This window comes from Helianthus annuus, chromosome 17 (assembly GCF_002127325.2).
Source record: "Helianthus annuus cultivar XRQ/B chromosome 17, HanXRQr2.0-SUNRISE, whole genome shotgun sequence".
Lineage (NCBI taxonomy): Eukaryota > Viridiplantae > Streptophyta > Magnoliopsida > Asterales > Asteraceae > Helianthus > Helianthus annuus.
This window is the reverse complement of record NC_035449.2, coordinates 113,286,517-113,358,605: the sequence shown is the minus strand read 5'-3', so window position 1 is coordinate 113,358,605 and position 72,089 is coordinate 113,286,517. Positions and strand designations below refer to the sequence as shown.

The window sequence follows — 72,089 nt, the reverse complement described above, 5'->3', positions numbered from 1 at the left end:
TTTGATTTTTTTGGCGTTTTACAGTGAGTGATATTTAGTAGTATTGGCGTTTGTCTATTTTTTTTGTTTGATCAAATGGAAGTTGCTAAGATGTATCATTTTATAGGATCTCTTTTTGGCGCCTAAGTTAGTGTTGGTGCACTTGTGTCTGTACTTTGTCTGTATTTTGTAATGTTATAAAACGATGTCTTTGTTAGTCTTGTTTACGTTTTGTGTTGATTTGTATATGTGTTTGATTGTAAGTTTGACCAACTCAACCATCCTCCTGGTTTGACTTGGCCAAACAGTAAACACTAAGGTTGTAAGTTTGTTTGCTTCGAAGGATGTCATCAAAGGATGGTTTATATCCTTCGATGACCTCGAAAGACAACCTTCGATGGATACAGATGGACCTCGAAGGATATATCATCCTTCGAGGTATGTATGGATCCTTCGGTAGATTTCTGGTCGGTAGATGATCCTTCGACCAGACTATCTTATCCTTCGAGCATGCAATCTGTTATGGGTATATATATACCATGTATGGTTTCACTTCACAGTAAGTCCTTAGCAAGTCCTTAGACAGTGTATGTGAGTGAACCAAGTCTTGTAGAGAGCATTTTCAGTTTGGTCAAGGGCTGTAACCGTGTCCACTGAAATACAAGGGAAAACTTTGATATCTTGTGTGTCTACTCTTTCTCTTTGTAGCTTTTGTTCTCATCTAAACTATCGGTTTGCATTCTAGCTTGGATTCCGCACTTGCTAGAGTGTTAAACATAACAAGGATAAGGTTTAACCTCAACCTCCGAGGGACCTACAAGTGGTATCAGAGCCGTGGCTCTTTTCCTTGTTAAAAAACCGGGTTTGTACAAGACTTTGGAGTGTTTGGACAAAACTCACTTGGTTTAGCACCCGTTTTTAGTGTGTTTCTTGCATTTCTAGACTTAAAAACGTGTTCTAAACTAACCGGGTGTGTTAAGGGAAGGTTTGGGTAACTTAAAATCTTGTTTTTAAAAGGTTTGGTATTTTCCGACCAAAATTCCGGCTTACTCCGGGGACCGGTTTCTGGATAAGAAGCTTCCTTTTTGGGCAATATTTTAAAAGTCAAATCTGAGTTGGTGAAAAGTTGAGGTCTGAACATACCTTCTGCCGAAAGTTGTCTACCAACCCATCAGCTTTTCACCAACCTGTCAACTTTGTGTCAGTTGTGTCAGATCTCATCAAAAGATATCCTTCGAAGTCGAAAGATCATCTTTCGATCAAGGAGGTTCGACAGATACCCATCCTTCGAACATCTTTCGAAGGCTGTGATCTATCTTTCGAGCCAAGGAATCTTTTCGAAGGATATATTGTTCGAGCTACTGTTACTCTTCGAAAGATAAGGATCCTTCGTCTTGGAGAATCTTTCGAAGTCATTGTTCGAAATTCAACAGTGATCCTTCGAACACTGTTGATCCTTCGAACAAGTGTTATCTTTCGATCCTTATCTGTATAAATTTAACAGTTGTGATTTTCAGGTCTTTCGATCCAGTATCCTTCGGCTGTTTGTTCATTTCCACATATTAACATAGTTTGTGAACATTGAATTTTCAAAAGGAAAAACTTGTTTTTCAAATTTTTAAATCAATTTTCACTTGATATATTAATTTTTTATAAAATGGGAACAAACGGTCAGTGGGATCCAACCGCGTGGACTACAACAACTTTGACTCCACAGTCATCAGCTACGCAATCATCAGCTACACAATCTGCGTCAGATTTCAACAAAACTGCATGGATGCAGGCTATTGCCCCACCTCAAGCTGCAATGATAACTGCAAATCAATGGGCATTGGTCACAAATCAAAGCAGCAGCATTCAAGCCATGATGCAGAACGACAGTGAAACTGGTACAAGCACAAAACCGCCAAAACTAAATCATATCAATGATTGGGGATGGTGGAAAGAAAGGCTGAGAACTTATGTTCAGGGGCAAGGTCAAGATCTATGGATGTGTTTCTTCACCCCATTTGAAAATGAGTTGGAAGTTGCAGGATCCAATCCAGAAACTTACAGCACTATGTCTGATGATGATAAGAAGAAATTTGAGTTAGAAAAGAAAGCATTCATGATTCTCACACAAGCTCTTCACAGAGACATTTACCACCAGTTTGTTTACTGCACGACTACTAAAAGCTTGTGGGATATGCTCACGTTACGATGTGAAGGAAATGCTCAATCTAGGAAGATCAAGCAAGAATTGCTGAAGAAAGAGTTTGAAGGTTTCACGTGTATGGAGAATGAGGGTTTGGTAGAATTATCTACAAGGTTCCATCACTTGTTGAGTGAGATGTTTGCCTTCCGAGTCACTGCCACTCCACAAGAAATGGTGAAGAGATTCGCTGATAGCTTACCAGCAAAATGGAGCGGTTATCTTGAAATTCTCAAGGAAAATGGTGTTCTGGACACAATCACCGTTTATGAGTTAATTCAAAAATTGGAGAACAAAGATGTAGAAGAAAAGCTAAAGGCAAAAAGAACAATAACTCCTCAGAATCCAGAGATGTACTATGGGATTGCAGGTGGTATTAGTGGAGAAAAACCAGCCTCTCAACACGCGAAACTTCAAACAGCTTTCATCTCAAACACCGGACCTTCCACAACAAATCAGTTTGATCCTTCAGCATACACGATGATGTATTCAAGACCAGATTCTTCTTCTCAACAACAACAGACAGCTCAGCAATTCACACCACCGCCTTTCTTAGACCCAAGCAGAGCTCAGCAGCAACAACCGCAACAGCAAGGGTTTTATGGAAACTCTTCAAATTTTCAAGCCACTTCCAATCCGAACACAGTCAGATTAGACACTTCCAACTTTTCCAAAGTCACTGTCGAAATAGCCAAGGAGCATATGGAGATGTTGAATACCTTGGTTAGTGCTTATTGTGGATTAGTTGCAGGTCAGATTGGGAATATCAATCTAACCAATGAAGATTATCAGCAAGTGGATAAAGAAGAGTTTGAGATGATGGATATCAAATGGGCTCTTGCTAGTGCAATTCGAAGAGCAAAGGAGTTTATGGAAAGGACGGGGAGAACCAACTTGGAAAGCAACAACAACACCAAGTATGGTTTTGATAAGAATGCCGTCACTTGCTTTAATTGTGGTGAAAAGGGTCACTTCAAGCGGGAGTGTCAGAAGCCACCTAAGCAAGGAAATCAGAATCCCTTCAGGAATCAAAGACAGCCACAACAGCAACAGAACAACAATTCTGACAGATCAATAGTTCCTGTTGGAGGAAATACATCTGGATCCACAAACACTAATCCCCACAGAGGATTAGTTGTTCAAGCTGATGAAATATGCAACTGGAATCTTCAGCTTGGAGAAGGAGGAAATGGTGGAACAGCATGTTATGCTAAAGTGGTTGAGAAGGAAGTGGAACCCGTGTCTGCTGGTGAATCTTCAGAAGATGAAGATAGTTCGGGTTATAGTGGGAGCATGGATGGGGAATCACTTGATGCTGGTGATTTATCAAGTGATGCTTTAGATTTGGAGGTTGATGAGTTGTTGGTTGAAGCTGAAGCATTATGCAAAAGGAGATCTATTCTTTGCCAGAAATCTGCTGGAACTTCCGAGAAGCTTGCTCAGTTTTTCTATGAAGATGGATCTTTTTCTTTTCATACAGCCTTTATGGCTCACGTAGAAGGTCAAACTTCTCAGGTATGTGATACTAATTCTGACTCTATTTCTGCTCCTATTGAATGTGCAAAGTGTTTAGAATATGCAGAAAAGGAAATTCAGTTTGAAATCACACACAAACACAATCAAGAATTGATTGTAGATCTTTCTAAAGCAACCGAAGCTAACTTGTTTTTAACCAGAAATGAAAAGGAGTTTAAAGCAACAATTGCGTCATTAAAACATGATGTTTCTGAATTACAAAAGGCTGTTTTGAGAAAACAACATGCTAACAATAATCTAATTGACACAATTGAAAAGCAAATGGTAGAGTTAGCAACAGCTCGATGTGAATGTGAGACAATTAAGCAGAAATTCGAAAGCTATTCCAATTCCCGCTATGTTTTGGATCACATTATTGATGTTCAAAAGAAAAAGGGGGATGCAAAATGTATTGGTTACAAATCATGTCCTCCCCCAATGAATCACAATTACTCCAAATTGCCTGATGACGAGGATATGCCCCGTTTTGAACCTACTGTGCCACTCGGTCTAGATGACTTTGCAGCAGGCCTCGGGTTCACAACTGGTACATCATCCTTGGGTCAATCAGAATCTGAGAACGTGACAGATACATCGTGTGTTAAGGAACAGAGTCCTCCCATTATTGAGGATGATGATTCTTCGGACGATGAATCTGAAGAAATTGTGAAACAACAGATATTCCTATCGAGAATCACATTCTGTGTGATCCACCAGTGAAACCGAGTAAGACTGAAATGTCAAAAGCAATGGAATCCCTTGTAGTTAGCTCTGAAGGGAATAACTTGTTGTATACGCTCAAAGGAGATAGCAAAATCTACTCTAACAAAGATTTTCCAATTAAAAATGTAAATCAAGATTTAATTGAGCAAATTTTTGAAGGATGCACTGATAAGTTTTTGGGGAACAAAAGTGGCAAAGTTACAGTTACTCAATGTGATCCAATTCCGTGTGAACAAATTAGAAAACAATACGGAAACCAAAAACTACCAATTGAGCGAAAACAACAAGTCAACTCCGGAAAGGGTAAGGTACAGGGAAAGAAGGCTCAGAACAAGAATGTTCAAGCATCTAAAGTTCAGCAGCCTAAGACTGAACAACCAAAGGTTCAACAACCTAAAATTGAACAGTCTAAGGCTACTCAATCTAAGGCTGCACAACCTAAAATTCAACAATTTAAGGTTGAGCAACCTAAGGTTCAACAGCAAAAGGTGCAAAACAAAAGAGCTCCTGTTAAGAAACAAGAACCAAAAATGAACTTTGTTGGATCCACTGGTTCAGACAAACTTGAAACATTTCAGGATAAATCTAACGTTGATTTTATAAAACAAGTTAGAATCTTAAAACGAAATGATCAAAATAATTACACCCAACACACCAACGGATGTGATTTAGGTCCTAGTACGTCTAGATCACAAAGTTCATTGTCTGGTTCTTCGTCTGGTCATCAACATGTTTCTCTGAGGTTTGTAGAGCGGAGAACGTGCTTTGAATGTGGCACAGTTGGGCATATTGTAAGATACTGCCCATACCTGCAAAAGTTGAAGTCAAAAACGAGTGCTCCCCAAGAAACCAATTACCAAAAACGACCTGTTTCCCCGAAACAAGACCCACGTGTCTTGAAAGAAAGGGAAAAGAAGTTAAAACAAAAGAATCAAAAGGTAATTGAGAAGGTCTTAAAATCAGAGGTCAAAGAAGAAAAACCTGTACAAGCAAAATCTACAACTGTAAAACCAGTAAATGCAAAAACAATTAATACAAATACTGGTAAAGGACAAACAGCTTGGAAACAAAAACAGGTAATTCAATCAGGGGGAGCATCACAGGTTCTTTTTCCTAGTCATCAAGTGATTGAGATCACCTTCCTTGATGATCAAGGACGACCCAAGTCCACAAAGGCTTGGGTCCCCCTCTCAAACTGATAAGTTAGTTGCATGTGCAGGCGGCTCCAGGAGGAACTATTAATAGTCTTTGGATTGTTGATAGTGGGGCTTCCAGGCACATGACGGGCGACTATCGTCTTCTTTTCGATGTGCGAAGTATAAGAGGAGGATATGTTGCGTTTGCTGGAGACAAAGGAGGGTATATCACCGGCGAGGGAATGATCTCAAATGGAATTGTGAGTTTCGACAAAATCAATTATGTGCAACAGTTGGATCACAATCTCCTGAGTGTTTCTCAGATCTGCGAAAAGAAGTTCACCGTGCATTTTGATGATGCCGGTTGTTATGTGCTGAAGCCAGGATTCAAGATTCCCGCAGAATGGATTCTCTTATCAGCACCAAGAGTTAATGATTTGTATGTCCTTGATATGAGCCAAGCAATGACTCAGTCCAAACAAGTTACTTGCTTTATTTCAAAAGCCACTGAAAAGGAGACGATCTCTTGGCACAGATGGATGGGTCATATTAACCTCAGAAAAATGAATCACCTTGTCAAAAACAATTTGGTGAGAGGTGTCAATGTGAAGAACTTTCAACTTCAAGATGTCTGTGTGCCGTGTCAGAAAGGGAAGCAGATCAAGAAATCACATCCATTGAAAAAGGTTAACACTGTAAACATGCCACTCGAACGTCTGCATATGGACCTTTTCGGCCCAGTCAAACACAAGAGTGTGCACGGGGAGGTTTTCTGCTTGGTAGTTACTGATGACTATTCAAGATTTTCATGGGTTGACTTCATGGTTCACAAGAGTGAGACTCCAGAAATTCTAAAGAATTTGATCACCTTGTTGGAAAATCTTTATAATCTAAAGGTGAGGGGAATTCGAAGCGACAACGGAACCGAGTTCAAAAACAGGGTTATGGATGAATTTTGCACTGCAAAAGGAATCCTTCATGAATACAGCTCTCGGTACACACCACAACAAAATGGAGTCGCTGAAAGAAAGAACAGAACCTTAATTGAGACTGCAAGAACCATGTTGGTTGAGTCTCAGCTTCCAGTTCGATTCTGGACTGAAGCTGTTGCCTCGGCTTGCTACACGTTAAACAGGGTTCTCACAGTGAAAAGACATGGCAAAACGTGCTTCGAACTCCTACACAAGAAGACTCCTGATTTGGAATATCTAGAACCTTTTGGTGCACCATGTACCATGATTGAGCCTGACGGGAAGTTTGGTGCCAAAGCTATCGAAGGTTACTTCCTTGGGTATGCTACTCCTAATCTGCGAGTATGGAACCTGACTACCAAAAGGATTGAAGAATGGGGTGAAGTAAGAGTTCAAAGATATTCTAATCCTCCAAAGCCTTCTGGAGATCCATGGATGTTCGATTATGATGGTCTTTTCGACTCATTTAATCTGCCGACATTTGATGATGACAATGCAATTGCTCAAATGTTGTCTGAAAGCGAGAATGCGACTGGCTCTCAGTTAGCTCGTCCAATCATTGTTGACTCACAAGCATCTTCTTCTGTCAACAATCTCGTTTCAAATGAGGTGTTTAATGATGCTGTCGATTACAATTTGTCATCAGAAGATGAGGAGTATGTTGATGCAAATGATGGTGAAGCACTGCGTCCGGTTCAAGGTACTTCAGAAGCAACGGATCCAGTGTCTGCGCCAATTATCCAAGAAGAAAATGCATCATCTTCTACAACTCAACAGCTTCAGAATGATATCGGGAATTTAAATATCAATAACTTGAGGTCAAATGTTGAAATTCCTCCAGTTTCTGAAACCCGAATTCATAACATTCATCCTCAACAGAATATTATAGGTGATGTTCTCAGTGGTGTAAGGACAAGGAATCAAATCAGAAATAACGAAAATGCTGGCTTGTATGCTGAGATACGAGAATCGGGACAACAAAATGATTGGTCTTTCGCCTGCTATGTTAGCCAAGAAGAGCCTAGATCTTGGAAGGAGGCATTGAAAGATGATTCCTGGGTGGAAGCCATGCAAGAAGAACTTCAGCAGTTCGAGAAGTTGGGCGTATGGAAATTGGTTGATAGGTCCGACAACTACAAAAAGATCGGAACTCGTTGGGTGTTTAAGTGCAAGAAGGACGACCGTGGGAATGTTGTCCGAAACAAAGCAAGGTTAGTTGTTCAAGGCTTCAGTCAGATAGAAGGTATTGACTACAATGAAGTGTATGCACCTGTTGCACGTCTGGAGGCTATTAGAATCTTTCTAGCCTACGCATCCTTCAAGAAATTCAAGGTGTACCAGATGGATGTTAAAAGTGCTTTTCTTCACGGAGTAGTCGAAGAGGAAGTATATGTCGAGCAACCACCGGGGTTTGAAGATCCATTACATCCTGACAGGGTTTTACTGCTTAACAAGGCGTTATGGTCTTCATCAAGCACCTCGGGCCTGGTATGAGACACTGTCTACCTACCTGATGAGCAATGGGTTTAGACAGGGTTTGATCGATTGTACCCTCTTCATCAAGGAAAAAGGTTAAGATCTTCTGTTGGTACAGGTGTATGTCGATGACATTATCTTTGGTTCTACCGATGATAAATTATGCAAGGAATTTGAAAAGGTGATGCAAGATCGATTCGAGATGAGTGCGATGGGTGAAATGACGTTCTTCTTGGGTTTTCAAGTTAATCAGTCCGAATCTGGAATTTTTATCCATCAAACCAAGTACGTCGGAGACATCTTTAGCCGGTTCCAGATGTCCGATTCGAAGCCAATTTCTACTCCTCTTCCGCAGAATCACGGGATTACTCCGGATGAAAAAGGGGATGTTGTAGACTCTTCACTTTATCGTGCTATGATTGGATCTTTAATGTATCTCACCGCATCAAGACCCGACATTATGTATCCAACTTGTCTTCTCGCCAGATACCAAGCAAATCCGAAGGTCTCTCACTATGCTGCTGTCAAAAGGATTTTTCGTTATCTGAAGGGTTGCCCTGACACCGGGTTATGGTACCCTAAGGATGATAACTTCAATCTCAAGGCTTACAGTGATTCTGATTTCGGCGGCTGCAAGAAAGATGGAAAATCAACTACAGCAGGATGTCAGTTCTTAGGCAATCGCCTAGTCACTTGGCAGTGCAAGAAGCAGACATGTGTGGCTACGTCTACATGTGAAGCGGAATACATTGCTGCGTCTAGTTGCTGTTCCCAGGTTCTATGGATCCAACAACAGATGCGGGACTACGGTTTTGAATTCCTAACTACTCCTATTTATGTTGATAATGAAGCTGCTTTACAGATCACTAGAAATCCTGTACAGCACTAAAAAACGAAGCACATCGATACTAAATATCACTTCATACGTGATTGCTTTGAAAAGAGACTTATCGATGTGGTTCACATTCATACTGATCACCAACGTGCCGACCTTTTTACCAAAGCATTTGATAAATCAAGATTCGATTATTTACTTTTGGTAAACGGTATAAAGGTGAAGCAAGAGTAACCGACATCAGGAAATCGTTTTTGTAAATATTTTTCTAAAACCAAAAATCTAAAAATATGTTTTTACTTTATTCTATTTTTGAATTTTAGGGGGAGAAAGTTTCAAGAAAAATACAAAAACACTGAAAAACCACAAAAATACAAAAATATGTTTTTAATTTATTTACTTTCTGCATTTCAGGGGGAGAAAATTCAGAAAAACACAAAAACAATAGAAAAACAAAAATGAGTTTCTTGGTAATATAAGAGAAAATGATATTACATCAGAGGTCGGTCGAAACATGTTTCTAGAAATCAAAAGAAAAAGAAAATGATAAGTAGCTCTACTAATGATGTACCTGTAGACTCACGATCATTTTAAAGTATGCAGGAGATATAAACATAACGAACTGAAAACCGCGTGGGAACCGCTCATTGGCATATGGTCTTGGTACCGAAATTTCGTTTGATAGATTGCCGAGGTTCTGAGATATTCGGGGTTTATGCTGTTTATCATCTGGGTATCATGGTTGTTTCTATAAAAGACAAAGTCTAGTTCTTCCATGATACCATACATACGTGTACATAATTCATACTGCATTCGACCTCAATAAGTGATAAACAATCACATGTCCATACAAAATAAGTGATAAAATATCACATTTATCCGGGAGTCAAGTTCGTCTCTCTGCTGTACGGAAGTACTGACCTGTTCACGGACTTGCTCCTGTGCCCTCATGCATCGAAAATCAAGTTCCTCATCAATAAGTGATTCTATCACACAGGGCTTGTTTTCAACTCAAATAAGTGACTTGTTCACATGTTATATACGTTAAAAACGGATGATAAATGGTATACTCCCCAGTAAGATGAACTCTCGTGCATACCTTGATACGGGAATGTGTCGTGAGTGGATGAACACCGGTCGGTAAGTATAAATCATACCTTAAATGTATCTCATTGTATTATGATTACACTTGATCGCTGAGTTTAAGTGGACAACAATATCGGTAATTATGGTAGAATACTTATCCGCGTCTGTAAAAGAATTTTAAAAGGAAATGTGTTTTGACAAAAGACCGCAAGCTGATATGATTCTCTTCGCCAGAAACTCGCAAAACTATTGTTGTGTTTGTACATATTTATTTTAGTTTTATTGTCTTATTTTAAACAGTTTTGTCGTTTGGTGCGTATCAGCACGACATTAGCGGTGATGTCGTTTGATAACATTCAAAGGATATTAAAATTGTTGTCTTTTATTTTATCAAAAATCCAAAAAGATTTTCAAGTTAATATTATTTTTGATTATCTGATGTTGGTGCTCGATCCGATACCTGGCAAGTCGAGATACTTCATAAAACTAACCTTTGCAGAACTTCATAACGGACAATTTTTCAAAATGGTCATTTCTGAAAACCTCTAAAATTTGAAGGGTTTAAATTGAAAATTCCCAAAAATCCCAAAAATCCAAAGTGTTGGTGAAAATCTGATCCTTCGAGGAAGCAATGGCCCTCGAAAGATCAGATGGTCAATGAAAGTCAATCATCTCAGTCGAAAGATGAATTGGTCAACGAAGGATTTGACCAATTTGATCTTTCGAGCTAATCAGATCTTTTTGAAAGATGGATAAGGTCGAAAGATATCCTTCGAGGATCCTCACAAATATCTGGTATCCTTCGATCCAGATCCTTCAAATATCTGGTATCCTTCGAGCCAGATATGGATCCTTCGACCCAAGGCTGATCTTTCGAGACATCTTTCATCGTTCGAAAGGTCATTTATCCTTCGAGATGGTTCGACTTTCGAGGTCAGAGTATAAAAGGTGTCATCTTCTTCATTACATCATAACAGTTTCAAATTTCATCTCTCAAAACCCTCTGTTTACCCCGAAACTCTGCCAAAATCAAAACTTGTTAAGATCAGGATTTTTACATAACATTCTCGGTAGGATAACCCTAATACATTTTACAAACAACATTTTGTGATTAGGATAATCCTCTTTGATCATGTGCTTCTCATTTCTTTGTTTTTGTAGTTCTGAAAATGATGATTGACATGTGTTGAATGTAATGTGCTAATGTTCTAAACATGTTAATGATAAGTTTTTGATGTTTAAAATGTTCATAACAGAGTTTTGGATTGAATCTTGATGTCAAGGATTGTGGGTTGGGTTAAACAGACCTTGTTGGGTTTATGGTTTAAATCAGTGGCTGTGTATGGTTTAGTGTCCGGGTAGTCCTTAGATGTTGATGTTTAAATGGTATTTGATGTTGTTTTTATCAGGCATAAAACTTATTTGAATCCCACTTAAAACTGTTGCCGGAATTTAAACTTAAAATGTTCACCGGAAAATCGCCGATGAACAGTTGTCGGAAATCAACATGAAGGATGTTGACTCTCAACCTCGAATGTGTTGCAAAATATCTTTCGAATTGAGACTCGAAAGATGTTAAGGTTGTCGAAGGATTCATCCTTCGATTGATCAGACCTTTCGAATGATCAAGATATCTTTCAAATTCATGATCCTTCGAAAGATGATCCTTCGATAAGGAATTTCATCCTTCGAGGAAAGTAACATCTTTCGAACAGTCTATCATCCTTCGAGCCATGTTTCAATCCTTCGATGGGTAAATGGCATCCTTCGAGGATTCAACACTTAGAAATTTTTCAAGAAATTGAAATTTTTCTAAGTGTGAAATCCTTGTTGACTGTTTGACTGGTTTCTCATTGCGTGTCATGGTTTTGATGTACAGAAATGGCACCGAAAGTAAAGAAGGAACGGGCAAAGCCAACGAAGAAGGAAAAATCTGAGGTTGAATCTATGTCGGAACCTAGACATAACATGGCTGCTTATCTACAACCTGAAGGCAAGATCAGTCCGGAGTTCACGGGAATTATGGAGTACCTTCATCGCGCTCGTATCAACTATGCAATCACTACACAGCACACTGCTTATCAGTCTCATATCAAGGAGTTCTGGAATTCGGCTGTGGTTGAAACAGTGGAGAACAAGGAAGTGATTAGTGGATCAGTTGCTGAGAAGCCCGTGGTGATTACAGAGAACACTATCAGAGCACGTTTGCAACTAGGAGATCAACCAGAAGATTCTACTTCTATTGATTTACAATGTCAGCGGGGCTTACTGATGAGGCTACGGTACAGCGACAATGTTCTTGCAAATCAGATCAACAAAAAGTTTATGCCGCTTCGATACAAGTTCTTATTGCATATCCTTATTCACTGCCCGAGCAACAAGCGATCTGGATATGATCTGTCGCCGATTGATTTAACGGGATTGTTTACGGCTCTGATTCTGAACAAGTCGTTCAACATATCACGTTATATTTTCGATAATCTGAAAGAAAATGCTCGAAGGCCACTCCCGTCAGCAACCCAACGAACATCTACCAAGTTTTGGCTATATCCTAGATTCCTGCAGATGATGATTGATGATCAGATTCCTGATCTTCCTAAAGCTGAAGCAGATGTTCTACCTGTCAATCCGATGAATGAGCGTACACTGCTGATCTTCAAGTCCATGTCCAACTATAAGGAATCGGATCCAATTAGAAAACTTATTGGTCATCTCGATGTTCCGACCTACGTGGCACCGCAGAACAACAAATGGCGTCGAGATGCGAGTGATTCTGATGATGAAGAGCCAAGGTTAATCGCTTTGGCTAACACGCAGCTCGGGGCTAAGCATGGAATCAAAGCATCAAGCAAGAGATCTGCTGGCAGTTCTAGTGCTGCAGCACATGTTGAAGTTGATGTTAATGTTGCTGCTGAAGAAGTTCAGGGAGTGTTTGTTGATCCTGATGCTCATGTTAGTGCAGGTGGTGATGGTGGTACTGTAGTTGGTGAGACAGGCGGTAGTGCAAGTGGAGATGGTGGTCCTGCTACTCAGTCAGGTGATGTTGCAACTGACAAGGGTAAAGGAAAGGTAGATGAGCCTAGGAAACTAGTGTATGACAGTAGTTCATCTTCTGAAGATGAAGGAGGTTCTGGTGACGATGGTTCGTCTTCTGAGGATGATAATCCTCCTCCTCCAGGGATGCGAAAGGTCTATGATAATCGCGGGAATCTCCGTTTTGAACGAATAGAGAAGACGGTTAGAACTGGAGAATCTGACAAAGATGAGGATTATATCCCTGCTGCTCCGGGTTTTATTAGAAAGAGGAAAGCAAAAAGACAGGGTACTCGTGCATCAAAGAAAACGGCTGGTGATTCCTCTATTCCTGTTTCTATTCAGCTTTCAACTGCTCCAGAGCAACAGCTGCCTCCTGTTAGTGATCAACTGACTGCATCAGAGATGCTGGACCTGATGTCTTCTCCTCAGAGGTCTTCTGGGACGCGCACGGTGTCTGTTGATCAACAGCCGCCTGCAACTCCCGCCTCAGGTACACATGTCCGACCTCCTCTTGTTATTACTGGTCCAACAGGTGCTTCTGGTCAGGCTGGTCAGTCTGGCTCCTCAGGACCTGAGCCTTCGCGACCGACTCTGGTAGAAACTTTGTCTGTCTTATCTGAAGCTGAAAAGATTCAATTCCTGATCGAACAAGTCGGTGAATTGGGTTCCATAGTCGGTCGGCATACAAGAACAATTGAAGAGTATCGTGTGCAGCGAACACAGGATGTGGTGGCACACAACACGCTGTGTTCAATTGTTAATGCTCAGAATCTCAAGATTAAGGAACAGGCTATAGAGATCGAAAGGTTGAAAGAAGCCAACAGGGCTCGTGATAGGGAGGTCGAGATAATGAAATGGCATAGTACTGTGTTGGAGAATGAGGCAAAAGCACTAAGGCAGAAGCATGAAGAGCTGTTAGAGCGCTATAAAAATCGCGATGATCGATTAATAGAAGGCTTCAAGCCTGTTCAAGCAAACTTCAAGAAGTTGGAATACAAAGTAGGTACGCTGTGGAATGAAAGGTGCAATGCATTAGGCATCGTTCCCTCAAAGCGTGGAGATGACAAGGATGATGATGCAGCAAATCCGGATCAACCAGCTGCCTCAGGTTCCGGTGCAACTGCATCCGGTGCTGCAGGTGGGTCTGGCACATCTCAAGATGCTCCTACTGCTCCTTCAACAGCTACCACTGGCCCATCTGAGCAGACAGAAACGCTAGAAACTTCGACAGGGCTTGAGCATGTTAGTCTGGAACCAGAAGCGTTTGCAGATCTCCCTGAATCCTCAGTGGCTCATCAGTATCATCCAGTAACGGGTGAACTGTTAGAAGAGGGAGAACATGTTACCGAAATGTCTGATGAACAGGTACTGGCTCTGACGGAATTGGATGAAGTTGATGTGAACATGATTGATGCTACTCCGTTGGTTCAGGACCAAACCGATTTCTCTACAATTGATGAAATCTTCATCGGTTCGGATCCTGAACGTCCTGTCTATGTTGGGCTAGATAATGCGGAGGTTAATGCTCTTGATGATGAGTATGTGGCAGAAAAGACAGCAGAATTTGCCAATCTTTCTTCAGATTCTCCGACAGCTCAAGAAAACCGTGAGAAGACAGTGAACGAATGGCGAGCGGATTTCCTAGCTAGGAATCCTCCTCCGCTCGCTCCGTTGGATCAGGTTAATTACATGAGTCTGGAAAAGAATAAAGCTCGGGGTCGTATCATTAGTTGGATGTTCGTTAAGGAACTTCACTGCATGGTAGTGAAACGAGAATGCGGTCTTCAGTACTTCAGATCTCTTCTCAGCATTCTTTCACTTCCGTACTATGATGTTGCAGTTTTGGCTCAACTTGATGTTATTAACCGAGTCGAAGACAAGATGGTGGATCTGTTTGCAAAGAAGATCAGGTTGGAAAGAAGAAGGGGTTGGAAGGATCCTCTATACAAGCCGCAGTTTCCTCGATACGAGCAGATCAGGTTTACGCTTGATCCAGAAACTAACACTGCTCGCTATCGTTTGGTTTATGATCCTCCAAAAGTGATGAAGAAGATACCTTTGTTGAAAATGAAGACAGACTTTCTAGGAAACTTTCGTTGCTGGGTCTATGATGCGGATACTGGAGAAGCCGTGATCTTATTCCGAGATAGTCAAGAGAACTTTCGAATAATAGATCCGATGTGGATTACTAACATGTCCAGGTCGGATATTATTGTTCTTAAGGATCACGAGATCAACTACCTGGTTAGAGATCGTGAACAAGCAATGAAGTTCCAGAAGATGGCCTTGTACTGCTTCAATCTACTGGTTAATGCGGGAAGTGCATGGTCATCGCATCATTTGACAGTTGAAAGGACGTCCGAGACTTAAAGACACGAAGATCGAGACAAAGCTACAGCCAAGGGGGAGTTTGTTGGTGCACTTGTGTCTGTACTTTGTCTGTATTTTGTAATGTTATAAAACGATGTCTTTGTTAGTCTTGTTTACGTTTTGTGTTGATTTGTATATGTGTTTGATTGTAAGTTTGACCAAGTCAACCATCCTCCTGGTTTGACTTGGCCAAACAGTAAACACTAAGGTTGTAAGTTTGTTTGCTTCGAAGGATGTCATCGAAGGATGGTTTATATCCTTCGATGACCTCGAAAGACAACCTTCGATGGATACAGATGGACCTCGAAGGATATATCATCCTTCGAGGTATGTATGGATCCTTCGGTAGATTTCTGGTCGATAGATGATCCTTCGACCAGACTATCTTATCCTTCGAGCATGCAATCTGTTATGGGTATATATATACCATGTATGGTTTCACTTCACAGTAAGTCCTTAGCAAGTCCTTAGACAGTGTATGTGAGTGAACCAAGTCTTGTAGAGAGCATTTTCAGTTTGGTCAAGGGCTGTAACCGTGTCCACTGAAATACAAGGGAAAACTTTGATATCTTGTGTGTCTACTCTTTCTCTTTGTAGCTTTTGTTCTCATCTAAACTATCGGTTTGCATTCTAGCTTGGATTCCGCACTTGCTAGAGTGTTAAACATAACAAGGATAAGGTTTAACCTCAACCTCCGAGGGACCTACAGTTAGGCGGTGCGTTATTATAATAAAGTATTCGTCTTTTCAGTTACTGTTTGTAATTACTGTTTTTGACAGGCTTTATCTCTGAAGTCTGTAACATGTCCCATCTTTCAAGTTTGGCGTTTTAGATTCCAATATAATAAGTTTTCCCTATCTTCAGTTTTTCTGTTTGAAGTTACTGTTTCTAATTACATTTTAAAGTTTGTTTTTTATATTTTATATTTTATTTTATATTTTATTTTATATTTTTTTAGGTTTTTATTATACTTTTTCAAACTAATTTTATTATAGTTTTAGAGTTTTGGGGGGGCGTTTAACGGGATGATATCGTTTAAACAAGCATTTTGGCTGCTTTGGCGTTTTTATTATATGTGGCGTTTTTATTATTCAACAATCAACTCAAAAGGAAAATAAAAAAAGAATACATAAAAAAAAGTTTTTTTATAATACTTGTCCAAAGTAATTTTATGATGTTTTGATAAACGCCAAAGGTGTAAGACATTTGCCTTTTTGTCGTTTTTATTAGATATGGCGTTGTTAATTAAATAACAATCAGCTGAAAAAGAAAATTAAACAAAAAAATATTCATCTTCAAAATCTTCACTGTCACCAGTCTCTTTCTTCTTTTGAAGCATCTTCACTGGCTGTTTCGACTTTCGTATGAAATCAGCCTCTTTTTCTATAATTTTTGTCCATCTCATGCAGCAAAATGTTATTGAGTTTACACCCTTTCAGCCAAAATGTTATCTTTTTTGGCGTTTTACCGAGAAAAAGAACGCCCCAAAATAAACCATCTTAAAACTGTAAATTTGATCATGCTAAAATCAATAAAGTGTTGCTGTATGGTGTTGGATAACATTGTTAATCCTTAGTTAAGAAAGATAACTGGAAATGTTGTCCACACCATACAGCTACACTTTATTGACAGCAATATATTTGATTTTTGGGTTTTCTGGCGTTTATCAGTCGAATGGTATATATTAAATATGACGTTTGGGGTTTTTGTTTGTGTTTTTTAATTGAAGGTCGGAGTTGTTGTATATATAGGATTTTTTTGCGGTTTTTTTAGGGGGGATTTTACTATAATTAAGTTTGTTGTTTCATATCTAATGGCGTTTTTAGCAGAATGCTGTGTGATTTTTGTTTTGGCGTTTTATTTTCATGAGATGGCGTTTTGTTTGGAGTAGTCAAAAGACGCTTTTACCCTTATTGTAGCACGTCCACATATAAAATTGATGTTATTTACGAAAATGTCACCGCTCCAATCTAGTCCATATATTGTTTTGATCGAACGATTGATAAGCGTTCTCATCGTTCTCACACTTTCTACTGTTTTCTCTAAATCCCGACCCTATATATATATATATATATATATATATATATATAGAGTAGGGATCCTACGGAAAGTGTGTTTTTCCTAGAAAGTCTAGGAAGCGATCTGGGCCATCCAATGGGTGTGTTTAATGGTTAAGATGAAGTCAATGGCAATCTTGTAATTTTTTAGTTTATTTAATTCATTGTTTTAAAAGACTAGGGGCAATTTTGTCAATATATCGTGTTTTAAATCAATTAGATAACTGTCAGTCAAACCCAGTCCCTAATTTCACGTGATTTTCCCTCTCTCTCTCCAAACCCATCTTCGAAACCCCAATCCCTACCAAAAATAACTACAATCATGGAAGAAGATAACTTTAGAAAGGACGGAGAGCACCGGATCAAATTAAAACACTTCTCCATCTCCACCATCTCCGAGTTCATCATCACCATTCAAATGTTGTTCGTATCATCTCCGTTTTTTTAACGATGTGTTTTAACAGCAAGCAAATTAATACAGCTGTGTTTTAGCATTCAGATTCGTATAGTTGTGTTTTAACAGCAAGCAGATTCATACAGTTGTGTTTTAGCATTCAGATTCATACAGTTGTGTTTTAACAGCAAGCAGATTCATACAGTTGTGTTTTAACAGCAAGCAGATTCATACAGTTGTGTTTTAGCATTCAGATTCATACAGTTGTGTTTTAACAGCAAGCAGATTCATATAGTTGTGTTTTAGCATTCAGATTCATACAATTGTGTTTTAACAGCAAACAGATCCATACAGTCGTGTTTTAGCATTCAGATTCATACAGTTGTGTTTTAACAGCAAGCAGATTCATACGCTGTGTTTTACCATCCATGCTGGTAATGCTGGAGGATTTCTTGACGTTGTGTTTTAACTGCAAGCAGATTACAAAACAGTAATCTACCAATTACAAAACCACCTTTATATTATGGGATCTATAAAAAGATTGACTTTAGCCCTGTAAACTGTTAAAACACAGCACCAAGAACATGCTGATAATCTCCAGTAATCTTCTGAACAATGGAATATGCGATTGATTTAGATTTCGAAAACAAACTATTCAGAAAATCATGGAGAAAAATGGTTACAAAATATGGACATGGATAGTTAGTTAATGAAGATAAATTCCAAAAATAAAAATAGAATGTGAAAGTACACAATTGCCCTTCTAGTTAAAAATCTTCAATGTCACATGTCGCATTCTGATTCCTTCCTAGACTTTTTAGGAAAAACCCACTTTCTACCCAGCTCCTACTATATATATATATATATATATATATATATATAGGACCCGGTTCAATCGAGAACCAAGCCGAGTTGCGAGAACCGTAGGAACCAATATTAACCAATAAAAATTTGACACCTCATTAAACATGTTATTATATTTGAGGGGTATTTTTGTAAATTAACCAACACTGACATTTTGCAATTTCGAGGGCTATATAAGGTCACTTTCTCTCTCTATCATTCAAAATCAATCTCAAATCTTTTTTATCTCCCCTCATCTTCCCCTGATCTTCAAAAATCAATCTCAGATCTCTTTCATTTTCCCCTCATCCAATTCCCCTCCACCACCACTCTTTCATCTGTGAGTATGTCACACCCTGACTTTTGCGGAACCGTATACGTGTGACTTGATCAGTTTTCATTGCATTCGATCATAACAAACAACTACATGATTAAATCAAATGATGTCCATCCATTCATAAGTTTCAAAACATTACAAACCACAAGTTGTTTAAGTTTTAAACCATCACAAGTATTTAGTTTAAGTTACAAACCAGCACAAGTTCTAAAGTTCCATAAAGGACTTATTTAACAAAAGTTTAGATTCATGAGGCTTTGCATCCTATATCTCATCAAGGATGAGATATATGAATCAAACCCTCCAAAAGTGGATGTTATCGAGACATGAAACTCAAAAGCTTGAAAGTAACGTTGGCACCAAGATCCATCTATTTCCTTGAAGTACATGCAAGTTGAAAACATCAACAAAAGTTGAGCGAGTTCATGCGTTTTAAATTTATGTGCACCAAATGAATCTCAAAAACATTTGAAAGTTCCAGTGTTGAAAATAGGTATGTAAAGCGTCTATGAACATTTTGATCATTAATGTTTTGCAAGGACATTAATATATGTGACGACATAGGAAGTACTCAACTCGAGTAGACGATTTTTAGTGTCGAATCACCTTGACTGGGACATAATAGCACTCTAAGTGGTCACCCATGGACCGTGAGCGGGGCTCGCCCGTACCCATTAGATCTAACCTTTGTTTTGTGGTCCTTAAAAGGATTAATGGCACTTCAGTTTCAGCCTATGCTCACATGATCTAATAGTTCATTCCTTAGCTGAATCATATCCAAGTTGACATGTATTTCACCCCCGAAAGTTATAAATCGAAAACACGGTTTTGCGTAACTTGTGTCGTAAACTTCACCGACGTGTTTTGTAGGCCTCGTAGCCTATATGTGTACTATGTACGTTAATCACTAGAGTTGTAACACACAAGTACAAGTCACCATCTTAAGTTTATGCATTCGTCTTTTGTATGTTCAACATTTGTGAGGGTCGTGCCCTTGTTTGTCGGGTCTCGCCCGTTTGCCGCGTCATCATACTTTGAATTCGGTGTTGTCTGCTTGTGAATATTTATTTTACTCCCGAAACTATATTTGTTTATGTAATGTTTGACAAATGATAGGTGTTAAAAATAATCTATATTTTTAACTTGTTCCAAATATGTTACTTATATTATTTTCCCAAAAATAAGTATAAGTAATTTGTTACATAATATTTTCAATATTATTTTGTGTAAGTATACTTAGGTAAGTATACTTGTATTTTGAGTATGTTATTTTGCATTCTCATATTTATGCATAATACTTGTTTATGGGCATTTTACCAAGTGTTGGAAGTGTATGTCGCGTCGGTATGTATTTATACGTATAGGAATACGTATTTTCTTGTATTTATTAACTATTTCATACTTAATTTAGGTGTAATTTTCCGGAATATTGTTTTTGCATTATTAAAATCACCATTTTTATACGCTTAAAATATATAAATTTTTTAAGAAAATTTTATAGAAAAAATATCTATAATTTGACTTGGTAAAATATGTATGTATCATATATCTTAAAAATAATCTATTTTTAAGTTCAAAGTTAGAAAATATACATTTTTAGCTTCCACCGAAATAATATAATTTTGAGTTGTTTATGAAAATATATATTTCCTTACACTCCAAAATAATATATTTTCAAATAATATATTTTCAAGTTGACAAAATATGATATATTTTCATGATAATTGTAAAAATACGTACTTTGTCGTTTGTTCGGTTTTGAGAGTATCGTTTACCAAATTTGTCAAGATACGAGTTAAATTTCCGGAATATTTATATATTTTGTCCAAGGTGTCCATTGTCCGAATCGTCCAATATATTTATGCAAATATATTTTCTTGTGTTTGTCCATATCCCTTTTATGGATTATTTTGCATGAGTAATATTGGGTATGTGTCATGTATTTTTATGTGTTTTTTGTTGGTGATACTCCTTGGGAGTACTTAGTGTATTTTCATCATCCTAATACACTACTACATATAATACACATAATATACACTTAGCACAAAATGTGGTGATCACTAAATACATATATTTTTCCTAAAAATATACATACTTAATATTGATTTTAACTTGAAGAAATTCTTATTTCTTAGCTTGTAATTTGTACATAAATTAGGACACCTTGATAAATATTTTTAAATGAATTTTTGGGGAATAAGTTTCATCAAAACTTATATTTTTCTAAGTGTCAAAATTTTATAAAAATTTTGACATGGTTTCCCCTAAAAATGGAGGTTTCCCATGTTTTCAAAACATGTGTTTATTTTCTTTTCATCACCGAAAACAATTTCCAACAATTTTCACAAATAACCTACACTAATTTCTTCCCGTAAAACATTATGGTGAACTTGATTTTTGTTAATAATGTGTAGTCTTTTAGATCTGCACTTTACATACCATGATCTTCCCAAATCAAATGTTCTTGTAAATTTTAAACAAACTTTTTATGAAACTTTAAGTTACTAACTAATCCATCCATGAGTTTTATGGTTTCAAAGTCTTGAAAATCATGTTCAAAAACCATTTTTATGTTCATTAAAAAGTTCTTTATGTTTAAAACCATGTTGCATCATGGATCTTTCACGATCCATACTTAACAATCTTGAATCTTACATAAACAAGCCTCTTGATGAATTTATAACAAATTTTTCATGAATTTTAGTTTCAAAAGTTAGTTTTACATACACTTTGTGAGTTCAAGAATACAAGATCATGTTTCAAAATCATCTTTCAAGTTCACATAAGTGTTTCACAAGTTCATCTTCAAGTTTAACCATGGATCTTTCAAGATCCATGCTTAAACTTGTTAGATCTAAGCTTCTAACAAGCTTAACATACTAGATCTAAACATACACATAAGATTCAACAACAACAACTTCATCACATACACCAAAAACCACTAAAATCACTTGTTTTCTTCATGGTTATGTTAGATCTTTACATTTTCATCTTTTAAAGTTTAGTTTCTTAGATGGTGTGACTTGTACATAACATTAATATGAACTAAAATAGAGTTTAGCATGCTTACTACTAGCTCTAGTGGCTAGGGAAGTGGCACAACAAAGAAGAAGATGAAGAATGATGTAAATGAGAGGTTAAAAGCTCCACTAGATGGTCCTTCAACTTCTAGCACTTGTAGCTCCCTTAGATCATCTTCATACACCTTTTTTCATGCTTGGAATGGTTGTAAGATGTTTGAAAATGAAGGTGTGTGGGGATGGAGGTGTGGCCGTAGGTAAGAAGAAGAGAAGAAGAAGAAGAAGAAGAAGATGAGGTTTTGAATGGTGAAAATGATAAGTGAAGGTCTTTTGGTTACTAATTATAATTTCCAACATTTTCTTTATCCATAAGGTTATATGTTCCATATCAAGAATACACAAGACTAATAATTTTAAGTGAAAGTGGGTGTGGGGTCCACTTGGGCCGGTTACAACATAAGGGGGGGTATTATGTAAAAATTTGAAAGTTGAGGTTTAAAGTGTAAACTAGAAGGTTTAGGTTTGTTTAAGTGTGTTTAGGTGTTTTTATGATTTTTAAGGTGAATACTAGCTTAATATCATAAAAACAATGCTTCTAGTTTAATTTTGATGTTTTGGATAGTTTCCGGTTATTCGTTTGTTAATGGTTCGTTAAAGTATTAAATTGCGCAGTTTTACTAGGTATGAAGCACCTTTTGTGACAGTTTCAATTCCCAACACTTTGTAAGTTATTCTGGACACTAAAACATCAATTTTGCGTAATATATTGGTGTTAAATTGCTTTTTTAGCTGATTTTCTGCAGAATTCAGCATTTAAAGTGAGTTTCGGTGTCTTTTAGTGCATAGTTTAGTTTCCGGAAAGTGTATATGTTAACCCTTGTATCCACACTTGGTTTTAATGTGTTTTTGATGTTGGACCTACTCCTAGGCCCTAAATCTATTGTCTGACTGCTTTCTGCGGAAGTGCTGACACAGTGTGTCTTACCGGTGAGTTTACTAGTCTTTCTAACGCAACGCTTAATGTAACGCACAATGCAATATTGGAGGTATAAAACATGCACGAATATTGGACGTTTAAGCACATAATTGCAAGGATAAATAATTAATAAAATAGTACGGAAATTACCGGTTTTGGCCAGTTGTCACAGAGTATAATGAAGAAGTTGTGAAGTATGAAAAAAGGAAATCGTGGTGAAAAATACCTGATGGGGTTTGAAGATTAAGTAGAGGAACGGTGGTCGGCGACGGCAGAGGTAGGTGGGGGTGTGCGGGAGGTGGTGAGGGAGGATTGCGGTGGTGGAGGTAGCACCTTTTTCCCGGCAAGAAGTATTGACACCGGCGGTGGTGTTTCAGCTCCGGCAGCCGGCGGAGCAAGGATCTTTTTCACTTCGGTAAGCCTAACCCCTCATCCTCCCCATTTCATATACACGAAAAATATTTTTTGCGACGTTCAAGTTGAGCCGGAATTGCGGATTGCATAAACCAATGTTACGAAGATCAGCCCGATGGGTTTGTTAAGTTTTACATAAATGATTTCCAGCAGCCTTGTACATCCTTATTTGAGGTAAACAATGGCGTTTTTTATATGGTGTTTATCATATTCTATTATAACATTTAATTTGTGTTTTTATCCAGTTGTTGTGTTTTTTTTATTTGTTTTTTATACAAACATTCTCTGCATGGCGTATAGAGATTGTTTTTGGCATTTTTTCAGGTAATGTACTGTAAGTCTGATTGCACAAGCAATTGCTCATGCAGGCGTTTTGAGCAGTTTAGTTTGCTATGTAGACATATATTCTATGTTTTGAGAAGTTTGGACATTAGGAAATTTCCAAAACAATACATTTTAAATAGATGGTGTAAAGAGGCTTCCCCAAACTACTCCCCCGAATACTCTATTAGTCGTGAATATATGACAAAGCTTGATCCCGATGTGCAAAGTATGATGCGAGAAATTATTTTTTTCAATGGAGTATACTTTGAACCATTTATCTGGTAATAAGGAGGAGCTATCCTTATACAAGGATCATGTTCAATCTTATATGAAGAAGGTTCAAGATATACAGATTGTTGCTCCTCCCGCTAGTACTAGGGATAGATTTGCGGAGATAACCGGTCAATATAAAAACGACAAGAATCCGATAAGAGTCCCTGTTGGGTATAAGTCGAAAGGTTCTGGATGTCGGAAGCACCTGAAATCTAAACAGGAGGTAGCAATTGAAAAAACGAAATCAATGTCGAACCAGGGGCCAAAGAAAGACAGTGTCCGAATTGCAAAGGCTACGGACACTACACATCGACATGCAAAAAGGCCATAATTAAAAGAAAATCAACACGGTCTTCGAGAGCAAGCGGAGAGTAGTTTGGCATTTTTGTATTTTTTTTTATTTTTTGCAGAACACACACAAATTGGAATTTGGCGTTTTATATCTCTTATATAGCATATTTCTATTTTTTTCCCATCTTTTTTTCTAATTATTGTTCATAACATGTTACTTGGATGTTACATAACAAACAATATAAGATCGGACACACAAACCAAATGCCAAAAAAAAGAACACCTTTTACTATATAAAAGTACCTTAAACCTCTAATTTGGTCATGCTAAACTCAATAGTATTTTGCTGAATGAGATGGACAACATTGTTAATCCTCAGTTAAGAAAGATATCTAAAAATGTTGTCCACCCCATTCAGTGAAACTTTATTGAGAACAAAACTGAATCTCCAAGAAACGACGTTTGCAATTTGTGGTTTTTGTATGTTTTGGCGTTTATATTGAGGATAAACTCAATAATATTTTTCTCAGTGAGATGGAAAATATCCCCACATAAGGATTTTGCCCATCACATTGAGTGAAACTTTACCGAGAAAAAAGTGTATCTCAAAGAAACATCGATTGGAATCTTTGATGTTTGGATTTTTTGTCGTTTCTAAGTTGAATGGTATATAGTAAAATATGGCGTTTTGCACTACAAAAGCCTAATTAAGTTAATTTGCGTCTTAAACTATACTTATAATCATCCTAATGTTCGTTTTGCGCGTAACTAAGAGCCGTAAATTATCGGTTGTCACATGGGCGACATGTCCAACTGCTTGGAAAGAGCAACACCATCGTAGTGACCACGATGGTCCTACCCTAATATTACAAGCGGTCGCGTATCAAGATTTATGGATTTGGCATGCGTACTTTGGCATAGCGGGTGCGAACAATGACATCGCAGTTTTACAATCTTCGAATCTTTTAGACCATGTCATAGATGGTGTTGCACCAGATACTTCATTCTATGAAAACAACGTGGAGTATAAGTATGGGTACTATCTCACAGACGGTATTTATCCGGAGTGGGCAACGTTTGTGAAAACTCTTTCGTGGCCAGATGACGAGAAAAGAATGTATTACAAGAAGAAACAAGAGTCCGCAAGAAAAGATGTTGAGCGGGCTTTCAGTGTGTTAAAAATGAGATGGTCTATCATTGCCCACCGTCGAGATATTGGAGGACTTGGACAGAGTGTTTTGTGGAGAAAGTTATGATGAAAGTAACCAATCGACGAACCCACTACTCACATACGCTGACAAGGAAGTTATCAGAGCGAGGATACGTGACAGGGACACACACCATAACCTTCGAGCTGATCTGACCGAGCACCTATGGTTTTATCATGAACAAGGAGGAGACGACGAAGACGACGGGTGATTTTTTTAGTGACATTGTATTTTTTTATTTAAATTATGACATTGTATTTTTTTATTTAAATTATGGCATTTTCTTTTTTTTTTATTTAAATTATGAGTTTTGAATTAATATATCAAAATTAAATAATGTTTAAATTTAAATAAAAAAAGAATTAGGTAATGATGATGGTGGCTTTAAACCATTGCATGCAAGTTAAAGGAAGCGGCTTTAAAGCCCTCTGTGTGACGTGGCGGTGAGGTGGCGCTGAGGTGTCGTGATGAAGCCCCTATGGGCTTTATACCACACCCTGTAGCCTTAGTATTAGATTAGATTACATTCAATGGCGTCTCTAAGAATTTATGTACCCTGTTCGAACTCGAAAATTGTGCTCTTATGCCTTAACGATAAATAATGCAATTACGAAAATGACAAAACCGTAGTATTCGATAAACGATGCAATTACGAAAAAAATGAGAAAATTATAGTATTCAAATGAGTTATATTACATACCGTAATAACTAATAAACTAATAGCTAACCAATGATTCGTGCAGCCCTCCTTGCAATCTTCATAGCAAATTGGTGGATCAACTCTTCACATTTTATATTATCTAAGACTTCGTTTTCAATTAGTAATGAGCTTTATTAAACTAGTGGGATAAATTCTAAAGTCTAAACCATAAAAAAATGATTTGCAAATGAGTCTCACTTGAAATTGGTATGAGTTAACTATTTTAAAAATATTAACATATATATATCAGATTTTTTTAAAACTATATGCCATGCGAAATCACAGACCCTGTGCAGAAGTCCTCCCCGCATACCATCTAAGCCTCCCTTGATTAGATTCAATAGTTTTTTTGTCAACTTTTTTTTTAAATTCTAAATGCACACGTGCATTTAATTTTTTTTCTCAACATTCTGATAAGTTTTATTGAAAGTAGAATTGTATTCAAATAAAGTATTTTAGTATCGTAAACGACTTTGACATGTGTTTTGATAGATTAGGGTGAAGGGAGTGGTTACCTATTTGGAATAGGTAAACTCCCCATTCATCCAATCAGACAGTGCCACGTCAATTCACCTAAATTGTTTAACTAATGTTCAAAAACGTTGACGGTGGTTTACCTAATGGGGTTTAGGTAAACTATTTAAAAAAAGGAAACATGTGTGATTGGTTGAGAAGAAATGGACCCCACCACACACCCTCTCTCTCCCCCTTTCCTTCCCTCTCACCGAGTCGATAAACCTTCACCGAATCCCCCCCCCCATTTCGGTAACATTGATCGGTAAACTATGTTGGCGGTGGATGTGGGTGCGGTACCGAGTGGGTTTACCGCCCCACTCCGCTTGTCACACCCCGACCACGTAAAACAACAAAATATGGCGGAAACGTCGGGGAGTGTTGTAACAGAATCATTGTTTCATAACACATGGAAATTTGAAATTTTGTTTTATTGATTAACTGAGTTACAATGTCAAAACAAGCAAAGAAATATAACATCATTATCTAGTCTTGCATCTTTTATTGTCACTAAGGCCTCGTCCAATCCTATGTGAGCATGCATCAATATCATCATCAAATATCATCAATTATTGTACCTGAAACACATGTGAAAATACATTAGCATAAAAATTCCGGCGAGTACATAGGTTTTGTGAAAATAGGATTCATGACTTAGGTTTAAGAAAATGTTTAATGAAAACTTGTCATGATTCCAGTTTAAGTGTTTGCTTTTATAAAACGTTTGAAAAGCGATAATAAGGTAGATGATATGTCAAAGAGTAACGTAAGGTTAAATGAATAACCAAGTAAAAATGAGTTTGTATAAAATAAGTTGTTTGTAAAACAATGTCTTGTGAAAAATATGTCTAAACTAAAATGATTTAAACAATGCTGCGATATGTAATATCATACAAACACTTATATATAGGAAGTACCAGCGGCGTATCCACCATGCTTGTATCATATTACACACGCCTCGTTACTTAAATCACTTACCCAAACCAATCACCAATGTCAAATGTCTATGTTTAAACCAATTGCCAAATGTATTGAATAATATGTCAAATGTTTATGTCCAAGTGTAAATCATGTAATGTGTAACCAAAATGATATGTATGGCTAGTGAAATGCATCAACTAAACCATAGGTGAAAAATGCACAAAACAAAGTATTGAAGTAAAACTTGGTTTAAATCAAAGTTATGTTTTGTGGAAATGCATGCTATACTGATACAAACACTTATGCGGTATGTTAAACGCATACATTCAAGCCTTGAGACAGCATGATAACCTTAGAGTAAAGGTTATCAAAGTGAAAATGTTTTCGGATTCAGTCATTCCTTACACCCAAACAAACCTAGGATGTCAGGAACGGGATTTGTCAAGTCCTATGGTACCATTACTTACTACCGAGCGGCGTAGCTAATGTTAATGAATGTAATAAAGAATCGTTAAACAAACCAAATGTTATACCGAATGTAAGCATGTGATGTGATGTGAATGTACTAAGTATGGACTAAATGAACATACATAGCATGAAAAGGTAAATGTAAATCAAATGTACTAAGTATGCTAAGTTAACATACAAAGTAGAAAAGTCATGTAAAACAATGTGCTAGCATGTTAAGTAAACATACATAGCAAAAGAAATGTAATGTAAAACAATGTGCTAGCATGTTAAGTAAACATACATAGCAAAAGAAATGTAATGTAAAACAATGTGCTAGCATGTTAAGTAAACATACATAGCAAAACATAATGAAATCATGTACTAATAGTGTACTAATGAACATAGCAAGTATAAGTTATGAAAACATGGAAAGCATGAAAGTAACAAATAGGCACATGTGTTTCACTCCAAAATGTTTGAAAAACAGTAAAAGAGGGGTACTATGTACTCACTTGAGGGTGCTTAGAAGTCTTGAACAACAACCAAGCAAAGCTAGAGGGATCACGGAATCAAACGACACCCTATATAGATAACTACATAAATAACCGGACCTAAATCGGGGAATTGGATAGTATGAGGTTTCGTAAACCAAATGAGTATTGGAAATCATATGATATGGTTAAACAAAGCCCACATACTAAAATGAAACCTAACCTAAGTGCTTACGACCCATTACGACCCGTTTAGGTAGCTTATGCTACTTTAACGCGTCATTCGCGTAAAACGCGTTCGGACCGCTTAACTAGCCCTATGATAAGTAAAATATGCCTCAACATGTCTAATATAGTTGCCTAATCAGTTTAGATGTCAAAATTTAGGTTACATATGCTTAAAATGAATTTATGCGTAAAAAGGGCATTTTGGTAATTTTCCTAAGGCATATAATCTACTTATCAAACAACTACTTAAACGACGTTACCATAAGGTATAACCTCGGAAGGTTATTCCCTATACAACTATGGTCACCTAAAGCGTTTGGTCGGATCCTAAAGATCGACCAAATGGGTCGGGTTCGAAAGTATAAGCGATTGATTAGATCGCTTACCTTTACGACCCTAAACAAGCACAATTCTAAAAGCGACGAGCTAAACATGCTAGAACATGTTTAGTAAAGTTAGAAAACAGGTTTGGTGTTAAAACAAACAGTTTTAATACCCTAGAGTAGTTTGGTTACAAAATACGTGAGAAAACGCATTTTGGCCGAAACTACGACTCGTCACTGAGCCTAGATAACGTGGTAATCAGTAGGTATAGTCACTAGGGACTATAACCATCGTGATTACGCTCACGTTATGAAGTTCAAACGAACTTCGCGTTGACCATAAACCGGTCAATGCAGAAAGTCAAACGCAGTTTGACTTTAACGCAAAAACGAATGAAAAAAGCGAAAGAATACTTACAAAGGGTCCCCGCAAGATTGATTTTCCAAGTATTCTCAGGTATGAGGTGATCAAACACCCCAACTTAGAGAAATCTCAGAAATCAAGTGGGTTTTGCAAGTGAATGGGATGGGGTATTTATAGTTTTCGGAGAGCCGTTAAGATCGTTTGTCAATATCCGATCTTTGATCTCAACCTTACACTTGTGCCCATAGTTTTACTAAACCATTAGAGCCCATAGAAATGCCCCAAAACCATTTGCAAGTGGGTTACAAGAGTATAACAGCTGGAAAAACTGATTTTTGCATATCTAACATGCTCTCGCGGGCCGCGTAAGGTTTTATGGGGGCTTACTCGGGCCGCCTGAGCCATCTGATCTGCACATAAGTTTCAGAAATTGCAGTTTCAGTCCCTGTTGGTGTTTAAAGCCATTTCTGACATGTTTAAGGCCCGTTAAGCCAACTTTAAGGCCCTAAAATGATGCTTAAACATTGTGGACATGAAACATGCTAAAAAATATGCCGGATGTCGGTTCGTTTGGTCGTATGATCGCGATGTTTGCTTAATTACGACGGAATGCGCATAAGCGCGAAAAACGATCTAAATTGCGCGATGAATGGATTTTTCTCATGCCAAACACTAAAATAAAATATTTTAATGCTTACATAAATTTTTGGATGTCCGGGAGAATTCAGAATGTAAGTTATGCGCGAAAATGCAAACTTATGCACTTTTTGACGCTTTTGGTCCCTGAATGAGCATAAAGTTTATTTTAGCACACCGAACACCTCAAAGCCTATTTCTAAGCTATGTAAAGGATATTTAGGGTGTTTTTAACTTATGATCATGTTCCGGAATGTTCGTTACAGTTCAAATTGGCATACTTTCGCAGTTTGTCATATTTAGTCCCTGTAAGCGAATAAACTTGATTTCGGCACACCAAACCTTCCAAAACTTATTTCTAAGTTATGTAAAGGTTATTTAAGGTATGTTAAGCCTATGTCACTATTCCGGAGTGTTTGTTGCGTTAAACTGGTTATATTTACGCATCAGTGCGCGTATAACCTTCCAGAAAAGCGATTTAGAGCCCGAAATCGAACAAGAGCTGATATGTGCAACTGATACACATGTTTATACAAATCCCAAGTATGAAATATAATATTTCATTGGTTTGGTATTTGTTTGATGGTTGAAGTGACACAGATGTCACACCGCTAACCCTTAGATTATAGTTATACATGTACAAAATTCCCTACGCACAAATCGACATCATAGATTCATGACAGTGAGGCAATGGGTTTTAAAGAGCATTTTGGCTGCGAAACAAATTAGCGAAGCACAAAAAACATTAGAAGAACGATTGATGAATCGCTAATGATTCTACAATGTGCGATAAAGAAAAGAAGAGAAACTGTGATAGATGATAAAGTGATAAACCACAATGATGACTTCGAAGTTAAATTTCCTAAAACAGAATTTGGGTAACAACGAAAGAAATGGAAGATCTATCGCCTATTGGACAATTGAGCTTCTCGGTCTTCCCTTTTCGCATTTTCACTTTGGTGCCTCCCAACCCTAGTTACCAACAAAAATGTTTTTGGGACAATAGCCTTATTAATTTTTGTTAGCTGAACGTGTGAACCCGTTTATGATTTAAACCTGCTCAACATTTTACCAAACTATGTGATATTATTAACACACCATGTCATAAATTGGGAAGACCATGACCAAATAAGGCTTTCCGGTATGGGGTCCGTCCTAGGGACGTCCCGGTGCGGCGCCGGTGTCAACACCGTTTCCCCCCAAGCGTCGTCGTCCTATCCGTCTCTTTGGAGACGTTTGTGCCATGCCACAAAAAGACAAAACCCACCCCCTTTTCAAGATGTTTCCGTTGCAAAAATAAAAAAAAATAATTTAATTGCCATAATTGGTGGGATAGGATAATCCTTCCATTTTCAGTGTTTTGCCATGATGGATCATCCTCTAAAGAACTATGATATGACGCCTACGTGGCAGATGATCGACCGCGTTGATGTCCAACCATCCCGAACCGGTTTTTGCATAGTGATGGTCGCTTGTATTACCAAATGTATTGAGTCCACAAAAAAGAAAGAAAGAATCTAGCCAAACGGACAAAAACGTGAATAGCAAAGCATATATATACACAACTTACCTTTCCGGTGCCCTTGGACTCCCGGAGAAGAACAACAATATACCATCGCCGGCCATTCAAATCATCTCTCTCGAATTTTTCCACATCTGAATCCGGTACATCTCATCGTCTCCTTTCGATTTCTTCTTCTATACGCCACATCAATTGCGTAAATGTCTAATCACTTGTTCGTTTTATTCACAGTCATCGCAAGTATCGATTTGATTTGCAACTTTCCGGAGGTGTATTTGCTCGATTTCAACCCTAAGTAAGTAAGTCTCTGTTCGATTACATGATTCAGTTTTAACCTTTTTTAGTAGTTAGGTGTTGCTTATTAGTGATTTAGGAGATTATATTCTGATTGCTTAATTATCTGTTTGATTGGTCTGAAATGCGATAAGCTTGTATTGTTTTAAATATACAAAATTCAGTTTGTATATTTTGTTGAGGATTGTTAGTGATCTGGAGCCAGTATTTTGTTTGACCTAATTACGTTTGCTGGCTGAATTTGGCTAATTTTGTTTCCACAGCCTTTGTTTAGCCGATAAGGATAAGATCAGACGCTGTTGAGTTTCTTCTAGTGTTATTAGAACTGTTTGGGGCTTTTCTAGCCTTCTATCTATATTACTTCTTTTATTGGTGTTTTGTAATTTTGGTTAACGATACACTGATCAAAGTTTCGTTGTCATTGAATCCTGGGGATGACTATTGACTACAAGTAGTTGTGTAAAGTATCCTTCTATTATCACACTAGGATAAAATATTATCACTATTGATGCCCCTTAATGTCTTAACTCTTAAGTTCCTCAAAGTTCATATGTTATATCCTTAAACTATCAAATCTTAACTTAGTGATGTCCTGATCTTATTAGGGGCAAATGTGGATTAGATATCTTAAGAATATATAATAGAGAAAGTCTGCTAATTGTCTTCTGTTGTTTAAATTTAGGTCCTATTATAGATACTATAATCTTTTAAACTACCACTCTGATACCTCATACCTGACATCAATATCACTCGCTTTGCCCTCACGTCAGGGGCACATGACTGGTCTTAACCAAGAAAATGGATGGAGGTTAGTGTCAAGGACTTGTGGTGTGCAAAAGTTTCAAATAAAGGACACTCAGTGTAATTTCTAAAGACAAAGGACACATGGTGCAAATTGGTATAAAGTTAAAGGACAAACCCTATGAATTTATCATGCGGGACTTGACCAGAATATTTTTGTCATTCATTCCTAGGATGACTGCAAGTAGTTCCATAAGCCATCCTTTTATTATCACAGTAGAATAAGATATAATCACCATGTATGCCCTATTCATAGTTGTCGATAGCGACCATAGCGGTCGCTATAGCGCGCTTTATGGCGATGCGACCATGTGTCGCTATGTTGGTCATGGCGATGAATAGCGAGTTTAGCGATCCTAGTTTTTTTTTGTTTTTTTGTTTTTTGTTTTTTTTTTTAGGTTTTCACCTCTCGTCTGGGCGATTTTTAATACAAAAAAAATGCATAACCTGGTTAAAAAAGCAGAGGTTAAATTGTGCAAAAACTGGCCAACGCGGGCCCGGGGCTGCATTCGTGCCCGCAGGACGCGCGGGCATGCACGAGTTCAATTAAATTCCAGTTTAGAAACTCATTTTTTGCACCCCCCTGCGCGCGGGTAGGACTTGTGGTAAAACCATAGTTATCAAAGGCGTGAAGCGCACTCAAGGCGCTTAGGCTCCGCTTAGGGCCTAGGCGATAGGCGCAAAAAAAGCGTGGGCCTGAGAAAAAAAAAGCGCACTTAAATAAAAAAAAATAAAAAAGTTCATTAAAGCAATAAAGTACTCAAAACCAAAACAAAAATGTTCATACTCCATTTAAAAAGTCTCAGATAACAAAATACTCAAAACCAACATGTTAATATTCGAAAACAAATAGTTCATTAAAGTAATAAAAGAGTAAGCAAAAAAATACTGCATTAAAGCCCTATAAATACTGCAGAAAAAGTGGAATTTACAAATTAATACAAACTGAATATTACTAAACGAGATTTTGATCTTTAGTGATATCATTTGTTAGTAAAATCCCTATAAATACTGCAGAAAAAGGGGATATTACAACTTAATAAAGAAAAATATTAAATATCAATAGGATTTAGGCTGCGCTATAATTAGCTAGGAATCAAAGGCGAAATTACTGGGAATCGCCCAGAAAAAACGCCTAGGCGCCAAAAGCGCACGCTTTTGATAACTATGGGTAAAACATGTAATAAAGCTACAATGGATTAGTAAAGACTTTACCTTATAAACAACCGCTAACTTTGTTCACACACCAATGTGGGACAAAGTATTTACCACCTTTTGAGACTTTTTTATTCACACACCCAACATATAAGTCCTTTGCTACTAACTATTAGTTTTTGTTAAATATACATGTAAAATAGCATATATACAAGGGTATTTTGATGTAATATACATATAACAATTTTCAAAAATCTTTTTCTAGTGTAATCGCTATTTATAAAATAGCCGTCGCTATTTGTCGCTATTCGCTACGTAGCCTATAGGTGCCTTGTCGCTATTTGTCGCTATTCGCTATCGACAACTATGGCCCCATTATCTCTTAAGTTCTTCAAAGTTCAAAGTCCATACATCACCCTTTTAATCTTTTAAATCTTTAACTTAATTTGCATATACTAATTCGTAAACCTTGATTGTATACAATATCATTCATGTAGTGTGGCATTTCATCCCTACTTATAAAAAATTAAAAATATAAAACTAACAATAGTGGCAATACTAATGAGTATCATACAGACTTAAAATGATAAAAGTGTTGTTCCATTTATTAACAATCATCATTCTGATACTATCTATACGATAAAGATCGTAATCTAATATGCATCCTATTAGTGAAAATTGAACATATTTATTTCTTACAATTTCGTTTGACAAGAATAGATAGAAGATAGAAGGAAATGTTTCAAAGAACTTGAAACAAGGTCAATAAGATTCATTCTACTTTCAAAGTGGATCGTCATTCCTATTTTTTTTTTTGGGTAAAGGGTTACCCCGGTGATTCTATATATCAACAGAACAATACAAAACAAGTAGTATGGAGCATCCTGTTAGGGTATCGGATCAGAGTAGGCTCGAGCGGAAGCGGAACAAACACACACACTAGCTGAAAATAAAGAACACGAGAATTTACGTGGTTCGGTCAAGGTGACCTACGTCCACGGGTTGCAACTAGGGTTTTACTTTTATTAGATGCTCACAACTGTTTTTAGAATGACACAGACTACAATTACATCAGAGGTATTTATAGAACAAGATTAGGGTTTCCTACTTGTCAACAAGTTAACTAAGTGGGCCTAATAACTAGGGCCGACTAACCCTAACTAGGGCCGGCTAACCCTAATTAGGGCCGGCTACCCTAAAGCCTACGAACCCAACAATCTCCCACTCGGAGGCTTTGCATAGTCCACAAAGTGCATCCAAGAAACCCATCACCAGTAACTTCAGTAATCTTTACGTTCAAGTCTTCCCAGCCTCCAGTTCCAAGAACAAGCTAAGACTTCAGTCACATCCAAGCCACCTAGTTGCAACCACACCTCTCATCAAGTACCTGAGAGACTAGTTGAAGCTCCCACAAGCTCCAACCCAACATTCTTATCAGACCCATTCTCTATCTCAACCGGCTTGCACGATCCACCAGCTTCAGAGATACACCGAGAATTAATACCACTCTCCACATTTTGCAAACTATTTCCAGGAGAGCTTTTTTCTTCAGTCGAAATCTTCGTCTTCAAAACCCAACGGTTCTTTGTGATTGTACCCGGAACACGACCCATGCTCCCACTATCACCAAATCCCCTGACTGGCTTAAACTTAAACCCCCGACCACATTCAACTGACATCCCCAAAGCACCAGGATTCAAGTTCGCAAATTGAACCCTCTTCCGCTTACTAGATTCAATGAACCGGACTTTATGTTGTACAGGGACAGCTACTCCCTCAAGAGGTATCTCAACTAGATACAACGATCCTCGTCTCCTCCCACAGGCAACAACAAGATTTCCATCAATCACCTTCCACTTCCCACCACCAAACTTAACATCTAGTCCTTGTTTATCCAGTTGACTAACAAAAATAAGTTTCTTCTTTAAACCTGGAATTACCCTGACGTTCTTTAAGTTCCATGTAGTGCCCAGTGGAGTCTTCAGATTGACATCTCCCATACCCGTAACATTAAGAACATGACCGTTAGCTAATCGTACCTTTCCAAAGTCTCATTTTTTAAGATTCACCATCGTCTCCCCGCTGTGCATGGCGTGAAACGAAGAACCAGAATCCATAGCCCAAGAATCTATAGACTCTTCACAGCAAACCAGTACGTCACCGTCAGATTCATCCGACACAACACTGTTTACATGCTGCTTACCATCCTCTTTCTTAGGATCAGGACACTCGTTTTTAACATGCCCCTTTTCACCACAGTTCCAACACCTCGCATTCTTCCCAACTTTAGACAAGCTTTTCCCACGACTCCCACTGCTTCTGTATTTACATCTTCCCCTGCTAACACTGAGCATACCAGAAGTAGATCCTCTACTAGTGTTCCTCCGTCGAACGTCTTCACCCAAAACACGATCCCGGACCTGATCAAACTTCAAATTTCCAGTTCTAGCAGTTTCAGTGACCGTTGTCACAAATCCTAACCAACTATCAGGTAAGGAAGATAACAAAACCACAACCTGAGTGTCATCATCAAACTTCATGCCCACAGTTGCTAATCTCACAGTTGCTAATCTGGACAAAATTGAATTGACCTTGTTAATGTGATCAGCAACTGAACTGTCTTCGTTCATTCTCATATTAAACAGTTCCCTCATCAAGAACACCCTATTACCGGCAGACGGCTTCTCATACATATTTGACAGAGCTTCTAACATATCACGAGCAGTTGTTTCTTTCATGATATTAAATGCAACGCTCCTCGTCAAAGCCAATGTAATTTTACCTCTTGCCTTTTTGTCCTTTGAGTTCCAAATTGCCTCGGCAGCTTTATCCATTCCAACAGGTTTTTCTTCCAGTACCACATCCAAATCGCATTCACCAAGCAACGCCTCTATTTGCATTCTCCACCAAGCAAAATCAGTACCGTTGAACTTCTCGATTCGGAACATCTCGTCTTCAGCCATAGCAAACGAGAAAAACCAGAAAAAACCACAAGGAAACAAGCAACCGAAACCCGAGCAACTTTCAATAAACCAGAAACCCGAAGTACCCGAACCAGCGACTTCTCTTGCAAACCCGAGCGTAAAATCAGCGAATAACCAGGGTTTAAGAACCGAAACCCTAATCGCCAAACACCCCAAAACCACCAGATCTGCAACAGCAAACCCTATGGCGCAAACCCTAGACCTTACGAGTCGTAACAAGAGAATAGGTACAGGCCATAAACAAGTCAGCGGCGACGGCAGCAACAACAGATCAAGATCTCTCGTCCAGCTCTCTCCTTCTCCTGCGATAACCGTGTGAACCGTGTATTTTACTGAACCTTTGGCTCTGATACCACTTGTTAGGGTATCGGATCAGAGTAGGCTCGGGCGGAAGCGGAACAAACACACACACACTAGCAGAAAATAAAGAACACGAGAATTTACGTGGTTCGGTCAAGGTGACCTACGTCCACGGGTTGCAACTAGGGTTTTACTTTTATTAGATGCTCACAACTGTTTTCAGAATGACACAGACTACAATTACATCATAGGTATTTATAGAACAAGATTAGGGTTTCCTACTTGGTCAACAAGTTAACTAAGTGGGCCTAATAACTAGGGCCGACTAACCCTAACTAGGCCGGCTAACCCTAATTAGGGCCGGCTACCCTAAAGCCTACGAACCCAACACATCCATACTAGTTCAAACATGGGACAACCCCCATGAAAGTACATCAAATCAAATAACAATAAAAACTACTAGACTAACATCTAGAAAAAACGACAACCACACTAAGCCGAGTCACTCATCAGTCAAGAATGTTCCATGAATCCCCCAAGCGCTTAGAAGCTCTCGCACCTTCACAGTGTTCTTGAACTTCACAACCATTAGCTTATACCGAACCGTTTGCAGAATTACGTCACTTAGCACATCAGGAGGTCTTGTTTGGTTCTTGAAAAGTCTCGAATTTCGCTCTTGCCAAATGAAATATGAAGCCGCAGCCAGCACCAATTTACTACCATAATTAGCGGCTGATTTTGAACGAACCCGGGCCGCCATCCAACCGATAATATCATCCCAAAACGGGCCTACATTCTCCATACCACGTTCCAAACTTGTAATGAATAGCTGCATTCAAAAAATAGATGATAGTGTGAATCAACATCCGCATAACACAGAAGACAACACATCATGTTCATGTTTTTCCTTCTCGAGATATCCCATTGTAGGATTTTATCTTGAGTTAATAACTTCTGTCGGATAACCAGCCACATAAAGAACGCATGTTTAGGAATGCAATGTGGGAACCAAACAAACTTAACCCAATCCACCTCTTGATTGCGATGCCGAAGCGAATGCCAAACTTAAGATGAAGAATGCTCAAAAAATTCATTGCCATCCTTCCACAGCAGCCGATCACGCTCATTAGGGACCGTATGAACATGATCAATTTGATTTAAACTGGAAAGAGATCTCTCCAAGCAGTCGGCCAACGCCAAACTCCATTTAATTGAACCTCTTGAACCGTAGACGTAGTAGTGAACCCTGCCGAAGCAATAGCTCTAGGCGACACAAAGTTACCCAACGGACCCACTTGACACCAGTAATCATACCAAACTGAAGTGTTGTTGCCATCACCTAGCTTTGACCAGACAAAATCTCTAATAATAGGACGAAGCTGTAGGAGTTTACGCGAGCTCCAACAACAATTAGAAACCGTATTGCAAACCCAGAAGTTTTTACCTCTTAGTCTGTATGAGTAAATCCAAGCAACCCATAAGGACTCGCGTTTAATCAAGATACTCCAAATATGAGAGGTCATTAGAGCTTTGTTTACATCCCCTATTCTACGAATACCCAAACCACCTTCAAACTTAGGGACACAAACGGACTTCCAAGAAGCCTTAGCCTTCCCACTGTGAAACGAATCTTCAGACGGCCATAAGAAGTTCCGCATTTTCGCTTCCAACTCTAGAATAACCCGAGACGGAAGGATGAAAACAGAAGACCAATAAACATGCATCGCAGAGAGAACCGAGTTTATAAGTGATGTCTGTCGTTATGGACATGCAAAAACCTATTTAAACTATTAGTATAGAATAAGCAGGGTATCGAACCAAGGGAGGACTGTGGAAAGTGTCGTAATGAAAAGTTTCAATTAACTACTACAGAATTGGAAAATCAGTTTGTTTGATTGTGAGAAATAACTAAATTAACGAGTAAAAAGTGTGATGTAAATCAATAAGAGAAAAGATGGTTCCTCCAGATTTCAGGTTTTGCAGTTAACTTCAACTATGTGTTTAATCGCGACACCTACATAGACATAAGTGTTAATTTTGATTAACTAATTGTGATAATCAACGACTAAGTACTCCGGTCAATACATAACGGGAGGTTATCGAATGATTATCAATTACAATTTACAAACCCTAACCCCATGTCAAATATATCCCAATTACTAGAACTCTCAGGAACTGAATGCTTAGAAATTAAGGTTTAAATAAATGTAACTGTTTACAATCAAGAAATCAAATCCATGATGAAAAGCATCGAATGCTTAGATCACCAGGTAAAACGATTGTCACCAAACACATAAAATCTGTTAACTTACAAAAACCCTCCATCCGGAGGAAACCACAAAAGTTTAGCCGCTCATCTCGCACGAAGAATCTTCAAAAGCTTGATTTGATGAAGAAATCATGGTTGATTCGGTGATTGAATGGAGAATCTTGATGTTTTTGGAGTGAAAAACCTTCAACTTTGAGTGCCCTTATGCCTTTGATCGACCCTTGAATAATAGATTATGATTGCCCACATTAGCCAACCCTAATATATCATAAAATCCCTCAAATTCACGTTTTTCCGTAACCCAAACCGTAGGCTACGGTTTGGGAACCGTAGCTTACAGTTTTGAAATTCTGACCAAATATCAGCACCCAACCGTAGCCTACAGTTGGTAAACCGTAGCTTACAGTCGGCAGATTCTTCCAAAATTGTTTTCTTCATAATTTCTTCGTTTTAGCTCCGTTTTACGCACCGTTTTCGCCCACGTCTTTGTAATTCAACCCTCTATCATGCCATCTTATAATATCTTCATTTTCAATCCATTAACATTCCCCAAAACTCATCCAATCTTCGTATTTAACCTACAAAACATCATTTTCTCATAGTTATCCAATTCCACACATATAAACAACCAAATATGCATAAGATTAGACATTAAACACATATAAATCACATTCCTAAACCCATCCATCACATCCCCACACTTACCTTTGCTTGTCCTCAAGCAAACCAACTAGAAGTAGTCACCACAGTAACAATACCTCTAAACTCCCTAACCGGTTCAACCTGTTCAGTCCCAAGTCATACCCATCCCATAGACTGACACAATCGAGATTGACAGTCTGACAAGTAAATGATGCAATTTCAAAACTTAAGACTTGTCTATCTAAAACTAACATGTTTAAAATTAAACACATGCTACACACCCCTCACAATGTACTCTCCTCTCGGGTTAATATCTGGACTAACGTGTAATGTGCTAGTATATAAACACACAATAAGCAAACATGAAATCCTGTAATCATAGGCTTGTATGACAATCACACCTCCACTGTATCATCTAACATGGCACATATCAAAAGGACTTTCGGGTTTTGGGCTTAGGGTAAAGGTAGGAAATATTTTTGGGTTCTTTTTCTTTTCTAATTGGCTCACAAACAACAACCAAACCGTGAAACTTTATTCAAACACACCTTATACTATTGGGTTGGTTTCTACCCAATAACATAAACGACATTCACAATATTTCTATTTTTGTTTTTTTTTTTCTTTTTCATTTTTTTACATATTTTTCTATTTTCCTTTTTCTTCATTTTTTTTTCTTTTTCTTTTTTTTCATAGCAATATTATCACGGTTGGGTTTTCACAATAAACAGTGGGTAAACAAACGAAAGGTAATTAGGCTCAACAGGGCTACTAAGGGAAATTTGGTGAATAACACAAACGAAACACAAACACAAACGGTGTAACGGGAAATCCTAATGCCTTTATCATCTATGTGCACATGTCAAATCCACAGTCTCAGCATACATCGAATCATACAAGTTCTAACACAGAATAACACGTAGCCTGCACTCAACAAATGAATTCATAATATAATGTATCCTATCCATCTACAGGCTCAAGATCTCACCAAGAAAAGGTAAAAAGGTTGACGACATGTAGCATATGAAATTAAAACATGTTACCCCTAGTAGACATCTCTTTTCAACTCATTTCCTAAAAAACACTTGTCAAACCTACTCTCATGAAACTTAAAGGGACAACCATGACAAGGGACTAATCTAGCTTACTACCGGTAAGAAGCCTATTAGTGATTGAAACTTTAGGTTTTCGTATCCAATTAGCTTGTTTAAGGCGATAAAAAATTTTAAAATTTTAAAAATTTTCAATTTTTACCAATTTTCATCGATTTCAATCTCATCTCAATCTCTTCAAGCTTTATCCACAATCCCTTCCCGGGCTCCCCCATCCCCACACTTGGGATACATTGTCCCCAATGTATGGTGCTTTTAAAATATAAGCCCGGGAAAACAAACCAAACGGCTAACTCTAAAAACAAATAACTAAACACACTCCCATAACACACTAAAGTTTTAACACCACCAAAAACAAAAACAAAAACAAACCGAAACAGGATAGCGAAACACATGCACCTGATCAGAAACAAGTGAGTGTCTGTAGTGGTGTAACTGCTGCGATCAAGACCGGAAAATACACTTGAATCATTGCCTCCGCGAAGATAAATGCGTAGAAACCTGTCAAAACACAACACACCAAACGAACCAAAACGAAATACAATACTCTACATCTTCGGGCTGCCTCCCGAGAGCGCTAAGTTTTAGGTCTTCAGCCAGACCGTACCTGATGTACTCAGGGTGGTTCAGCTGCACGTTTTCCCTCGCATGTCTCTCCGTACATATCCATCCATTTTTTAGGGAGGGTCACCGTTTCACTTCGGTTGGGGTTAACTACAGTTTCATTACTCCATCCAGACCCACCATCAGGTGGTTTTCCTCCGCCAAATGGCCTTCTCACACTTGACTTCTTCACCCGATATCCACTCGCCTCTAACCTATCCTTTGTCACACTTGAATCATGTTCATTAGTAGCAACTGTGTGACAAGCATCATTAACAGGATCGTAAGAAATAGTTTTTAAAAACACATTAAAGTACAACTTACGATTCTTATAGCTCATGGTGACCATTCCGCTTCGACAATCAATTTGGGCATTCGTGGTATATAGGAATGGGCGACCCAAAACTACCTGCGGCTGCTCGTATGTAAGCGATGGTGCATAATCGACTACCATAAAATCAACCGGGTAGTAAAAATCGCCAAGTTGGATGACCACATTCTTCACAACCCCCCGTGGTCGTTTCAAACTTGCATCTGCGAACATGGCCATGCTATCACACGCTTGTAGCGGACCGAAGTCATACTGGTCATACAAGCTACCAGGTAACACGCTCACTCCTGCTCCATAGTCCAGCAATGCCTTGTGGATTTTGAACTTCCCAACTCTGATGGAGACAACCGGCTCCCCCAAATCGATTCCACTTTCTTCTACAACCGCTTCATTTAGACCTGTAATCACATTCGAAGCAGACAAACCATTATCATAACAAGTATTATTAGGAACTGGATTTACCCCACTGATCAATGTGCTCCGTGGATTCTTGGGGTTTGGTTGAGTATCACTTGGTAGCTTCCCTTGTTGCTGCTTCAGCTCCTTCACATCGGTTGCAAGTTGGGCCATTTGTATGGTTAATGATTGAACGGCTTTATCTCGCATCTCCTCCTTTTGAGCAAGATTTTTCAATTCAAGCCTTTGATTTTGTAAGTCAAGCTGAATTGCTTTCAACATCTCCATCATATCATTATTCACCTGACCATTACCTTGCTGGTAGTTCCTTTGATAACCGACGTTATTTTCCCTCTGATAGTTATTTTGATTTCGGGGCTGGTAATACTGATTGTTGCCTTGGGAACCCGAATACCTGTTCCCACTACTTTGCAGCATATTCACATCATCCTGCTTGCCAATTATATTAGGGCACTGATCAGCGATGTGCCCTATATCCCCACAATGACCGCACAACGGGTATTGTCCACTAAAATCTGGTGGATTGTCCACCGCTCTCACTACCGATTGTCGTGTACTTCTAGAAGATTGAGCCTTGCGCTTTGACGCCCTTGCGTTTCTCTCCAAATATTCCCAATCATCTTCTTCGTAATTCATTCCAAAAGTACCATTGGATATTGAATTTACATCCCTGGCATCTTCATCTGTTAGACCTTCGTGGAATGTATTAATAAGCTCCCACAAATATATCTCATGATGTGGACAATTCTTGAGCATTATTTTGAAACGATTGAACGCTTCGTGAAATAACTCACCGCATAGTTGTTAATAGCGAGCGTAGCGATCGCTATAGCGCGCTACGTAGCATATAGGTCTAGGTTCGCTATTAGGGCTGTAGCAATAGATAGCGATACTAGTGACGGTTTATTTTTTTAATATAAATAGCAATTACGTATAGCTATAATTAAAATAGCTGGATTTTCGGTTTTTGTTAAATATACATGTAAAATAGCATGTATACCAGGGTATTTTGATATAATATACATATATATTTTTTTCTAGTGTATCGCTATTTATAAAATAGGCACCCGCTATTTATCGCTATTCGCTATGTAGCATGTAGGTACCTTATCGCTATATGTCGCCATTCGCCATTAACAACTATGACTCACCGGGTTGTTGTCGAAACCCTCGAATATCCTTCCTTGCATTGTTAGTACGCAGATGAGTATAAAATTCGTCTAAGAATTGTTGCTGCATTTCGCCCCATGTGAAGATCGAAGCTGACGGTAGCGAATGAAACCATTGCTGTGCTTTGTCTTCAAGTGTGAATTGGAAAAGTACCAATTTCACATCATCAACTGAGAAACCTTGGCTACTGATTGTGTTGCAACGTGCATCATATGCAGCAATGTGTAAATATGGTTCTTCATGTGCGTGACCATGAAACTTAGGCAGGCTGGATATTGATTGCGTTCGTACTTCGAATGACCGCCCTCCTTGCAATTGCGGGATCACAACCGGTGATGGATTGTTAACAATAGCAGGCCTGAAGTGGCTTTCTATACCTCGAACTGGACCTTGATTATTTCGACGTGGAATTCTTTCCCGTAAAATCACTGGTCGGTGTAAGTTTCGTGGCAGCGGTCTTGCCTGACCCTGTATCTGAGGTGCCGGCGGTGGTAATGGAATGTCCACTACCGGCCTTCTCGGAGCAGGCTGCTGATTGAGTGGGTCAGGTTAATGATATTGTTGTGGCATCTGTTGTATAGGCCTTGGTTGCACATATTGTTGATACCCTACGTTCCCTTGATTGACTCTCTCGGCCGCACCCAATCCGACTGTTTGCCTCTCATAGTTACCCGTGTTAACCACTTGTCTCTCGTTTTGACCCATGTAGTTATCATATTCCTCATAGCCATCATCAAAATCACCTGAGTTATTTCCTTGATCATATATGGTTGATCTATAAAGATTTGGCATTGGCTGACTTTGCTGTGAAATAACCGGTCGAGCGGCTGGCGGAATTGATGTTGCATTAGGTGCTTGAGTTTGAATCGGTGATGGAGTGTCATCAGGAATGATTCTAACGTAAGGAGACGACTGCTGTAAATTGACAGTCTGGTTTGTAATTGGGTGTTGAAGAGATGTTGTTTGGGTGGAAGTTGGTTGATTGTTATCAAAGTTTGGGAAAAAGGTTGAGAATGATGGTACTGGAGATGTAGAAGTAGGTTGTGTAGATTGTGGTGGTGGTGGTGGTGGTATGGTAGTGTTTGGTGAAGGTTGGGTAGGTGTTGGCGAGAATTGTTGCGGTTGTGAAGTTGCGGGTTGTTTCGCCGGTGTTGCTAAGTTCTCCATTGTCTTGAGTGTTGATGTTGGTGATTGAAGAATCCTGTTCTCACGATGTAGTACTCTCTTTGTATGCTTTACTGTTCTCTCGATCTCTGGGTCGAACACTAATGGTGATGACTTCCCGGAATTCCGAGTATGATGCATACACTTCCTAGATCACCTGCACAAACACAAAAACACAAAAACAAGAAAACCTCGCGTAAATCCGAACAAAACAGAACAAACTAAAGAGACACTATTTTTGGATTTTTGTATATTTAACTAAACTAGAACTTAACACTAAGCACTTTGCGCACGCCTCCCCGGCAACGGCGCCATTTTGATGTCTGTCGTTATGGACATGCAAAAACCTATTTAAACTATTAGTATAGAATAAGCAGGGTATCGAACCAAGGGAGGACTGTGGAAAGTGTCGTAATGAAAAGTTTCAATTAACTACTACAGAATTGGAAAATCAGTTTGTTTGATTGTGAGAAATAACTAAATTAACGAGTAAAAAGTGTGATGTAAATCAATAAGAGAAAAGATGGTTCCTCCAGATTTCAGGTTTTGCAGTTAACTTCAACTATGTGTTTAATCGCGACACCTACATAGACATAAGTGTTAATTTTGATTAACTAATTGTGATAATCAACGACTAAGTACTCCGGTCAATACATAACGGGAGGTTATCGAATGATTATCAATTACAATTTACAAACCCTAACCCCATGTCAAATATATCCCAATTACTAGAACTCTCAGGAACTGAATGCTTAGAAATTAAGGTTTAAATAAATGTAACTGTTTACAATCAAGAAATCAAATCCATGATGAAAAGCATCGAATGCTTAGATCACCAGGTAAAACGATTGTCACCAAACACATAAAATCTGTTAACTTACAAAAACCCTCCATCCGGAGGAAACCACAAAAGTTTAGCCGCTCATCTCGCACGAAGAATCTTCAAAAGCTTGATTTGATGAAGAAATCATGGTTGATTCGGTGATTGAATGGAGAATCTTGATGTTTTTGGAGTGAAAAACCTTCAACTTTGAGTGCCCCTATGCCTTTGATCGACCCTTGAATGATAGATTATGATTGCCCACATTAGCCAACCCTAATATATCATAAAATCCCTCAAATTCACGTTTTTCCGTAACCCAAACCGTAGGCTACGGTTTGGGAACCGTAGCTTACAGTTTTGAAATTCTGACCAAATATCAGCACCCAACCGTAGCCTACAGTTGGTAAACCGTAGCTTACAGTCGGCAGATTCTGCCAAAATTGTTTTCTTCATAATTTCTTTGTTTTAGCTCCGTTTTACGCACCGTTTTCGCCCACGTCTTTGTAATTCAACCCTCTATCATGCCATCTTATAATATCTTCATTTTCAATCCATTAACATTCCCCAAAACTCATCCAATCTTCGTATTTAACCTACAAAACATCATTTTCTCATAGTTATCCAATTCCACACATATAAACAACCAAATATGCATAAGATTAGACATTAAACACATATAAATCACATTCCTAAACCCATCCATCAATAAGTTGAACTCTACCAGCAAAAGAGAGAAGGTTATTCCTCCAGCTCATAATACGTTGATCTAACCTTTCAACTAAGGCACTGCAATCTTTATAAAGAAGTCTAGAAGAGATGAGAGGAACCCCCAAGTACCGAACTGGCAACGATCCCTCCTCAAACGGCATAATATCTAAGATGTGGTCCTTGACATGAGTAGGCACATTGCAAAAGAACCCTGTGCTCTTCTGAATACTAGGCACCAATCCAGACATGTTAGTAAACTTTGTAAGAGAGGACATAATAAACTTGGCCGAATTAACATCACCTCTCGCAAATAAGAAAAGATCATCTGCAAAACAAAGGTTAATAATCCGTTGTTTCTTACACTTATTGTTATCTGATCGTCATTCCTATTAAAGCTAACAATAATGAATGATGATATTGCTAATAAATATCCTCCCAATAAAGCTATTATACACATATATTTATGTGTGTTGGAGATGGGAGATACTATCTGAATCTATAAAGGATCCATTAGTATTGATCTCCCTCAAGTTTTTAATGCTAACACTAACAATTGTGTTCTAAACAAGCATCAGTTCTAAGCTTTTTCAAGGTTGACGTATGCATTGCAATAAACACTATGGGAAATAGTTATAATTTCTTAAGAATAATTGCAATTCTCTCTTTAATATATTCACGCTTATTTGTTTAAAGTCGTATTCTTTTGTAACCTAAAACTAAATATAGAAACAGAAATGTCTACCCACATCATTGTAGCAAGATTACATACTTTGTTATCCCAAAGAAAAAATATATTTATGTGTGCTACGAGGCTTAGATCAAGCCATTTTCTGTTAAAGTTGTGTATAAATTTCTAGGCGTAGATCCAGTCATGCTTTATGATTTATGTTATGGAATGAAATTATCAAAGTTTGTTTAGCGTCTGTGAATTCCTTACAAGGTTGAGAGATTTTCTCTTCAGCTAATGCACTCAGTTTTAATCTAATTTGTTCAACTGTATTTATCTTTGCAGTTCAAATTCCTACTTTTAAGAATACATGCTGATTGAGTTTTAAACTTTTTATAATATACTCTATATGACTTTAAATTAGGTGAATAACTTGTGTATCAAGCAAAGGGTGGTGGTGGCTGAACTTTATTTAGCTTGCAAGAACATATTATGCGTGGATAGGGTTTCAACTAGTGGTGCAAGTAATATGGATGTGGTGAACGGTTCCAACAACTCCCCTAGCCTAGCTTCTAAACAAAGACTCCGTTGGACTCATGAGCTTCATGAGCGATTTGTCGATGCTGTTGCACAACTCGGTGGCCCCGATAGTGAGTTACTATCATGCTCATTGCTCAACTCTAAGTTTATTCGTTGAATTTGAAAATTACTATGTTTTACATATTTTTAAAAAGTGTTTAAACATAAATGGGCTCACCCTCTAGGTCGGCCCGAACGACCCATCTAAGGATACTCACTCTTTAAGTAATTGCGATTATCATATGTTAATGACTGACTTTTGAGGGCTGTACAGGAGCTACTCCAAAAGGTGTGCTCAGAGTCATGGGTGTTCAAGGTCTAACCATTTATCATGTGAAGAGCCATTTGCAGGTAGGTCACATGCTAGTTTTTTTATATAACCCCGATCGTTGGATACCCTTTGTTTGAATCCCTATTATTTATACAGAAATATCGGCTGGCAAAGTACCTCCCGGATTCCTCTTCTGAAGGTATTCTGTAATATTACTAAAGCGTTAGCTGATATCATTTTTTATTAGGTAATAACAGCCTCCATTTATACATTCTAAAAGAAAAGTGTGCTGACTTTTTTGTTAAAATTGCTAATACAAGGAAAAGCGTTTGACCAGAAAGAATCGGGTGACATGCTTTCTAGTTTGGACGGGTCATCGTAAGTCTATGAACTCATCTCGTATTGTTTTGCCGTGTTAGTTAAGATAATGTTGGTTTTGCATATTCAACCGTTGAAGGCTTACAATTTTTTTTTTTTTTTTTTTTGCAGTGGGTTGCAGATTACTGAACAACTCAAGCTGCAAATGGAGGTGCAAAAGCGACTGCATGAGCAATTGGAGGTATTATTCTAACTTCTTTACATTATCTACTAGTAATATACGATTCTTTTCTTGTTTAAAGAATAGTTTAATTTGTTTTAGATACTTGATACTCACTAACAACGAAACTACAATAGGTGCAAAAACAGCTTCAGTTACGGATCGAAGCCCAAGGGAAGTACTTGAAGAAGATCATTGAAGAGCAACAGAGACTGGGTGGTGTTCTAGCTGATGCACCTGGCGCTGCTGACGAATCCAAAAGTGTAACTGATCCCATGACCCCAGCAGCTCCTGCCATTACTGAAAGACGTGAGCCCTTAACACCCGACTCGGGTTCATCAATAGGGGAACGGTCCGTGAAAAAGCAACGAGTGGGCATGGGGTTAACTCACCAAATACTTGAGTCAAGTATTAGGCCGCCATTCCATCACCAGCCGCCACCACAGCAGCAGCAATCACTTTATTTGACCACACAGCAGTTTGGTCATTCATCTGGGATGCCTCTTGACAATGAAGATTAACATGCTTTGTTTTGTACCTGTGCAGTTTATAGAGTCATATATTTGGTTAGAAGGTCCAAAGAGTGTGGTAAGATTGAAAAACTTGTAATATGTATTCTCATGTTAAGACAAATTAGTTGATATTAGTAACGAATGTATTTGTTTGTTGTTATATTCGCATTGCGGCGGTTTGGTTTTAAATAAAATTTGTATCGAAACGTAGATACAAGTAAGTGCGTCGCAAAGGTGTATTAGAAATATTATAAAACATTATTTTTTAAAAGAAACCAAATATGTTACATCGATTAAAAACCTAAACAACAAATACTGGTATCGATACGGATACCAGTACTGGCGTTCGGTCGGGTATTGGTTTGGTTCGTTTCGTTACCGGTATATCAGATACAAAAAAACTTGCATCACTTTGTACACAACTCGGTTCGTTATGGTAGTGGTACTCGGTATAATTTATGATACAAAAAAAATTACATATAGTTGTTTTATTACAAAAAATTGTCCGATGTAACCTACAAAAAATTGTCCGATGTAACCTAAAAAATAAAGTCGTGTAACCCAATATATAAAGTTGTGTTTTACATCGATCAAAAACAAAAAAAGATGAATACCTTAACTAAAAAGAAAACCGGAACTCTAGGTCGAGTAGCTTTGAATCGACTTACTTTTAGTCGGGGTTTGATTGTTCTTGCCGAAAAAATCTCTAATCATGCCACATTCCTTAAAAATAGGTTGTTTTATACCGTTTGCAACAACCATAGCTGTCATATAAGGCTATGGGGTGTGGGGGTCATGGATTGGAACATTATTTCCACATAGGACCATTAATTAAATGGTATACCACCCCCCCTCCTTGATTGATGGTGGTTCCCATGGATTAAATCACTATTGCCACGACCCTCCCATTTGAAAATTTTAAGAGAAAAATAAATTAAAAAAAATAAAGGGGATAGTGGTTTGGGTCATGACCACACCCTTAGGGTAGTGGTTTTAAATGATGAATTAAAGATGGATGACATGGTGCCTATGTGGAGGATCATGGTGGTCATGAGGGTCATGACCACACCCTATAGCCTAATTAAATATAGTGATTAGGGGTGCAAACGAGCCGAGCGGCTTGCGAGCGACTCGAGATCGGCTCGAGAAAAAGATCGAATCGAGCCGAGCCTTATCGAGCCCGAGCTTGAGCCTAAAACAAAGCTCGTTTGTTTATCGAGCCCGGGCTCTCATAAGTTAATCGAGCTCGAGCTCGGGCCCAGCTCGTTTGCACCCCTAATATTAGTGATTAAACCTATTTTGACGAGACCAATTTGATATTATTTTAAGACGACTCCGCACCCAGTTTGACAAACCTAAGGGGCTGTTTGGTAGCCTTTTAATGACCATTCAGATGCTACCTCTTCATGGTTTATAACCTCTGAATGAATAAGAGGTAAGTAACCTCAAGTCTGAATGGTTAAAAGGTAACCTCTGAATGGTAAATCATCAGATGTCACATTCTTCTACCTTCTTATTGGTAAAATTCTTAATGGTTCCATTAAAAGGTAGCCTCTTAATGACCATTCAGAGGCTACCAAACAGCCCATAATTTGATCCGTTACCTGACCCTTTTGTTTTGCAGAGCTTACAAAAACAAGGAGATGAAGATGCGATAAATAAGTTGTTGAAAAGCTTCAATTACATCAAATCCTATCCAAGTAAATTCATTCTCACATAACATGGTATAGTACAAAACACTCTTCAACCAAATACATAACGAAAGTCTAGCGTCTGAACGCGTTTCCTTCTTCCCTGCGTTGTGAATAATGCGTGCGCCGCCGGACACTTTCCTCTATTGTGGAGCTCCCACCCTTGTCTGCCCCGTAAACACTTTTGTGAGCGGCATCCAAGAAGTTCCTGCCGCTAGAACTTGCATGGCTCACCTCCTTAGCATCATCCTCAGCCGCCTGCTTCAACCGCCTCCATCTTTGTTCTTCATGCAGCTCAGCATCCATTTGCATCTCCTTAAGCTTAGCAGCTCTCTCTTCTTTCGAAAGCCGCTTAGGTGGTCCATTGCTACCGCCTTTATTCGGATGTGTTGGTGGACGGTGCCTTCCGTCTTCCCTATCTCTTTTATCAGAACGGTTTTCTCTTTCTTTTTCAGCATTCATCCTGTAATGTTCGTTATGCCTTCTGTCGTCGCTGTCTCTTTTAGCAGATTGAGAATCAGAACGGTTCTCTCTTTCATGCTCATTCGTCCTGTAATGGTCATTATTCTTGTATTTTGAGCCGTGTCTGGGACTTATGCTTCTTTCTTCGTCGTCTGAGTTGTTACGATGTTTGGATGAAGACGAATGATGTTTTTCGTGTTTTGATTTCTTGCGATGATGTTTTTCTTTGCGGTTTTCACCATCCGAGGCTTTCTCCTTGTGTTTCTTGGCTTCAACCTGACAAACAACATTCATAAGAAAATTAGCAAAGGTAACAATGTATCCCAGAAAAAGTCACACACACACATATGTTAACAATTCAGTTGTTGCTCACTCTTAAGACACTGCTAAACAGGTAACATATCAAATTTCCAATTAAGAAAACCTATAGCTATAATACACTCAAGTTAAAGAGAATAAAAAACTTGTTTTTATGGTGTAACTTAAAAAAAATATTAACGTACGAAAAAGTTATGGCCATTTAAAAATCGTTGGGTAGTTGGTTTTCTATAAGGGGGATAAAGTGTAACTATTAACTATTAATGTACGAAAAGGTTATGGCCATTTTGGGGTTGTACATTATGCATTAAACTAAAAAAAGTTCTTAAATTTTGGGTATCTTAAAATGTCCTTTCCTTATGCATTATAGTATAGATATAGATATATGATATGATGTATGTATTTACAGTAAGAATTATATTATATTAATATTATAATGACAAAATCATGAACTTACAGATTTGCGAATCATGGCCATTTGAACTGGATTATTCTTGACACGAGCTAGTGCTTCCTGTTCACGCTGCTTTATCATAAGCAAGGGATCTGAATGCAGTTTCCTCCATGCATCATTAGCAGACTGAGGCTTATCTTCGAATAAAGCACCTGGCGCAGAGGGCTGTTGCAACAAACACGGTTAATAATATATTCAAATGCTACAAAAATGATATAAATCAAATCAAACTGAAAACAAGATCATGATAACTTAATGACCTCAGAAAAGAAAATACATGGTTATTGTAGAATCACTTGGTTTCTAGTCTATGTAGAAACATGCTTCAGCAGAAACTGAGCAAGTCAATAAGGTATTTTGTAAGACCATCTAGAACAGTATTTCATTCATACCTACATACTGTAACTTTACCCAAATCAATAAGATATATGTGCAGCTCCTCAACTTTATCACAACATGGTCATAGAGAAGGTATAAAGGACTCAAGTTAAATCATCATCTGCACATTATATCTTGGTTTTAAAAAGAGCGAGGCATACCAAGGCAATAAGGTCCCCAGAGCTGAGGCAAAGGTATTTATGTAATCTTTTTTTTTTTTTTTTGTATTTATAATAGGTTTCTATCATCACATACAACAAAATTAGATGTAAATAACCAATATATAATTATATACATATAAATAACCTCTGTGTACAACCTCCTGCTGCACAAAATCCGCCCATAAACAAGAGGCGCACCTCAAGCAAAACAGACCTGCGCCTCATGTACACTTGTACCCTCACACCATCGGAAGCGATGCCTCTCTTCCCTGAGTGCGCCTTACGTCTAAGCATTATATATTCGTAGAGATGTTTCCATATATGATCAGATCATGTCTAAAATTTGGAGAACAGCTAAGATCCCCAGGTAGCAAAAACCATACAAGTGCAACTATCCTATCAGGCATGTTTTCGATTCATACATATCATCCTCATTTAAACAAACCATTCATTAGACACTCAAACCACTCACTCTAGAGTTCTTCCTAAATTATAACATTCTCAGTAATTAGGGCATATTACCTACCACAAACAAGCAGTAAAACAATAATAGTTCATACAACAATCAGTATAATACCTTGGTCGAAGCAGAAGGCTGTTCGGGTTCCGCCTTAGCCGGAAACGATTCAAGCGCCTTAAATCCACCATCAGAACTTCCCTTCCCTACGGATAATCCAGAATCATACAAAAAATCCAACCGCTCCTGCCTCCTAAAGCCACACAAATCAAACAAAAACCGTTGTTAGAACTCATATCAACAAAAAAAAAAAAAAAAAACCCTAACCCTAAGCCTAACTTACGGGACTAATCCAGCCTGTTCCTGAAGTTGACGAAATTCGGCTTTTTCTCTCTCCTCGTGAATTTGCTTTCGGAGTTCTTCGAGTTTCTTCTGTTCGGCTTCGTGTTTCTGCTCTGCTTTCCAGACGTTTTCTATGTTGCGGAGACTACCGGTGTGCCATCCTTTCTTGTTCAAAAATTTCATACCCATGGTTGCTGATTGATTAAGGTGAAGACGAAGAAGATACACAGATGTTTAAGATCCAGGAAGGAATTGGTCGATAGGTGAGGCTGGCTGGATCGGAAGATATTGGGTTTTGGGGGAATTGTGTTTTTCTGATATCGTTTTCTGATCCCATACGATCTGCCCGTTATATACTGCCCAAGCCAATGTAGGTAGTCGTCTACTTGGTGGTCAAGGCATATGTCACCGGTTCAACCCTATGCAATGGTGAAAAATTAAGAATACTAGTTAAATTTCCGCCCGCGTGTTGCGGCGGGTACCCAATGACTGTAAAACGCGTATCAGTAATGGCAAACAGATACCGAATATTAAAACATAAATAAAAACGTCGAAGAATAGTCAATCCGTCCAAAAAAAGCGATTTTAAATAATCTAATATATAATAATAATAATAAATAATAATAATAATAATAATAATAATAATAATAATAATAATAATAATAATAATAATAATAATAATAATAATAATAATAATAGGACCCCCACGTGCTACATGTTGGAAATTCGGTTGTTTTCAGTTCAGTTATTACAGTGTTAACACCTTAAAATATGGATGAGCTCGGTACCGGTAACGGCGTCAAAAGTACCGATCCGGAAAATTATCGAAATTAGGTACCGGCACCGAAAATGCGGTACGGTATTTGAAGGTAAAAATCAATAAATATAGGTATGGTGCTAGACCGGTGTCGAACCTAAAGTAACGATTCTAGAAACGCCAAAAGGTGGGTACCAAATTGGTACCGAAAATGATTTGGTATAGTAAATTTGGTACCGATACGATACCGGTTTGATTACAGGATTTGATACGATTTGCTAATCAATAATCTAAATATCCAAGTTTATTTACATGCTACGATTCAATCATTACGTAAAAAGACAAAAAAATAAATCAAAATAAGTTGTTGTGTATATAAAACCTCATTCAATCGAAACACAGTTATTTACTGTGTGTATGAAAAGTAATCTAAACTATGCAATTACTTGCATTGCTACGTTGCTACAGGATTTGATGAGCTCGGTACCAACCGTTACCGAAAATACCGTTACCGAAATCCCCAAAAGGGGTACCGGTACCGAATATACCTGGTACAATACGGCTTGATACGGTCGGTACTGGTACGACACCGGTATTTGAGTGTAAAACCTGATGAATACCGGTGCTGAACGGATACCGAAAATACACTCAGTTCGGTAAATTTGATACTGGTACCGACACCTGATACTATTTATTCATTTCTATTTTTATTATTGTTCATTCATTTCTCTTTTTAATATTTATTATTTATTACTGTTCATTTCGTTGGTTTTTTAATATAAGGATAATTTGTGAATATTAGATCGCGCAGTCGTTACATTATGGGGCGTTTTTATGCTCAATAACGCCTAAACACGCCCGGCCACGGCCCCTAGGGCGTTTTTTTACAGAATCTGCTTTTGGCGTTTTATTTTCCACATTCAAGATAGATATCAATTGACCAATCACTATTTTAATTGAATATTATTTGTTTTAATACTTAGAAAAAATAATAATTGGGTAACTATGGGAGTGTCACGTGTCGAACAACGCCCAAGGGTGGGCGCATTATCCCCCTACGCCCTTTTCTTCAAAACGCCCCTTGGCTGACTAGGACGTCACGTGGCGGACAACGTCCAAGGGTGGGGCATTATTCACCATAACTACTACGCATGGTCTTAGAGAAGCGTTGCCCAATATTAAAAAAATAAAACACAAATATAGGATTTTTAATATCCAAGTGTTAAGTTACAAGCCGATAATAATTCATAAGGGGACTCGGGGCACTTCATCATGCAGGTTCGAGCTAGCGCTTGGACACAGCTGTCACTCTTGTGGGTATGGTTGGTGGGTTCCGGAAACTAGTATGGTTAACAGCGTGAGAGTTGTTTCGATGCAATTGTTGACCAGTCCAACGATCATATGATCGTTATTCAATTAAAAAAATGGTTACCAGCGTGAGAGTTGGATCTATAAGTGATTAGTAAAAAGGATGATTTTAAAGTATGATAGTTGAAAGTTCATGTAACTTGACGTTAATAAGTATATATACTTGTTAAATTGAAAGGAATATGGTGATTTTGGTTGAGAAATTTAGCTAACAAGATGGCCTAAAAACGATGTCTGTCAAGTGTTCGATAAAATGCCTAAATGTAACACCTCGAAAATTCATGTCCAATAAAATAAAGACACGTGTCATGTGAGACAAACGTGTCAGGAACCCGACTCAAATAAGGATGTATGGTAGGATTTGAAAAGGGCGTCATGTTATTAAAATACATCTGAACGATCCAAGGGCGACATGTTATTAAAATACCTCTGAGCGACCCAAGTGATAAATTCCAAGATCCTTAAATCGTTTTGATAAACATCGAATATATATTTAACCGGTTATTCCTAAATGAATAAAATTCCATTTTATATAAAAATTGGATTCTTTAGAATGTTACTACAACATCCAGGAAATTAGATTCTTGATTTAAAAGAATTAAACTTGAAATATTCAAGACCATGGTGAATTCTTGATATTTCCGTCATTTCAAACCTCCCACAAGATCCAAAACATGTAAATGCATGCAAAGCATGCAAAGGCTGAGCAGAGGGACCCTCAACTGAAAAGGATGGCATAAGATTCGGAGTTACAAATTTGCATGGTCAAAATTTGGAAGTTTGCAAAATTTTGGATTCTGGTCATCGGTTACGGACCGTATGGCTTTAAGCTTACGGTCCGCAAGGATCGGTTACGGACCGCAACCAGTTAAGCATACGGTTCGCAAGAATCATGTCTGGGCACATCAGACCAGGGTCGGATACGGACCGCAACCACCTAAGCTTACGGTCCGTAAGAGATGGATACGGACCGCAAGGAGTTTGGCTTACGGTCCGTAAGCCTGTCGCTGGCAGCAGAAAATGGACAACTGCCTGTTCAGCCAGTTCCACCGCCTTATTTAGGTGGTATTCGAATTCAGGGGCTTGATAGGCAGTATATAGCATCATAGAGACACCTGGGATGATCTTGTAACAATCATAGACTATCTTGGCTTGATCTTGTGCTCCTTAGTTAACTATATAAGGAGGAGTTGTGACAAATTCACTTGCTCATTTCATTTTCACTCAAGACCTTCTCTGGAGCTCCTCTGATCAACAACCATCTTCCCTTAGGTCTCTAATCATATTTAGGACCATTGTAAGTGTTCCTAATCATTCTTAATTAAGTTTAGCTTAGTTAATTAGCTAAAAGTCAAACCGTCGTACTTAAAGTTTGACTTCGAGATTAGACAATAATTACTCAGTCAAATCTCGAATTAAAAAATACCTATAAGTAGGTAATTATGTGGGTAATAAACCCTTAAAAGGGTATTCTCAGTTTCCCACTCTAACCATGTCAATTGTCGGGTCAAAGCTTACTTTAAAAAGTCAACAGAATGCTTAATTCCAAATTAATACATAATTAGCAATGTAGGATTCATGCAACCTGTTTTGTCATTAAAATAACTTGGTAATTAATATAAGAACATGTCTAAACATGTTCAACTCGACAATTTTCAGTTTAGGCTCGGTTTGGAACCGAAAGTCGCATAGTTTGACTTATGCTTTGACTTTCAGTTCTGACCCGTTTAAGCCAAGTTTAGGATTGCCTTAGAGCTTATTTTGGACCTAATTACATGTTAGTATAACCCTCTGTGATTATACAACTTGGTTCATTAGACATCTAATTCATATGCATGTTTCCGTTAATTGCTTAAACGTTGACTATTATGCCCTCTTCACCTTAAAATGTGATTTTTGAAAATATAAAAGAGTAGACACCTTAGTTACTGATTTATAAACTTGTACTTAAAATTTTACATCAGTTTGAGGTCTAGATTAAGAGTAATGCTCGTTAGCGTAATTAGAAGCATTCTTAGTAATTAATTGGCGTAATTAGCATATAGCCTATCTAAACCCAAATTTTAATATCAAACTTTTTACTTACTGATATAAAATAATATTTTGGAGATTTTTATTTATTTTTAGGCTGAGCATGACTTAGAGTTTTAAGCTTAATTCGGTTATTGTCGGTTTTGCCCTTTTGGGCTATAAAATGAGTTTTATAGATCCTTTTGACCTCAAACCTTTTTCTTCTGATTTATTATGTTAAATAAATTATTTTGAGCCTTCTGGAATATTAAAAGTATCAGCTTTCTATACAAAAGCCGGAAATGGCTCCAAATCGCCTTTTTAGGCATTTTTACGACATAGTATGTATCAAAACTAGTTTATATATATATAAGGGTTGATACCTACTAATAAATTCAGTAAATTTTTATATTATAACAGTAAACAAAAGTTTTAAACTCAGGTTTCCAGTTTTGACCTTTTAGGCATATGTGAATTTACCAAAATGCCCCTACGGTGCATAAAATGGTTATAACTAATAAATTTCACATATATATGGTACCCTACTGTTATAATCCATTAAAATAAGTATATTTACTGATTTATTCAGACCTGTAACTCAGGTTACTAATTAAACTCTTTTATGATCTTTTAAATGACCAAAATGCCCTTATGAGGCATAGTTTAAGTTTAAAATCACTTTGGGCATAATAGAAGATATATTACTGATATCACAACATATTTAGTGCATATTAACTCAGGGAACTTGTATATGATTCATATGGTTACCCGTTACGCACTTTCGCGTTCGGATCGGCGTATGTAACTAGTTTACACATTTAAGCCGAAACGGGTCAAACCATATCCTTATTGTCTCAAAATCCAGAATGTGATTATGTTACCCATATTAAACAAGCATGCAAGCTTGTCGGGTCAAAACCACATTCTAAACCGGTCTTCGCCTTTCATGCGATTGAACCGTATTTTTTCTTTAAAACTAACCGGTCTAAGCTTAGGCTAAATTAAAGACCCGTTAGGATTCTAATAGGGTATTATAACAAAATAGGAGATCCAGTAAAAGATATTTGCACTTGCTAATTGCGACAATACTTGCTCAGGTAAATACTTTTAACTTATTTTCCCTATACGGGCTTGGGGTACGGTATATAAAATACCGTTTGGTCGGGCATTTGACCTTAATCGATTAGTGGTTAAGTATTATCAAGATGACCCGTTTAAAAATTTGTTTTGTTTGTTTAATGCCTTTGGGAGTTTAATGACCATGTCCCGGATATCCTTGGCATCATTCAAAGAATGGCCACGACCTTAGCACACGGGTGTCACCTGTCAGTGCATTTAAAATTATCAAGGTATAACCGCTGGTTTCCCGCCGCGGGACTATACAAAGTGGTGTGTCTATTAATCTTTAACCCGGCATGAACCGGGCTACTAGACGCAAAATAAACATGTAATTCTTTACAAGTATTATATTCAAATAATTATCCCAAGTTATAAAATCTTTTTGTGCCATGTGCATTCAAATTAATTTTCAACCCTTTTCAAAATGAGTCAGTTAAATTGTATTTACCAGTGTAAACTGACGTGTTGGGATTGAACCCTACCAGAGGAACAGATAATGAAAGCCAAAACCGGATCACAACACTGGACTCAAAATAAGCAGTTGTTTACACTTGGTGTTCCCCTTGACAGTGGTAATCTAACACCTGATAGATCTTAAGTACTGCTCACTATAACAACTGATGAACCAAACACTGATGAAACTCTAAAGACTGCTGAAGACAAACACTGTTGCTCTATCTACTGTTGTTTCCTAAGTACTGCTGAAGACACAAGCACTGCCCATTCAAGGACTGATCACCTTTGAAGAAAGCACTGATGCTCAACATCAGTGCTCAGGCTACAACAGCGGAACGTGAAGCAGTAGTTATCTCTTGTTTTGTATTGTACTTATAATCAGTTGTTAAACATCAGTAGTTTGTATAGAACAGTGTTTGTAGGTTGTTAGGTTGTTAGATGTCACTATCATGGTGACGTCAGCTGAGATGCCTCAGTGGTTTGGTTTGCCTATAAATGGAGCAGTGCCCTGTACTGTTACATTTGATTGACTGAGTGGATTCTTCTTCTCCAGTCCAATCCTTTCATCTTGTGCAACCAACCTTGGGGTATCAGGCTGAGGGGGAGTTTAGTATTGTAAGCATGCTTGTAATTATTTGCTTTGTAATTCAATCATTCGACTTAATGTGAAGCAATTGTTTATCATACTATTCTCTTCTTTGGATTGTGTTTATAAAGTTTGTATTCATTTCCGCTGCACTTTTCACTGTTTCATATTCCCTGAATGTTCAATTTATACAAACAAACACAATCATGAGAGCCTCCGATCCTAACAATTGGTATCAGAGCTCGGACAGTCAAATTCGATCTAACAATCAATTTGACATAACAGTTCAGCTCAAAATTCATTGATACTAAGGTTGATTGTATTTAGTTGAAAAACAGAGCAACGAGAAATCATATTCAAAATGATGAATCTGATACTCTGTAAAACAACCAAGATGTCATAAGATTCACAAATTTCAAACAACAAGTGATGTCATGCACAAATCACTCATAGTTTCCAGATCTGGAAACATGTCTGGTAACTATGGTATGACTATCTTCATTCAAAATTGATTTCAACTGTTGTTATGAAATTTGTGATGATTTCATCATATTTTATACTAAAGTATGAACCTTAGATTAACGAAACCTATGTTCATATAAACATTAGTGTTTTGTTAACATAGAAAGAGGGAAATAAAACTTTAGTCATGAAATCTTATGTGATAAAAAGCAGGTTGAGAATCCTCAAAAGGACCAAATCAACTCTGTCAAAACACATTAAGAAAAACCGGGGTCTAAACAGTCCAAATCATACGTAATGTGAGAATTAGTAATAAAACATGTACAAATGTGGTCAGATCTCTCAAAACATTGCTGAAAATGATTTTGGGATGAGGATTCTTTCATAAAAAACCTCCCAGTAAGTATTTTATTACTTATGAATGGGAAGGGTAAAAAGGGAAGAAGAAAATGAACAAAGCTCAAAAGTGTGCTTATCTCAAAACTTTTGAAGCCAAAAGAAAAAGAGTATAAACATAAAACCCTTATGAGTCCAAAGTTGGGTAAACAATGGTCATCATGCAACTGTGTGCATTCATCAATACAGAAATTGTTCAGGTAACAATGGCATCTCCAGTGATTGTCCTTAAAAGAAGAATTTACAATCAATTGACAAGAAAATGATCCTAAACAGTGGTCAAAATAACTTGAGAATGATATGATCATGAGCTTATTTGGAAAGTTATCAGATCCTTTTGATGTTATTTTCAAAATTTTTACAAAAGTTTTTCTCAGAATAAAACCAGATATATTATTTTTTTATAATATATTTTGTACTTTTACTCATTTTTTATAGTAAAAAGTTCATCTCTGGTCAGGATGTAATTTCCTTATTTTTGTGTGGAATTACTATTCCTAAAACTGATCAAAAGTAAATGGTACACATGTCAAGGTCATGTCAAGCTCAAGTTAGTTTATCACAGATCAAAAATTGATTGCAAATTGATTTTGAACTACTGAGATACTCATGTTCTAGTTCAAATAATTAGACACAAAATGAGTAGCCTTAGTAGAAAAGTCTTCATCATCTGGGATGCTAAACCACTTCAGGAATAATGAACATGTGGCAAAACCTTGAACAAAGATTTCTGAGATAACTGCTGGCAATTTAAACTTGATAATCTACATCTAAAATGTATTTTGTTAAGCAAAGCATTTCTGGAGCTCAACAGATGTGTGACATGATATTGTGTTTACACAAGATAAAATCAATTCCTACATCTGAACAAGCAGATGCTAACATTATTTGTCAAAAGTTAAAACACTGCTGCACTAACAGTTGTTGTACTAATGGTCTTCATTTTTTACCACTGTTTTCCCTTAACTGCTGCCGTGTTTTCAAACATCTGCTTTCTAAAGTCTGTCCACTGCTGAAAGTCAACCCCTGCTCTTTCATTTTCTTGATAAGCACTGTTGTACAAAATCAGTGTTCTATCCACTGATATGCTATCCACTGATGTAGTAAAAGCATCCAGTGATGGTAAAAATCACCCACTGCTCCATTTATTACTGTTGTAACCATTGATGTTTGTTTCATCAGTGGCTCCCAAAACAACTGTCCTCCATTATTTACTTTTCCATCAGGAGCTGGCACGTGGTCAGTTTTTAGTCGTCAGATCGTTATAACCGCTACCACATCAGCATTCACTTTTTCCCTAAAATAAGACCCTGATTAAACCTAACCAGAGGCTCACACTGTTGAATTGAATTCCAAAAATTCTCTTCTCAAAGCAGTTTCCCACTCTTCTTCACAAAAACTTTTTTCAATCTTCATCATCAAAAATGACGAAATCAAAATCGAAATCAAAATCAAAATCATCTTCTTCCTCCGCTCCCACTGACGCCACTCAAATGGCCACTGAAACCACATAAATTCATTACAAATCTCCTCACAACTATTTGGGTATACTCACAAAACCCACAACCGACAACACCTTCTACTCCATCATTGACACCTTATCTGCATCAAAGTATAAAACTTTGATAACAGCAGACGCTCCCATTTATTTACAAACCCAGAGAGAGTTCTGGAACAAGGCTACCCTTGAAAAACAAGGAGAAACTGTCACAGCCATCAACTCCTCGATACAGGGTAAAAAGATCCAAATCACTCCACAATCCATTTCAGAAGTCTTTAAACTTGATGATTTGAAAGGTAAAACCTCATTTTCTAAAGCCGAGTTGAAAAAGGATTTCATGAATAGGGGCTTTGCAGAGCAACCAAAAAGGGATACCTTACAAAAAGGCTATTTCCCTTCTGCACCCAGATTTTTGTTTCACACTCTATTGATGTGTGTTTCTAATAAAACAACGTCTTTTAATGAAATACCATCAAAAATTCAATGCCTGGGGTATGCAATTTTAGACAATGAAAATTTTAATTATTCCCAGGAAATATTTGACGATTTGGTGAAAAACGTTGATAGTAAAGCATTTCTTCTCTTTCCAAGATTTTTAAGCTACTATTTTGAACAAAAATTTGAAAAGGAAGATGCAGAATTGCCCAAACAAGGTGCTTCTTTTAAAATAAACTGTTTAACACATGAAACATTCTCTAGAATGTTGGCACCAATAAAAACAAAAGCAGAGGTGCCTGAGCAGAATTTAGCAGATGAAACTGCTCCTCAGGTATCGGCTGCTGAGCCCACTGCTCCAGGTGATCAAAGTAGTACACCCACTGTTTTGAAACCCACACCTGCCACCACCAAAAAGACCAAAAAGAAAACATCCAGAAAGCCCCCCAAACCCAAATCAAAGGCACCTCTGGAAGATGAGATCCCAGAGCAAATGCCCGTGACAGCACAAAAGTCATCAATAACCACTGCTGCTACTTCCTCACAGCAGATGGAAGAAAGATCTCAACCCTTGTCTCAAACTCCTCCTGCATCCTCTCAAAAGGATCAGGTTGTAAGCACAGGGACCCCACAATATGAAGCTCTGGACCCACTCGGATCCATCTTCCACAGTCCTGATCCCAAGGACATGTCTCTTTCAACTCCTTTACCCTCACCCCCACATTACCACCATCCATTATACCTTTGTTGCATGCAGTTGATGTTACACAGACACAAACCAGTTCCTCTCAATCACCTATCACTGAGAGTATACTCCCACAGGTGACTGGGTCTGATGCTGACATCTCTGCTATCCCAGCAACAACTGAGGAGGTTACATTGCAGGAGTTACAAGTAACTCCTGTCAGTAGTTCAAGTGGAGCAGCAACTACAAATGTTGAACCCACTGGTTTACATTTGGACAGTGGTTACATTCATAAGACTCCCTTGAAGGCAATTTCTTCAATAGCACCACTGAGAACCACCAGTGAGTTTGTTTTAACCACTGGCAACATCAAAAGTTTATCAAGTGCTGAAGAAAGAAGTCCCCAGTACTAAGAACAAGGGGCATCAATGAATGATTTCTGGGATTCAGTCCCTAAGTCACACATTGGTACAACCACTGCTGGTGGGGATTCAGATGATCCCATTAACTTGGGTGATGATTCAAAATATCAGGAATTGATGGGCAGAGTTGAAAACTTGGAAACCTCAGTTGCTGAAATAAAGGATATGGTGCAACAGCTGTTAAAAGCTCAGAAAGCCCAATCCACTACTCCTCCAACTCAAGCACCTGCACAACATGCACCTGCTGCAAATGAGTTATGGAACATGTTCCAACCACTGCTGGAAAAACAAAAGCAGATGGCTGATCAGCAGCATGCTATACATGTTCAAAAGCTGACAAATATGGTGGAATCAAGGTTAAAAGATACTCAGGCAGATATTAAAGCTATCAAGGCTCATATACAAAGTGCATCTGGAAAAGTTCCTCCCACTGTCCTCTTCATGAATGAACCCTTCCCAGATAATGCCAAAAAGGGGGAGAAGATCAAGTGGAAGAAAAAGGGAATTGATGATGGTATATACATTGAGCCAGAAAATAGCCAAACCAAAACTGCAGTATCAACACACACCACATCACCACACACCACCATAACCACTGCTCCACCATCAAAAACAGCCACCTCATCATCACCTCCTACCAAAAAGCAGAAGACAGCAGATGTTACAACATCTGTTGTAATGACAACAGCAGTTGAAACACCAGTTGTTTCAACAGCTGTTAGTCAATCACTCATCACCATTCAAACCCCTGCCATCACAACCCCTGCTCAAAAGCAGAAGACATCTGCTGATACATCAGTAGTTGTAATGACAACAGCAGTTGAAACACCAGTTGTTTCAACCGCTGTTAGTCAATCATCTACCACTGCTCTCACCATTCCTACGTCACAAGCAAAATCCATTTCATCCACAAAGCTTTACAAAAGAAAAAGAGAAACAACTTAAGCAACTGATGAAAAATATGATCCTGTTGCTGCAAAATATCCACTGGAACTAGATGCTGTAAAAAATGAGATGAAACAATTTTACACCGAGGATGATCCTTCAAAAAGAAGATTTCCTTCTCTCATAGGCTTCATAGTTCCAGAAGACATGGATGAATATCTCGAAATGAAAGAAAGGCAAGCAAAGATTCGAGCTAAACTCGAATGCAAAGATCAAGGTGATAAAGCCATTTCTGAAAAATTGGAACTCTTACTTACAAAAGTCAAACTGATGAAGGATTATGCACAAGTTCTGAGCAAAGAAAAAATAGATCAAAGAAAGGAGATGAGAAAAGAACTTATTGCATATATCATAAAAGAAAAATTCTATCCAGCTGAAGAAAACCAATTTGAAGAATGGCCAATAGTTGCTCTGAAGCATGAAGCAAACAGGATTGAAAGGATTAAAGGTGATCCAAGTAAGAAGAAGACAGCTCCAAATTGGAACAAATATAAACAGCTAATTGCTGATCTTACTTCTGAATATAAAAAGAAGAAACAGGAGTTGGTAGATGCTAAAGTGGACACTGCTGATGCCATAGCAAAATGGTCAAAACAGCATACTGATGAAGCTTATGAAAGGCTGAAGAAAAGAAGGATAACTGTCTCAGACACTTCAAAAAGGCCTGACTACAAAAAGCTTGAACAACAGATTGAAAACCTCCAAAAACTATTCAAATCAGCAGATAATCCTATTCTTGTGTCAAACCAAGAAGAAGGAAAACAACTGTCTGAAGAAGAGGTAAGGAAAAGGGAAGCTGAGTACTTCAATGAAACCATCATGAAAATGGGTCTAAAAGAAGAGAGCTCAACAAAGCTTTAGAACCTTTTTAAGATGGTATTAACTAAACCTGCATCACCAAACACTTCAACAGGCATGACAAACATTGAGAGGCAAGAGCTAATTGAAAGAGAGACTGCAGAAGACATAGCTGCAGCAAACAATGTCATTGAAATGGCCTTCAAAAGAATGTCTGAAAGTCTGCAAGTGTTCTCAAGGCCAACATCTCCTAACTCATCAAAGAATAAATCTCTCCCAAGAAACCCATTAGGATTAAAAATACTAAAGTGGACATCTGATCAAAAGACTCATGTATTGACCTTGGTCAGATCCAATGGTGAAGTGAAGTACATATCAAGGAAAGAAGCACTAGGCCTTAGTGTTGAAGATTTGCAGGATCTCCTTGAACTTACACTGTGTAGGGATGAAGATGACACAAGTTCCAAGGATTTTGAAGAAGAATTTAAAAGACAAGCTAAGGAACTTCTGATGAGGAATAAAGGTCTAGGATAATGAAAGCCAAAACAGGATCACAACAGTGGACTCAAAATAAGCAGTTGTTTACACTTGGTTTTCCCCTTGACAGTGGTAATCTAACACCTGATAGATCTGAAGTACTGCTCACTATAACAACTGATGAACCAAACACTGATGAAACTCTAAAGACTGCTGAAGACAAACACTGTTGCTCTATCTACTGTTGTTTCCTAAGTACTGCTGAAGACACAAGCACTGCCCATTCAAGGACTGATCACCTTTGAAGAAAGCACTGATGCTCAACATCAGTGCTCAGGCTACAACAGCGGAACGTGAAGCAGTAGTTATCTCTTGTTTTGTATTGTACTTATAATCAGTTGTTAAACATCAGTAGTTTGTATAGAACAGTGTTTGTAGGTTGTTAGGTTGTTAGATGTCACTATCATGGTGACGTCAGCTGAGATGCCTCAGTGGTTTGGTTCGCCTATAAATGGAGCAGTACCCTGTACTGTTACATTTGATTGACTGAGTGGATTCTTCTTCTCCAGTCCAATCCTTTCATCTTGTGCAACCAACCTTGGGGTATCAGGCTGAGGGGGAGCTTAGTATTGTAAGCATGCTTGTAATTATTTGCTTTGTAATTCAACCATTCGACTTAATGTGAAGCAATTGTTTATCATACTATTCTCTTCTTTGGATTGTGTTTACAAAGTTTGTATTCATTTCTGCTGCACTTTTCACTGTTTCATATTCCCTGAATGTTCAATTTATACAAACAAACACAATCATGAGAGCCTCCAATCCTAACATGACGTATTTTCCCAAAAAGATTAAGTGCAGGTACTACGTGTAATAGGCTGGCCTCTCCTTAGCATCGCTTAAAGTCTCGCAAGCTTGGATGCAAATAAATTTGCTGAACATGTTTCCTTTTTCTTTTGATCCGCCTGTGGATCTGTTTCAACTACATTGTGATACTTAAATATTACAATATTTATTCGGTTGAAATAAATCTATCTTTTTTGCTTCCGCTGTGCATTTTAAATTTGTGTTGTTTGACTATGATGATATCAATTACATCACGATACTCCCCACCGGGCCCACCGGTGACACGTGGAAAATAGGGGTGTGACAGGTTGGTATCAGAGCTAACACTGAGTGAATTAAACACTAGCCTTTTGTGTTTAATCTCAGTGCACAAATTGCACATTCCTCGAGTTCCGAGTCTAGACAAAGAACATAGGACAAATTCTGTTTTTGTTTTATTTTGTCTTTTATTTTATATATTTTGGTTGTTATCTTAATCATGTTTGCAGGTTATGAATGTCGCCAAGGTTTAGGAGAGGAAGAGGCAAGGGCCCAGTTACGGGCCATGACCATGAAGCCGGGCCTTCTCACTGGCGTACACCATCTATCACAATGAGCACTAGCCCTCAGGAGCCGTGGAGGGTTTACATTGAACCCGAGAGGCGATCAGTCTCCTTAAGTTCCTCACCGTCCTACTTGCATTCTTTCGGGCCGCAATCCGAAAACGAGCCCGACAACCCTCCGCATTCCTTTATACCGTTGCAGCGGTCAAACTCGCACCATTCTTTTGGTGACCCTACCCCTGCTTTCCAAAGCCGGTTCAACCCGGCTAATTTCATTCAAGAACCCGTGGGTTTCAACCCACTAGGACCCGAAGATCATTTTTCGGGTGATAATGACATGGATGAAGATACGGATCCCGTGGAGCCTGCAACCGGGACCCCGAATCACCCCATCGAAATCTCCGATGGGTCATCTTTTCATGGATCACCTTACCGTGGTCCTGACAGCTACCAGGCGAGGTTCAACCAGTGGGACTGGTATTTTACCCCATCCGAGCACTCGTCTCCGTACCAGTAGCAGCAGCAGCAACAGCAGTAGGATCCTTCCGAGGATTCCCGATTTGTGGCAGTCACTCCGCCACCACCACCACCACCACCAGTGGAACAGCAACCGCCTCCGGAGCCACCGAGGCGGAGAAGGTCAAACGCGCGGATGTCCGTGCGAGGAGGAGTCCGCATCAGCACTCCTCATCCCTCGAGTGGCAGTCATTATCTGCCACTCCGAGAAGAAGAAGACCCGCAAATGGGAGGGCCATCAAACCCCGTCCCAGGGATCAACTCTGCGCCTATGGCGCCACCATTGGGTTTTGATAACCCAATCCCTGCCTATGTCGGTTCAGCGGCGTATAACCCTTTTGAGCAGCCGACTCATACCCATTACGACTATGCCAATGTGGACCCATACCAGGAGGCATGGGACTACTATGCTCGTCACCCAGAGGGACCCTATGGTGGTCTTTGGACCACTGGTTACCTAACTTACGGGTACCAGCGTCCGCCACCTCCTCAACCTCTGTATCAGCCGCCGTAGCCGCAACTGATTCCGCCGGAGCGCCAACAAGAGGTCCTTGAAAGATTGGACCGATGTGAATGGGAAATTCAAACAGAGCGCAGTAACACTCGAGGCTTCTTCAAGGGGTTGTCAGACCTGATCAAAGGGAAGTCCAAGTGAAGGGGTCATTGAAGACCTTTTGTTATTTATCTTATTTTGTTGTAATCAAGTTCCTGCGTGGACTTTTGTTTCTGTACTCTGCCCCTGCATGGGCATGTCTTTTGTTAACCCCTGCGTGGGTTTGTTATTTGTTTCGCCCCTGCGTGGGCATGTTATTTTGTAGAAGTCCCGTTTAGGGCAAAAGTTGTACTTGTTGAATTATTAATGAGATGTTTAATTTAAATTTTCATTTTGTTTATTATTAATTATGTGCATGAAACATAAAATAAATGAAAATAAATTTTCTTATTAAAAGATTTACCATTATATTAAAATGGCAAAATTTAAAAAGGACAAAACCTAGCCATGTGTCAAGGCTAAGATGGTAGTTCCATAATTAGATTCAGATCCACATTAACATCTCAATTTAGGACTATTCTGCGTTAATTATTAAAAGAATTTTAAAGGTAAAACCTAGCCTATGTGTCGTTGCAGACATGGCCAAGATGGTAGAACCTATGCAAAAGATTCCAACTCCTGTTAACATCTGAAAGAATGTTAACATTCATGACAAACTGTAATGCGATAAAATCACACAGGTCATCCTTTAATTGGGTCGTTTAAATTCCTTTAATTATATAACCATCCCTTAAGGATGAAGTGCCTACGGGCTAAAAATTAATGTCCTATTGGACTAACGACAGTGGTAGCCTACAACTCCCTGTCTAGAAAAGGTAATGAACTTTGAGTCGAACCTTAAACACCTTGATTCTATGAAAATCTTGGTTTAATTTTAATGTGTCAATATGACTAAGCTTTTTATGCTATTATTAAATTAAATATAGGATTACAATAAAGGTCCTGAGCATATAAATAATTATCAAATTAACCAAAAATGGCTATTAAAACCATGATTAATAAATCATAAAAATGCTATAAAAGCCTCTAAATAAAACCTTGCCCATTATTCTCTATATGTAGCAATTGAAGCTACATGGCTGGGTCGGATGAAGTGAATAGTCATCCGGTGGAAAACCACGATAATGCTAGAATACAGCTAACTGGTGCGGAGCTGCAAGCACTAGTCGATAATGCTGTCACAAGGGCTTTGGACCGGCAAAACAGTGAGTCTTCTGGGACTCAAAGTAGAACCCTATCTATACCGCATTCTAAACCCAAGACTCATTCTGAGGCTCACAGCAAGCCACCCTCTATCCAGCCTAAACCTAAGAAAGAGGAATCAAAGAAAGATGATGATCGACATTCCTCAAACGAAAACAGTATTCCATCCAAAAAGATTATATTTGATGATAAGCCTCGTGCCAAAGGTTGCACATACAAGTACTTTGTTTCATGCAAGCCCCGAGATTTCACTAGGGAGAAAGGGGCTGTGGATTACATGACTTGGTTGGATGAGATGGACACGGTGGTAGATATTAGTGGGTGTGCTGAAAGAGACATTGTGAAGTTTGTGTCCAGTCTTTCAAGGGTGAGGCGCTAGCCTGGTGGAGATCCCTGATCCAAGCTACAGGGAAAATCCCATTGTACAACATGTCTTGGGAACAATTCGTGGCACTGGTCAAGGAAAACTACTGCCCTCAGCATGAGGTGGAAAAGATCAAGTCTGATTTTCTGTCATTGGTAATGAAGAACCTGGATTGCCAAGCTTACCTCACGAGCTTTAATACTATGTCAAGGTTGGTTCCGTATCAGGTGACCCCGGAACCCAAAAGGATAGCTCGTTTCATTGGGGGTTTAGCCCCAGAGATAAAGGCAAGTGTAAAGGCCTCTCGGCCAACTACATTCAGGTCCGTGGCTGATATATCCTTATCCCTCACTTTGGACGCGGTCCGGCAGAGATCGCTGAGGAACACGGATGCCGAGAAGAGAAAGCGTGATGATGACAATTCACGACGGTCAAACAAAAAGCACAAGGGAAACCATGACCACAAGAAGGGGTCTGAATCTAGGAAGGATGGGCATCAATCTGGGGATAAGCCCAAGTGTTAGGTTTGTAAGAAGCACCATTTTGGGAAGTGCAGGTTTTGAGTCAAAATCCCAATCTTAGCCAAAGATATGTGGGATTTGCAAGTCTTCGGAGCACAAGACCCTAGATTGTAAGAAGATCAAAGATGAAACATGCTACAGTTGCAATGAAAAAGGGCATATTAAGACAAATTGCCCAAAATTTGCAAAGAAAGCTGAGGAAAGAAAGGGCATATTAAGACCAATGCAAGGGTCTTCCGCATGGATGCAAAGGAAGCTGTTCAGGATGACAATGTCATAACAGGTACTTTTCTCATTAATGATATCTACGCAAGAGTACTGTTTGATTCTGGAGCAGATAAATCGTTTGTAGATAATAAGTTTTGTGAGTTGTTGAAAATGCCTATTAAAGCCTTAAGTATGAAGTATGAAGTGGAATTAGCTGATGGAACCATAGAAACCGCTTCGACCGTATTAGATGGATGTGTCATATCCATTAGGAACCACTCTTTTCCTTTGTCCTTACTTCCGTTTAAGCTAGCCGGTTTCGATATAGTGATAGGCATGGATTGGTTATTACATAACCAAGCCCAGATAGTATGCAACAAGAAGCAAGTGGTGATCAAGACTCCGTCTGGTGAGCCCCTTAGCATCCAAGGAGACACCCAGTACGGGTTACCCGAGTAGGTGTCTATGCTCAAAGCATCTAAATGCTTGAAAAAGGGTTGTGTCATTTATATGGCACAAGTGACCATTGATGAGCAGAAACCCAAGATCGAAGATATTCCAGTCATCTCTGAATACCCTGAAGTTTTCCCTGAAGAACTACCTGGTTTGCCACCAGATAGACAAGTAGAGTTCAGGATCGACATCATTCCAGGAGCAGCGCCTGTTGCAAGAGCACCTTATAGGTTGGCACCATCAGAAATGAAGGAATTAAGGACGCAGTTAGATGATTTGCTAGCCAAAGGTTTTATTAGACCTAGCTCGTCTCCATGGGGAGCACCAATCTTGTTTGTCAAGAAGAAAGATGGGTCGATGCGTTTGTGCATCGATTACCGTGAGCTTAATAAGGTCACTATCAAGAATAGGTATCCTTTGCCCAGGATCGACGATCTGTTCGATCAGCTTCAAGGGGCAAGCTACTTCTCCAAGATAGATCTGAGGTCAGGCTATCATCAGTTGAAGGTTAAAGATGAAGACGTGCACAAGACGGCATTTAGGACTCGTTATGGTCATTACGAGTTCCTAGTGATGCCTTTTGGGCTCACTAATGCACCTGCCGCATTCATGGATCTCATGAATCGCGTCTGCAAGCCTTATTTGGATAAATTCGTCATTGTCTTCATCGATGACATTCTCATCTACTCGAAGAACCAAGCTGACCACGAGAAGCATCTCCGTTGCATTCTGAAAACTGCTTCATCAAGAAAAGCTCTATGCCAAATTTTCTAAGTGTGAATTCTGGCTTCGTGAAGTCTAATTCCTTGGACATGTTGTTAGTGAGCGTGGTATCCAAGTAGATCCCACTAAGATTAAAGCTATTATGAACTGGCAAGAGCCAAAGACGCCTACGGAGATTCGCAGTTTCCTAGGATTGGCAGGATACTACAGACGCTTTATTGAAAACTTCTCAAGAATTGCATCATGATGCGTGTCAGTGTGTATATATTTTAGATGTATATTTTAAACCCTTTTTACACTTTTAGCCAAGTTTTAAATTTATAAAACATGATATTTACTAACACTAAACACACATATGGGCAAGTGCACCCATCGTGGACGTAGTATAGTGTTGGTAAGATACCGAGGTCGTCCAAGGACACAAGAGCTTTTAGTACCGGTTTATCCTCAACGTCTAATCAAATCAAAATGTTAGAAAAAAGATTTTTAAACTAAGAAAATAAAACTAACTAAATGCTGAAAAATAAAATAAAAATAA

The 72,089-nt window shown here is 38.4% G+C and overlaps 3 protein-coding genes across 8 annotated transcripts; 2 read left to right on the top strand and 1 right to left on the bottom strand.

Moving 5' to 3' along the window:
* The first annotated feature begins 24,996 nt into the window (after window positions 1-24,996).
* LOC110924752 lies at window positions 24,997-25,503 on the top strand. Its single transcript, XM_022168745.1, has one exon. The coding sequence runs from the start codon at window positions 24,997-24,999 to the stop codon at window positions 25,501-25,503; it is 507 nt and encodes a 168-aa protein (XP_022024437.1).
* A 6,089-nt stretch (window positions 25,504-31,592) lies between these two features.
* On the top strand, window positions 31,593-49,103 carry LOC110926176 (myb family transcription factor PHL7). 6 transcript variants are annotated; one of them, XM_022169930.2, is made up of 9 exons: window positions 31,593-31,746; window positions 31,835-31,898; window positions 32,668-32,705; window positions 47,468-47,693; window positions 47,897-47,973; window positions 48,050-48,092; window positions 48,214-48,271; window positions 48,383-48,452; window positions 48,569-49,103. In XM_022169930.2, the coding sequence occupies exons 3-9, from the start codon at window positions 32,700-32,702 to the stop codon at window positions 48,950-48,952; spliced, it is 864 nt and encodes a 287-aa protein (XP_022025622.1). In that variant the 5' UTR covers window positions 31,593-31,746; window positions 31,835-31,898; window positions 32,668-32,699; the 3' UTR covers window positions 48,953-49,103. The 6 variants fall into 6 exon arrangements, with proteins under 6 accessions (XP_022025622.1, XP_035842017.1, XP_035842016.1 ...); XM_035986124.1 differs by having other exon boundaries at window positions 32,668-32,795; XM_035986123.1 differs by having other exon boundaries at window positions 31,835-31,902.
* Window positions 49,104-50,570: 1,467 nt separating this feature from the next.
* LOC110920653 (pre-mRNA-splicing factor CWC25 homolog) lies at window positions 50,571-53,574 on the bottom strand. Its single transcript, XM_022164835.2, has 4 exons — window positions 53,208-53,574; window positions 52,985-53,117; window positions 51,872-52,033; window positions 50,571-51,372 (listed from the first exon to the last, which is right to left on the bottom strand). Exons 1-4 carry the CDS (start codon window positions 53,393-53,395, stop codon window positions 50,710-50,712), a joined length of 1,146 nt encoding a protein of 381 aa, XP_022020527.1. The 5' UTR covers window positions 53,396-53,574; the 3' UTR covers window positions 50,571-50,709.
* Window positions 53,575-72,089: the final 18,515 nt, after the last annotated feature.

Bases quoted from the DNA above. Each gene is read 5' to 3' on its own strand.
- LOC110924752 (XM_022168745.1), top strand. From the start codon at position 24,997: ATGTTCGTTTTGCGCGTAACTAAGAGCCGTAAATTATCGGTTGTCACA.
- LOC110926176 (XM_022169930.2), top strand. The intron at 48,093-48,213 runs GTATTCTGTAAT...TGCTAATACAAG, and splicing joins CCCGGATTCCTCTTCTGAAG to GAAAAGCGTTTGACCAGAAA. The intron at 48,272-48,382 runs GTAAGTCTATGA...TTTTTTTTGCAG, and splicing joins TCTAGTTTGGACGGGTCATC to TGGGTTGCAGATTACTGAAC.
- LOC110920653 (XM_022164835.2), bottom strand. From the start codon at position 53,395: ATGGGTATGAAATTTTTGAACAAGAAAGGATGGCACACCGGTAGTCTC. The intron at 53,118-53,207 runs GTAAGTTAGGCT...GTGTGGCTTTAG, and splicing joins GAACAGGCTGGATTAGTCCC to GAGGCAGGAGCGGTTGGATT. The intron at 51,373-51,871 runs GTAAGTTCATGA...GTTGTTTGTCAG, and splicing joins TGGCCATGATTCGCAAATCT to GTTGAAGCCAAGAAACACAA.